General features: G+C 42.0%; 3 protein-coding genes across 4 annotated transcripts in view; 2 read left to right on the top strand and 1 right to left on the bottom strand.

The window, feature by feature from the left end:
* The first annotated feature begins 4285 nt into the window (after positions 1-4285).
* Positions 4286-28035, top strand: colgalt2b (collagen beta(1-O)galactosyltransferase 2b). The gene is made up of 12 exons (XM_086223528.1): positions 4286-4554; positions 18694-18804; positions 18916-19033; positions 20075-20209; positions 20290-20494; positions 21549-21668; positions 21964-22037; positions 22165-22271; positions 22646-22778; positions 23860-23987; positions 24068-24274; positions 27021-28035. Exons 1-12 carry the CDS (start codon positions 4331-4333, stop codon positions 27292-27294), a joined length of 1836 nt encoding a protein of 611 aa, XP_086079654.1. The 5' UTR covers positions 4286-4330; the 3' UTR covers positions 27295-28035.
* Positions 28036-38080: 10045 nt separating this feature from the next.
* rgl1 (ral guanine nucleotide dissociation stimulator-like 1) lies at positions 38081-59539 on the top strand. 2 transcript variants are annotated; one of them, XM_086224368.1, is made up of 18 exons: positions 38081-38585; positions 50841-50951; positions 52391-52599; positions 52775-52843; positions 52943-53133; positions 53213-53337; positions 53419-53634; positions 53726-53829; positions 53934-54018; positions 54178-54267; positions 54572-54658; positions 54875-54907; positions 54994-55115; positions 55389-55478; positions 55620-55803; positions 56840-57091; positions 57181-57295; positions 57844-59539. In XM_086224368.1, exons 1-18 carry the CDS (start codon positions 38412-38414, stop codon positions 58029-58031), a joined length of 2445 nt encoding a protein of 814 aa, XP_086080494.1. In that variant the 5' UTR covers positions 38081-38411; the 3' UTR covers positions 58032-59539. The 2 variants fall into 2 exon arrangements, with proteins under 2 accessions (XP_086080494.1, XP_086080495.1); XM_086224369.1 differs by lacking the exon at positions 38081-38585 and adding an exon at positions 48017-48590.
* Positions 59540-62169: 2630 nt separating this feature from the next.
* The window catches only part of abhd17ab (abhydrolase domain containing 17A, depalmitoylase b), a 14775-nt gene continuing 4855 nt past the window's right edge, over positions 62170-72089 (bottom strand). Inside the window, exons 4-5 of the mRNA XM_086224716.1 lie at positions 71715-71894; positions 62170-64721 (exon numbers count right to left, since the gene is read on the bottom strand). Coding sequence (XP_086080842.1) covers positions 64496-64721; positions 71715-71894 — 406 coding nt within the window. The 3' untranslated portion in view covers positions 62170-64495. The remainder of the gene's footprint in view (positions 64722-71714; positions 71895-72089) is intronic.

The following is a 72089-nucleotide window of genomic DNA, read 5'->3' on the forward strand; positions in this document are numbered from 1 at the left end:
ATCCTGCAACAGTGGTGACGAAAACCTTCCTTTTAACAGGCAGGAAGGTCGAGCAGATCCTTCTGCTTCTGCGTTGGGGGGAAAGAGAGCAGGAGGGCGGGGCAGAGACAAAGACAGATAATGGAGGAAGACAGATACGCAGAAGGAAAGAGAGGTTCAGAGATCAAGAGGGAGAGAAATATGAAGGTGCCTGATTGTTGAGAACTTTGTATGATAGAAGGAGAATTTTGAATTCTATTCTGAATTTGAAAGGGAGCCAATGCAGAGAAGCCAGTGCAGGAGAGACATGGTCTCTTCTACCAGTTCTAGTCAACAGGCTGGCAGCAGCGTTCTGGACCAGCGGGAGAGTCTTTAGGGACCTACTGGTGCAGCCTGATAGGAGGGAATTGCAAGGTGAATTATGGTTCGTCCATGTTTTTATTTCCTTTAGACAGGCCTCCAGTTTAGTCAGCTGATTTGTTTCATGGGAATGCATTGATAAGTACAGCTGTGTGTCGTCTGCATATCAGTGAAAATTAATCAAGTGTTTCCTCATTATGTGACCTGGTGGAAGCAGATATGGAGTGAAGAGGACCGGTTCAAGCACAGACCCTTGTGGAACACCATAGCTCACAGTAGTGGTTTCAGAGGGATTATCATTAGTAAGTACGAACAGAGATCGACCAGGTAAATATGACCCAAACTGGTTTAGTGTGGTTCCTTTAATGCCAATGACATGTTCCAGTCTCTGTGATAGGATGGGATGGTCAACGGTATCAAGAGCTGCACGAAGATCTAATAAGACCAGCACAGAGACGAGTCCCTCACGTGCAGCAGCGAGCCATAATGTGAGTGATACTAGTCCCACCACTGCTGATACCAACATTGACCTATGTGATGTACTTAATTAATTTCTTCCAGAAAGTCCAAATAGACTGGAATTTATGCTGATTCTAAAAACACCAGATCCTCATCTTTGAACCAGACAGCCAAAGCTAAATGTTTAAACTCAACAATTAAATTTTTTAAATTATATTTTATATTTTCCAGATTTTTTTTTGTCCTTTGGTATATAGATGATGATAATGTATATAATGTAATGTATGTAATGTAAATACCTCATTCTTGTTCTCAAAGATCTTATTCTCAGACTAGCAGATGGAGCAAACCATTTGACAGGGAGGATTACTGTTGTCAGGAGGCTCACAGGTCAGGTCAGAGGGCACCTTCATAGAATTTGCCCAGGGCCCCATGGGAGGTCAGGAACAGCTCTGGCATGATTGGCTGCGGTAAATCTGTGTGGAAGCATTTGAATATTTCCTGTTTTTCAACTTAACTTGTTTCTGTAATTCATCCAAAGAGTTTATTTTTCTATTTATTAAGTTATAGGATATTTAAACTTAAAACAGAAAAGACTGAACTATTTAAACTATACTTCCATTGCAGCCACATTTAAACCAATCTAAAGTTTCCAAGAATTAAAAATAAATAATACAGAAACTCATCCATACCTCAGTTATGAAATGCAGCATTGCTGCAATTATGCAACCAAAATTACAAAGCAGATGTTTAGCTCTGCCAGCATGAGCCATTTGACTGATGAAAATGTATCGTGGAGTCGCCTGGCCGTGCTGAAGCCTGACAGCGGGCCAGCAGGGCGAGGCTGGTTTTTGAATGTGATTCTAAACACTCACAGTCCAGGATGGCCAGAGTTTGACCATTTACACACCCGTGAGCAAGCCTCAACACGGGCCTCGTGTCAGCTGTGGACTGACCCTGACCTCTGACCTTTGTTGTGGACAGTTGTTCAGGAATGAATCAGTAGGCTGCTGGATTATCAATCACTAAACCTTCCCAGAACGGCTTTCTTTTAGTGAACTTTGCTCAAGATTGTGTGTGCCAGCCCCTTTCATGTCTCTTCTTCCAAGCAGGGAAGCACTAGAGGGAGCCAGGGTATTACTTGGATGGACTCACCCACAGTGACTAAGAGCATCCACCAACAGGGAACATGGCAGGCTACTCTCATTACCTCAACGATGAGGGAAAACATTACCCGGTGGCAGAGATCCTTGCTTAAATAAACAGAGCTGAGACAGGGACCTAAGTGAGCTGGCATTGCTTGTGTTAGTGTGTGTGTGTGTGTGTGTGTGTGTGTGTGTGTGTGTGTGTGTGTGTGTGTGTGTGTGTGTGTGTGTTTATGTGTGTAAAACATTGCTCTGTAATTTAAAAAAGGTTACTCTCGGGTTACTATAATCATACAAGAACATGCAGTATAATAGTATAGTTGCATATAGAGCACTGATACCAGCTTTCGGAGTGGGAGGTATATATTTGCAACTTCTAAACTGTGAGCTTCGGCAGAGTGTGTGGAAAGTGGTTTTGTGCCATTTTGGTTGGATGCTTGTATTGTGGTGTCATTTTGGTCTGGCATTTTATTTCCTGTTACGAACTCATTAGATGTGCCACACTTGTGTACTCCCAAAACCTACCAACCTTTGTCATAGATAGATAGATAGATAGATAGATAGATAGATAGATAGATAGATAGATAGATAGATAGATAGATAGATAGATAGATAGACAGATAGACAGATAGATAGATAGATAGATGATAGATAGATAGATGGATAGATAGATAGATAGATAGATAGATGATAGATAGATAGATAGATAGATAGATAGATAGATAGATAGATAGATAGATAGATAGATAGATAGATGATAGATAGATAGATAGATAGATAGATAGATAGATAGATAGATAGATAGATAGATAGATAGATGGATAGATAGATAGATAGATGGATAGATAGATAGATAGATAGACAGATAGATAGATAGATTGATAGATAGATAGATAGATAGATAGATAGATAGATAGATAGATAGATAGATAGATAGATGGATAGATAGATAGATAGATGGATAGATAGATAGATAGATAGACAGATAGATAGATAGATTGATAGATAGATAGATAGATAGATAGATAGATAGATAGATAGATAGATTGATAGATAGATAGATAGATAGATAGATAGATAGATAGATAGATAGATAGATAGATGGATAGATAGATAGATAGATGGATAGATAGATAGATAGATAGACAGATAGATAGATAGATTGATAGATAGATAGATAGATAGATAGATAGATAGATAGATGGATAGATAGATAGATAGATAGATAGATAGATAGATAGATAGATAGATAGATAGATAGATAGATAGAAGCTCTGTACTTTAAGTGTGAATGCTCTTGTGATTATGCAGTTTTTTTGCACTTTTAATTGTGTCACATTAAATCAGTCACACACTTTACTGTTCATCTTCTATCTGAATGCTGGCAAGAGATTTTTTATATGCAAAAACTACATTGAATGCTGTTATCTGTCAGTACTGTGAACTGCTGAGACATCTACAGTGTTTGTTTTTGTAACTTTTCCCGCCTTATTGTATAGGAATGTGGTCAACTTGGGTGTGACATCACTCCCAGTTCTGATCTCTGAGATCTGATGTAAAAAGGATGTAACAGAAGGATCTTGATGGGTGACCTGGTGCAACCTCCACCCCAAGTCCAATAGCTTACTCTAAACTATCAGAATCATTGTTTGTATTAAATTACTGTAATATTGTTCAAAACACATTCTGAAATTTACAATGTTATAGACAAAACTTAGTATTTCATGTTTTTTGTGGACTGTTACTGAATCAAAGATATATTACACTGTCTTTGTCTCATCTAACCTGGGTGGAATGAGCCCCATTGACCCTCAGCCTGAGTTTTACTGAATACAAATGATTCACACACTCATACATATCCTACCAGAGCACAAGACACTACATCATGTCAATAATGTTATTTACTTTGCAGTAACCCCAGAAAAAATAAAACAAGAGTAGTAAAGCAGACTGTCTGACGGTTGATGTGAGAGCTGGTAACAATTCAGGGTCTCAGCATCCAAGAGGCTGTCAAGGGTGAGGAAAGAAAGAATAAACGTTCAGAAAGAAGGAAAATGAACCGCATGGACCTAAATTGACCAACTAGCAGGCATCATGGCCAATGACTTGGAACATGGTGCTGCTCAGCCAAATGTCTTGAAGATGGATGGTCCCCTTATACCTGCCAGTAAAGTAAACATTGAGTGGAGGTGTTGTAATTTTATTTGTAAGATTAGAGAGTGAAGGCTATTCACTAGAGGTGTAGGAGGGGTGAAATAGGTACACGGCCCTCCTCCCACCCTTTTCCTACCTTCCTCCCTCCCTCACTCCCACCGAGCCTCACTCACTCCTTCTCTGATCCACTCCGTCTCAGGTCGGCAGAGTCACAACAGGATCTGGAGGTGACAATGCGGGAGCTCTGGGCCGTGTTGTCGGCGCTGCTGGCCGCGCTAGTGCCTGGCGGGGTGTCGGAGCTGGTGACGCTGGTGCAGGAGCCGATCAAGACCGAATCGTCCCTGCTGAAGCCGAAGGTTATGATCGCCATTGTGGCTCGCAACGCAGCGCACAGCCTGCCGCACTACCTGGGCTGCATCGACAGGCTGGAGTACCCGAAGGAGCGCATAGCTATCTGGTGAGAGACGCACGACCTGACTGGGACGCAACTTCAGCAAGTGGTCTGAGTTGTACCCATCTCTCCAATCACAAGTGTCCAGGGCAACCTGTGGAGCGTGTTGCAATGAAAAGCAGCGTGTGAGCGCGTTTACTATAATAACACATTGTCAGCGGCGGCTGGCTACGTTTTTACGATCCACTTACCTCGCGTGTCTGTCGGCATCCAAATTGCACACTGTGTGTTGGTGCGAGAAGATGAAAGAGCTTCTGTGCATGTTGGGGTTCTGTTTGAGCCATAATGACGGTCTGATTCAGCACCAACCAGCGGAAACGGGCTTTAAAACAGCAGGGCAGGCAGGTATGAGAGAGGCCGCACGCTAGGTAGGGTCCTGTAGTCTGTTCGGGATGATATACAGATATCAAAGAGGGAGCCTGCAGGTGAAGGCATGAAAGGAGACATTGAGCTAGTTTGACAGCGGGAGGGAGGAGGGAGAGGGGGAGAGAGAGAAGGGGGGGTGGGAGTTTTGGGAAATCATGCGTAAAATCTGTGTCTGGGCGCGCGGTTGTTTGGTCTGCATGATGTTGTTGAATTCAGTGATTTCAGTGGATTTGATTGTCAGATAAGATGTGAAGAATGTCAGACGATCTACTTTAGTGGATCCCCAGCCTCCGTTGCCCAGAGACCCTTCAGTACCTCAACTGGCATTCTTTTGTTGTTTCCAAGCCTGCTAAATACGTGGCTTTTGTTTGCAGAGGGACGTTTTCTAATTCCGGGTCCTAAACAAAAGCTCTTTCTGACAGAAGATTGGTCACATCAGTGTCTTCACCTTCCCCATGAAGATAGTACAACTCAAAAGAATGGGTGTATATTTTCAGCAGATCAGTCTTATATGTCACACAAGTATGTTTGTTGTAACAGACACTTGCCAATAACAGAGAAATGTGTCAGGAGGAGGCCAAGCTGATTCACACACACAGGAATTGCTGCCCTGCAGTAACACCACAAACCTCCAACAGGATGCTTTTATTCTTGCAGTCTTTTTCTTCATTCTTGTCTAAAGCAGGGTTTTTCAAAGTTTGAGACAGACAAATCTGGGTTGGCACCCAACTTACTCCTCCTTAATTATTCAAGTTTATATTCGGGGTGCTTACATAGGATCATTTTTACGTTATTTTATCACAACCAGCTATTCAGCCAAGCTGGCCTAACATTACTGTTTTATGTGACTTCAGAGTACACCAAATACATAAAAACAGCCTGTCCTTAGCCATTTATTAGTTTCTAATTCCTGGTAAGTAGGAAAAACAGTAAAATTCCTCTAAAACTACAGTCTCTCTTAACCATCTGTAACCAAATCACACACACGGAGGCTGTTTTACATGAGGTTTTTTGATAATCATTCCCCTCGCCTCCTCTGAAACAGCTCTTTGGAATTAATTGTATTTTATTTAACCAGGTAGTCCCATCGAGATAGCGAGGAGCCCTGGCAGCAGCAGCAGCAGCAGCAGGGGGTACCAAAAGACATTAAAATACATATGGCTGTCACACTATGTATTTACAGTGGCAAACAAAGTGACTCACTGGAGAAGAAAGGAACAGACGAGATAAAACACTTTTGGTTATGAAGCAACGCAAATACCAGCTTGAATAGAATCTCTCACCACACCCACCCTTCATTATGTTTTTAAAGGCTCTAATTGGAATCAGCTCTAGAAGCTGCAGATCAGTCTGGAAATGGTTCCAGGCAGCCCGGTTCCAACAGGATCATCGTCATGAAGACTTAAAATCATTCTAACGAGAGGTCGTTGAATGATTATGATAATATGATTTAATTACACTGTGTAGTGAGGATCCAGAGCGCTTCCTATAAATCAACATCAAAGAGAGACATTTATAAATGGGAATCATTTAAAAACAACTATAATGTTGCATGGGATATTTTGCTCAACATAAAATACTTAATGGGCTGCATGTGGTGACATGGTTTTGAGAATGAATAGTTTTATTGACATGACTCATGCACAATAACCACACAAACTGTGATGCAACTCTCACTGCAGTATGTACATATATTTTACTGTCTTTAATACAGTCTCATAGAGTAGAAACGTACTGCATGAAGTGAGTCAACTGCAGTTCGAAGTCCAAATATTGCGTGTAAAATAGAGACTTCAGGTTTTCTGACTGAGGGGGTGTTTAAAAGCATTATGGACATGATATGAGTGTCTCCAGCTGAACTTGAGTTAAACCTCATGCTTTAGGAGGATCCTCCAGATTTCTTTGGCCTACTCGCTGTTGTAACCATGTGCACCCTCCAGGGTTCCTTAAACCCAAGATTAGCAACCAAGGATAGTTCTGCAGTTTTCTGGACTAGATGTGAAGCTCCACTTAAGGATGTTCTACACATGGGTTCCTGTCTGCAGTCGCACAGAGGACTGCTTCCTTGTTTCAAACATGCAATCCAAAGGAGACAGAGCTAGGAGGAGTAGAGAAAAAGGATGTGGATGATTAGGTTTAATATTAGGGTGGTGACAGAGGATGGAGACACATCGGTATTCACCCCTGCTCCCATTTCACCTCTAGTTCCCCTCCCACCTGCTAGTTCTCCTCCCACTGGAGAACGAGATGTTTGTGTAGGTGCTTTGCTATTGTGTGAAAAGCGGATGAATGAGACCTAATTACAGCTGAAACATAAAGATAAATGAAGAGATGGAGGATGTTTAGCACTTCCAAAAGCTGAAGTACCTCTCTGGTGGTGAGACATTCCGTACGCATTATGGTGGAGAAGATCATACGGAATCAGATTTATCACTGAAACATTTATAAATTCATTCCAGACAGTTCACTCGAAACAAACTCATAAATGAGAAAGTATTGAGTGAAGCAGAAAACCCACGTGGTTGCATGGCTCTCATCATATTATAAGTCTTTTTCATTAGACTTAATGACTCAGCCATGTGGTATAATCAAACGTTGGATGAAGAAGTTACCAGGGTGACCCGCACTGATCCGCCAGCCTGCTCAGTAAAATCGGCCTTCAGAAGATTTTTTTTGACAAATGGGCCGAGATTTGACAGAGAAGTGGCAAAGACTCTCACACTACTGTTAAAGAATGAAAGAATGCAGGGAATTAGAGAAAGAGGGGGATGGTTGGGTGGAGAGAGGTGTTCAGGAGTGTTGAGAAATTACCCACAGGGCACTGAGAAGGTTTGCTAATCCTCATTCCCACAGACTGTAGTCTGAGCAATTCTTCTATCCTCCTCTGGTTTGTTATGTTGCTGTTTCTCTTAACAAAACTACAGTGAACCGCAAGCATGGTGCTACAGTGAAGCTAATGTATACAGTTCTTTCATCCATACGGTACAGTTCAATGAGTCTGTCAGGGCAACAGCAAGCAAACACTCCTTGATTCAGACTTAAGAGATCAAGGACAATGTTCTTTTAGCTCTTTCGCAGTCCTTAGACAACCATTGCTGTTTATCGGAGTATAACACACAAACACTCCGTGGATGAATGCCAGTGAATTGGTTTGACTCAATGCGCCAGCTGGTCGTGCTTGGCAATACTGTGAACCAGCGCTGACCTGGAAGCAGCGTCGCGGCTTGTCATATGAGGAGTGTCAGGTGATGCCCCGGCCACCAATAGGGGGTGTGGGGCTGCAGGCTTGCGGGGTGCATAGTTTGTGATATCAGTGAATCTCAACAAGTAGTCTCTCATTATCCATTACTTAGAGATGGCAACAGCAAGCTACAGCGGAGGCAGAAAGGAAAACCGCCAAAGGAGCCTCAATGTGCCAAAAAGCTTTGCATTTTTCAGGACATGGCACTGCTGGAAAATAGAACATCTGCATCAAGCATAACTGAAGTTGTGCTAAGAAGTACCTGCTACCTTTCAGGTCGCACAGAAAGTCATGTTCGATGGCTGTTTCGACATGTGTCGGTAGGCACGTGGTTTTTTTTAATCCGTTATAGTTTTTTTTGTTACGCAAACCAAAGTGTTTGTACCAAACTTGCTGAATAAAGAAGACATGGATGTGCACTTAAGAGTTTGTAAATGGACATTTTTGGACAGTTTTGCTGTTGTTAGCGGTTGTTGGGTATGGGGCGCCGTCAGCTTCAAGCTAAATATATGTTCCTGGCTCTTTCTGCATCCTGGAGTCGCACAGAAGTCATACAGGAAGGAAAAACTTCTTAGTAAACTTAAGATGCATATTTGTGAGTATTTGAAAGGCAAAAACAATTTTTGGTAAAAAAAAGAAAGAAAAAAAAGTGCTTTATAAGCCAGGTCATGCAATAATGATGGCCTTAAATCACATTCGTACAGGTTTAGAAGTATATACACTTGTTCGTTAGACAATACATGAATGTAAGTATAAGCTAAGTCCTGGTATTAGAATCAGAAATACTAAAAACTAGCAGCTGTGGACTCCTTCAGGACTTGTGATACCATCATTATAGCGCACACTCTCTGAGGTATATCAGTGTGTTTCTACTCTGTGTCTCTATGAGCACCCTCACACACTACACTCACACACGAGACAGAAATATGGAGTAAACACTCTCATCAGCTAACTGCATCAGACTAACTGGGCTCCACATGAATGAAAGGTTATATTCAGACATTGTTCCAGTTCACAGTTGGCCCACTTGTTAGTAAGCAGCTTGATAAAGAGGATTTCATGACCGGTGAACTGTGCTTTTGTCCTGACTTAGACTTGACGACCCACCTGCTTTTATTTTGCTCCTCATTGATGTCAGTAATCTTGACGGCGTGAAGTGCTTTCCCAGGTGCTGGCCTGGGGATGGTGATTTGAGGGCTGGTCAACCGTGAAGAAGGAGTATGGCAGAGCGCTGCAGTCATCAGCTTTCCCCTGCAGGCTTTTCTTTAATTCTGGCCTGCTGCTTAGATTCTTGTTTATAGAACTACATGCTTCAAAGTATTGCATTGCGTATTCAGACACAATGCAAAGGATGGAAAGGTTCTACGACCATACATGCTGCCAATACGTGCTGACGGCCGCAGTGATGGACGTGTCTTACTTGCTGTCACCCTGTCAAACACGGACAGGGTCTCTGTAATTGCAAGTGGGAGATTTATGTGAGATAACTAAATATCATATCTTACTCTACTCAAGCATTTGTGGAAATGATTTACCCCACGTACGATGACATAACGTGACATGAGTGAAATACATTCTTTACAGTCCCCTGAAAATTTTTTTGTTTTTCTTCTTGTGTCTGAATGTTCGAGCTTCGCTGAGTAGAGAGTGTTTGTTTTTTACATGGACTGATCAAAGTGTACATTTGTTCTTTCATCACTGACAGCATCATTTGCAGAGGTGTTTTACGAGCAAGGGCTGTGATATCACACAGTTTAAGAGCCGATCCCGGTAGAAAGCAAACAGGAAGCAGTTGTTTCCACCGTAGGAGAGCAGAACAGGCACCACGATTGCAGCTCTCCTCAGAAATGAATGACTTCAGATGTGATTGGAGCCGAGACGAGAGCAGACATCTGAATGTCATGAACCAATTATTGCAATCCTTATTGCATTACCAGTAAAATCAAAGAGAACTAAAAAAGGGTACAGTGTCTTAAAGTGAATATGATGTCTTGCTCTTTTGCAACACAGCCTGCATGTGTTCAGAAATGAAAACCAACAATGTCACAACTGCACAGAACTGAACAATGGATCACGAATCACGGTTTAGCAGGAATCCTGACCAACCAGTCAGACTGTCCAGCACCAAGGGGGTCGCAGGATCAGCACCTCGGACAGAGATCATGATTCCCTTTATGCAAATTTCTATTAAACGTCCCCCTATAAGCTTGAGGCCGGGGGTCCCCTTTTAAAGGGTCCAAACTAAACTGTGCTCAAGTGTCGCTCGCTGTGCCACCCAGCCGTCTCCAGGCAGCTGGGCGATATTATTACGAGAAACTGTTTGAAATCGTTTCTTCTTTCAGTTCCCACAAGTCTGTTAGACACATTTCATTTCATGGTGTGTTAGACGGGGTGGAAAGACAAAGATGAGTAGACCATGAACAGTGGAAGTCCAGTCTGGTCTCAGAGAGCTTTTTTCTGCTTTAGAATTATTTTTGGTAGAACTTCATTAAAAACAGATTCATGTTTCAGGCCTGACATTTCACACAGGCTTTTATGAGATACAGGGCACTACTACTGTGAGGCGACGTGATTCTGACACACACACACACACACACAACCAGATAGGTTTTTAGAGTTGGAGACATGTTTAACACAGTCCATCTTACTATCTGCATTCCCACTACGCTCCCTATATACCAATGTTATGTTGTGTTGGCTGCAATTTACTGAGTAGTTGTGTTATTTTAACATTCCATTTGACAGACAGACATTAAACACAAGACACCATGACAAGAAACTCATGAGCAAGTGATGGAATAAGTCTCGAGTTTCACCTCCAAGCACCAAACCATTTCTGTCAGATTCATGTTTACGTTTTTAAAACCTATAATTCCTCAATTTCAAAACCAGGTGAATTTCTTCACTCTGTTTTAACCCAGATTTATTTTATGTTTAGCACTTATTTTCTTCAGATTTGTTATTCCTTCACTTTGACAAATACTTACTCCACTTGCTCTTCTTTTAAACTTTACACCGTTTCCTCATGTTAACTTTTTGATTTCATTCATGGTTTTTAGTTATTTAATTTACTCATTTTATAATCTAAATAAACTCATTTACTCAATCTAACAATATTTGCTTCAAGTGGAACCTGCATTTACTTTGTTTCAACCAATATTTACTTCATTTACTCAGTTCTAACCTATTATCACACATTTTGCTGTTCACTGTTTTTTTTGTCAATCTGTCCCACTTTTTCACCACAATGTTATTTTCAGCAGCTATTTTGTTGTTTTTCACTGCACGACAAAGAATCCGTGTGTCATATCACTACTTGAGAGTCAGCAGCCCTGAATATTGTATCATACCAAGCTAAAATTAGCGACTAAGTTTTGAGGGAAAAGGTAATATTTGCTAATTGAAAGACATTTACTGGTCCGACTGAGTCTCAAATAATGAACAAAGTTGGATTTTCTGGCTGTCAGAAATCTTTGTTGAGCATTCCTCAGTTTGCTGTTTTCCTTTGCTTGTGTAGCTTTTAAATCCAGAAGTGATTTTTTGAGGAATGTTTTGGGATTTAGGGAAGTTGTTCTGGGTTTCCCTTCTGCCAGGTGTGTGTTACTCAGGTCTAGTTCCCATGAATTGTTTCTGGTTCTGTCATACGATAGCTTTTGCCAGGATGGGGTAGCTAAGAGTGTATATTGGGAGCTTTTGTAAGTGATTATCAGCATCTGCTCTGGCCGAGAGTCAGTGCCTCTGACATCAGTGTTGGAACTCTCTTCTGAGTGTGTTTAATTATCTCCATTTCACTTCCTTAATTATGAATGTGCAGGTATCTCCTGTTACATGTCTGTGTGTTAGATGGGTATATGTATGTGTGTCTGATTACACATGTGTACACACAGCTGTGCTCCTCTGGCTCGGTCTCCATTTTCCATTCACTTCTAGTTCCACCATGAGGCCAACAGCAAACCAGAGCATCCTGTGCAGAGGAGCACGATTATCTGAATCTCAATCAGTGTCACCTGTGCAGTTAAATTCCCATACAGCCCGTCGTTGGCTTGAGGCAATCCGTATGCTCAGGTATTTGCTCGAAACTCTAGAAATCCACAGTAACCATTTCAAGATGACGTAAAGTCTCTGAAGCAGAGGGATGTTCGCGTCATCTTTTTGGACTCAAACAGTTTGCCTTAAAAATCCCGATAAAAGATGAACATCCTCACATGTGACTTTGTGCAGAATATGAGATGTAAAAGTTTTTAATTTGCAACTAGATGAGCTGCTTCTCAGATGGGTTCAAGTAAAATCAGTCAGAACACATCTGGCAGTGGTTTCTTGCAACCCTGCTGAGAGAACTTAAGCCAGCGCTCTGATGGAGTGATGCAACGACAAGTAGAGAGAGCGAGTCTCATCCACGCAGGATATGCCTGATATCTGAGGCACAGGTTTTAGGCCTGTGGCTGGCGCTGACTGAACTGAGCTGAACTCCAGTCACATTTGTCTTATATTACAATTATATAGCTGAGGTAGCTGTAGAGAATCTGTGGAAAAAATGAAACTGATAATGAGGTGTTACCAGGAATTAAGTTTGTGGCTCAGCGTCAATTTGCTGAACACAGTTGTGACTGCACCACTGCAACCGTTTGTGTAGCTGCAGATATACCTGCCAACAGTCGAGCCTTATCCCCTCTGCCCTGTAGCATGAGAGGATTCATGGGAAAATGCTCTCAGTATCCCAACATATCTGTTCAATCAAAGACAATAAACAATAGAATTGACTTTCCAGTCCCAGAGCAGTTTTAGAGGTTTCTCTCTGCATGGGAGTGGAAATAGTGAACTTGGCTCCGAGCTGTGAATTCTTACTTACATGCCCCGTGCTCACTTGTTTCCAGCATCATTCCAGAGCCTGGCAGCACAGTAACAATAGAGTTGAGATAAGATGAGATTAAAGTGAATCAAGGATAGAACTAATCACTCTTCATTGTGGCTATGATGACATGAATATGAAATGAAGTGTCAGTAATGTCTGGTTGGAAATACAGGAGCCATATCAACAATTGCACTGATCAAATATCAAATAATTTATTAGCCCTGAAACATGACCCTGCTGCCTCCAAGTTAGCTGGGTTATCTCTGACTAATATTAAGAACAAAAAAATAAATTCAACAGAGGAGGAAAGCCTCACAGAAACTGGCAGGTAGAGCCGCAAGGAAAAAGTGTTTTCCGTATGAAACATTACTTGGACGGAGGTAGCAAAAATGAGGAAATATTTTATACTGAAAAATCTTTCCAGTTTTTGAACTGGTGTTAAATATTAAGACTTCCTTCTACTGGTATTTCAAGAAAACAAATCCACCCATCCATCCGTTTTCTACTGCTTATCCTGTTAAGGGTCACAGGGGGGTGGAGCCTATCCCAGCAGCCTTCAGGCGAGAGGCTGGGTTCATCCTGGACAGGTCGCCAGTCCATCTCAGGACCAACACATAGAGACAGACAACCATTCACACTCACAGTCACACCTACGGTCAATTTAGAGTATCAATCAGCCTCGTCCCCTCTTGATGTCTTTGGACTGTGGGAGGAAGCTGGAGTACCAGAGAGAACCCACACAGGAACAGGGAGAACATGGAGACTCACACAGAAAGATCCCGTGCCCGAGCTTGGAACCTTCTTGCTGTGAGGCGACAGTGCTGACCACTGCACCACCGTGCCACCAGAAAACTAATCAACAACAAAAACCTAAGTTTAAGTTGAATTCTATCATGATAAGGAATTTTATCTGGTGTCTTTGTTTTGACTTTCTTGGTCTCATCCTCATAATTTGTCTGGAAGGGTGAGAGCTGATCTGACCCCGGGCCTTGACCTTGGGGCTTTGGAGTGAATCTGTGGCGTCTTCCATAAGTTTGTTTATTATCCTAAATTCATTGTTAGAATACTGACTGATAGTAAGATGACAACGCCAGCGTTATCCTGATGCATAGCTGTGTTTAGGCTGCGCGAAGGTCACATTGTGCCGGATGGTCCAGTTAGGTGTTACTGGTAGTGTTGGACATTACCAGTATGACTGTTTTGGAGGGCTGGAACTCAGATGTTCTGGGGGACCTGACTCAACCTCATCTCACTGCAAACCTTGTACGTCTGCTATTGACGTCCATTAAAGTGTTTGGTGTATGCCATCTCTGAGTCTTCAGCCTGTTTCTTTTGTCTGATGAATTCCTTCATCACACAAAATTCCCCTACATATAACAAGTAAGTGACTTAGAGTAAGATTTTGGTCTGTAATAGTTTTCCCCTCTTATGTGCAAGGCTGAAAGAGGGTAAGTACAATGAATGGAAGCTGCTTTACCTCATGAAGACTGTGCTTGTTTTTGTATTATAGTTTAATTGGTCCACATGCAGGGACTGGACTATAGAGACACATTTGTATGTCATTAGCATATAGTAACATAAAATCTCTGAAGACATCTGCACAAGTGAAGCTAAATCCAGCTGGTCCTTGGTGCCATGGGATAGGGTGTGAAAGAAGAGCAGGAGTGGAAGATGGAAGGAAGAACTGACCATTTTTGGTGTGTGTGTGTGTGTGTGTGTGTGTGTGTGTGTGTGTGTGTGTGTGTGTGTGTGTGTGTGTGTCTCGCTCTCTCTCTCTCTCTGTCTGTGTGTGTGAGTGTGTGTGTGTGTGTGCATGCGCGCTGGATGAGCAGCCTTCACTGGATTGGAATGAATGGGTGTTAGCATCAAATCTGGTGTCCAATGAGCGTAATACACTAGAATAGGAATTACTTCATGATACTGGGCTCTTGCCCCTTTTCCTGCCAACATTCAAAATCAGATCTTTTTGATATTGAACAAGAATGAAAATCTCTGCCTAACTTTGAATATGACTACTAAATACCACACTTCAGTAAAACCCTTCTAGTCTGGCCAATATTTGTTGACCCTCAGAGTCATGAGGAATTTCAGCCTGCCTTCACAGGAGAAACTACCCGTCAATACGTCATTACACAGACAGACATACGCTAGCATAGTTATTATGATTTAAAGGCATCTCTCCTCAGGTCTGAAAGGAGCATTCTTGTGTCTCAATTACAGGCTGCAACCGCTTATTATTGGCAGTGATATTAGATTGTTCATTGAACCAACAGTCAGTTGACACTGGGCTGCAGGGGCCTTTCAGACCTGTGTTTACGTAATCGAGTCAGTCAAGAGACAACCCTTTTGTGTGTGTGTGTGTGTGTGTGTGTGTGTGTGTGTGTGTGTGTGTGGTGGGGAGGGGGGATCATCAGACAGAGCGATGATATGGGCTGACAAATACATGTGTGGGAGATGACATTGTGATCACATTTTATTGCAAATTTGATGCCCTGAAATCTTATCGAGCACATTAATTACAGCATATTATGAACAAATTTGTCGTCATCTTTGTCATAGCCTTCTAGGTTTATGACTGTTTCACGGTATGCAGCACTTCAATTGTGCAACTTGTACAATATCTTCAAAAATTGAGGCTACTCAGAGAGCGCATATCTCCATCAAGGCAACCTCAAACCTAATGAAAATGTAATATAATGTAACAAAAAACAAAAAAAACAACCTAACATTTTTGCTTGTGTTCAACTGATCTGCCCAATGCCATATCACCTTACACATTATGGTGAAAGCTGGCCTCATAGTTTTTGTGAAATCATGTTGGCACAAATTCTGCCAGGTGGAGGTATCCATCAGATTTATGATCGGCAGACAACGCTGATGTTTCGACCTCCAATTGATCTAAAATAATGTTGATGACAACGATACCTTTGTACTGATTAAGGGCCGGTGTTGAAAGGCCCCTGAGATCACATTACGAGTGAAGAACAAATGGACATCTATGTGGCGATAGATAGATGGAGGGGAGGGATGTGTAGGTGGAGCATGTGCTGTCCAGATGCTGATTATAAAGACAAAAAAAGGGGGGGGCTGAACCCAAACGCTGCTGGCAGCAGAGTAATGAGGCTGCAGTTTACTGTAAACTTCAAAACAGCAATGGAGAGACACCGCATGTGGTAGGAGAGAGAAAGGGAGGGCGAATTAGAGTATTACATGCACTTTAAACAGAATATTGAACTTATTTCTTTTATAATTGTGATACCTCTACACTCTTATTTTAATTTACTTCTCCGTACAGAAATGGACTAAATTCTTGTAGACCTGTCATTTCAGGGTCAGACGGTGAGCACTGGCCAATAGGAACTGATTAATCTCTTTCACCTGGCACTCAGGTCCAAACTCTGTACAGTCCAGCTGCATCGGCTGATCCTGTCTGAAGGTTGAGGAAATTGTGGAAGGTGAGCACATAGATGTATCTCGAAGAATGTGCCTCAGTGAGAGCAGGAAGCTGTAGTATATGATTCAGGGCAGTACGGTTGAAGGCCAGGATGAATTCAGTCCAGCTTGTAGCAGATCCATGTGTGCATATGCTGCTTTAATGTATTCATCACCAAGTCTCCACACATCCAAAAATCATAAGGCGAGCTAAGCTGTAATGTTGGTAATGGAAAGTCACACAGTGTACTCTAAGTTCTGAGTGCTCAGAGGGGCTGGACAGTGGGAGGGGCAGGTTTGCATGATGTGCTTGGGAAAAACAAGAGCCCGTGAGTAACTGTAGTAACCATATTATCCTCAACAGATGCATGTTGTTATGATAAAACTATGGTTATAAAATGTCTTCATCATTATTCCTATGTGCACCCACCCTTTAGACATGCAGCCACAAGTTTTTTCTCCTTTGGCTGGTTACCTGGACATGTCTTGTCAAAAGGAGTTTGTGAAACACACAAGTTTCCCCATCGTGGGATCAATAAAGTTTCAAGTTCAATAAATTTCAGTGGCAAAGAAAAGCATCGTAAGCTCTTGAATGGAACTGGAACACTGCTAAATTAACTGATCAAGAGTTTCCCATTTCTTGGAGTCACAATCTTGCTGTCATAAACTGCGTATTTCAAATTCCTTTACTGTTTATTGTTTATAACTTTACCTTTCAAATCATCTCTCACTTTAATTCCCTGCCTGGAGGTGAGTCTGTCATTGTGGGATGGCGTGTAGGAACACATGTATTTCCCTTTAGTGGTTGAAAAAGCATGTAAATGCGTGCGTACATCTACTCATTACTAAAAAATCAGGTGTTTCACAATAAAATAACCGCACCAAACACCCATTATCAAGAGCCTGCTTCCTCTTTTATTACTCCCATAGATGGTCACAGAATTATCATGCACATTCTTGCAAACACATGTTTTTTCTTTTAACAGGCATACTCACAAGCCTCTGCACACACTTTTGAAACTGACAATTGTGGAACACATAAATCATGAGTTGCACAGCTAAAAAGCCTAGCAAACACACAAACACACACACACACAGCGCGTGCGCACACACACACACAGCGCGTGCACACACACACACACACACACATACGCTCATTTGCACACACGCTCACCCGACCACACATGCACGTAAAGTGAGGCAGTGAATGTATTTTATAGTTATTGTTTATGTGAACCTCTGTGTGCATGTGTGTGTTAAAACAGGTGTCTCTATGTTGTCACAATTTGAGAGTGACACACATGTGGGTTTGTGTGTGTATCTCTGTTCAGCTAGTCTAAAATTGGGTGTGAGACTTTGGAGAGAGTACAGCTAGGAATATTACAGCAAGGAATGGAAAACTCCATCCTCCATCTTAAGAAGTGTGTGTGTGTGCGCGCGCATGTGTGTGTGTGTGTGCGTGTGTGTGTGTGTGTGTTTGTGTGTGTGTAAACACATTCGGGTATGGCTTCTGCCTAATATTATATTGACTTTTGATTTTAAAGGGAATTTCAATTGGATTGGAACTTGTCCCCCTCCTCAAATGTTTTGAGCTGATTGTGAACTGTCATGATTTTAATTTCTTTCACACACACACACACACACACACACACACACACACTCACTCACACACACACACATACACAAACAGACAAATACGTACAGCATCACTGTGTCTTGTCTGAATGGAAACCCCCATGCAGAAACAGTTACAAAAACCTCAAAAGTAACGAGAAGCTGCGATACCACTGTGCAAAATGTTTCCCCAGGCATTGTGTTCCTACTAGTATGAGGGTGTGTAAAGTGGTGTACAGGAGGAAGACGAATGTTGCTGTCTGAATATTTTTAACCATTCTCAGTGTAATGTCTGTCTGCTGTCTGACTCAGGTTTTGTTGTTCATTAGGCTACAAGAACGTACAACACATAGTCTGTTGTAATGTTTAGACAAGACTGGAAGCCTGAATGTTTTCTTCATAAGCTTCTATATGGCGGTTATGGTGACACAACTTTTTCCATTTTTGATTCTGCTTCACTTCCAGTGGAGCTCATCTCTGAAATTAGGCCTAACAAGACAAGATACACATTTGTATCCAAGGATGTTTGTTTACACACTTAAACAGGCTGTCTGCTAGTTTAGGATGTTCCAAATAGCCAAGGTCAATCATCTTCTTCATTTTATGAATGTCTTCTATGATTGTTTGGTGTCTTTTCCAGGGCGGCAACTGATCACAATGTGGACAACACCACTGCCATGCTGAGAGAATGGCTGAAAAGAGCCCAGAGTGTGTACCATTACGTAGAGTGGAGGCCCATGGAGGAGCCCAGGTGAGTCACAGTTTCCACAGGAGTAATTGGTTTGCATTTAATCAGAGTGATTCAGACTCTATTACTGGGATTTTATTCAATTAAAGACAAAAAGATTTATCTCTGTTTAAGGTTTTATACAGATGAGTGGGGTCCCAAGCACTGGCCCCCCTCCAGATTCAACCATGTACTGAAACTGAGACAGGCGGCACTGAAGGCTGCCAGGGAACGATGGGCCGACTACATACTGGTAAAACATTCATAATATGGTTTTCTTGTATAAATATGCATGTTCCTAAAATGCTAGCATTGATTTATTGCTTTGTAATAAAATAAATAAATATTATCCTTTGTCATACTAATATTATGCTTCATTAAAAGTTTTATTTTTAACATTTCTGCACTAAAATGACTAAAGATTACTTGACTTTTGTTGTTGCTTTTGTAGTGTCCTTTCTCTACCCCAAATGAGAGAATCCATCTTGTCATACAAGGAAGCGGTGCAGTTCGTAGGCCCGTTGCTCCCTCCAGTTGTTCCTGCAACATTGGTTTTAATGTTAGATAGCGACTCCGTCTTCAGAAATAAACTTCCCCACTGACGTTTCAGCAAACTTGTGTGAAGAGTTTTACATCGTGAACCATGACGACGAGCAAGCAGCTGAATTGTGACAATAATTATCAAATTTGGCACAAGAAGATAACAGGAAAACTGATAAATGGCAAAAGTACTGAGCTATGTACTTCATCTTGAAAGTTAGGAAACTGCTCTGCCCATAAGGCATTGCAAACTATATTTTTAACCAAATGTTGGGTGAATTAACTCCATTTCATGACAAATTGACCATTTTGTTGTTCTTCTCAAATCCTGCAAAAATTCGTACACTCAAATTTACCAACAGTGTCATTAGAGAAACATTTCCTAGGAAAGTTCCACCAATCAGAGATGTTCATTGGTACGCTTTAGGCTGGTGAGTAGTGTCGTGATTCGCCATGATATGGTAGTTAAAACAAATTTTTCCTTAAAACAATATTGATATCCTACAACCTTGAGGCTTCTACAGGAGCAGCTAACATCATTTCACAACCTTTCGATTCCAGGACCTCACTGATGAGCTCTACAGTATGACGGCAGTCTAACGATGAAGACGACAATTCATATGATTCCATGCTACTTGGCAGTGTCATCAAACTAAATCTTTCCTTGTGCTTCTGATACAGAGACCTCTCCCAGCAGAACTTTGTTTTAATCTGCACCACAAGATAACTCAGTTTGTGACCCCTGCCCTTCTAGTTTGTAGACAGTGACAACCTGTTGACCAACCCCCGGGTGCTGAACCTGCTGATGGCGGAAAATTTGACCCTGGTGGCTCCTATGTTGGAGTCTCGGTCTCTTTACTCCAACTTCTGGTGTGGCATTACCCCTCAGGTACAGCCTGAACTTGACCTCAAACAATCTGACCCCCAACTCAGCTCGACCCCATCCTGATGTTTCCTTCTCTCTCTCAGGGTTACTATAAGCGCACTCCTGATTACCAGCCAATCAGGGAGTGGAAGCGTCTAGGCTGCTTCCCTGTTCCCATGGTGCACAGCACCTACCTGGTAGACTTGCGCCGTGAAGCCAGCAGGGATGTGGCCTTCTACCCCCCTCACCCAGACTACAGCTGGACATTTGATGACATCATGGTGTTTGCATTCTCGGCACGTCAGGCAGGTCAGTTTGAAACCCTCAACTGACAAGAAACCACCAGATTTGTAGTGAGGCAGCAAATATCTCATGACAGCTTCACTTACTTGATGCAGATGAGTCAAATAATCCGTGAGCTTGTCTTGACTGGTTGGATGTGTGTAAGTCTGCAAAAATAACAGGAGTGTGTGGCATTTATCTGCCAACACACAGTAAAATGTGAACACTAAAACAAATAGACAAACACACATCATCCATCCACATTTCATCCTGTATAATCAAATCAATCAAAGTCTCGTCATATTGATTTTGTAATCCTTTTACAAAAAAACAAACAAACATTAAATTTACCATCAATACACCCAACTCTAGGGTGGCACGGTGGTGCAGTGGTCAGCACTGTCGCCTCACAGCAAGAAGGTTCCAGGTTTGAGTCACGGCTCCACCACGGGATCTTTCTGTGTGGAGTCTCCATGTTCTCCCTGTTCCTGTGTGGGTTCTCTCTGGTACTCCAGCTTCCTCCACAGTCCAAAGACATCAAGAGGGGACGAGGCTGATTGATTCTCTAAATTGACTGTAGGTGTGACTGTGAGTGTGAATGGTTGTCTGTCTCTACGTGTTGGTCCTGTGATGGACTGGTGATCTGTCCAGGGTGAACCCCACCTCTCACCTGAAGGCTGCCAGGAGAGACTCCACCCCCCCGCGACCCTTAACAGGATAAGCAGTAGAAAATGGATGGATGGATGAACACCCAAGCCTTGGAATATAGTCAACTTAGAGCGGAGAAATGAAACTTATTATATTACAATTTACATAAATCTACTAATCAATTACTGACAATTAGTTGATTAATCCAGAAGACCGTCATCTCTATGTCATGACTCTCAGTTTCAGAGCCTAGTTACAGTATAGCTATTGAGTTTTACTATTTCATTAAAAAAAAAGTGTGATGGAAAAGATCTTCATTTAGTGTGATCTAAAGACTGGTCTAAGTTTCAGTTTACATCTGTTTGTGTGTGTGTGTGTGTGTGTGTGTGTGTGTGTGTGTGTGTGTGTGTGTGCGTGTGTGTGTGTCCTGCAGGCGTACAGATGTATGTGTGTAACAAAGAACACTATGGGTTCCTTCCCGTACCTCTCAAGGCTCAGCAGAATGTGGAAGATGAGAGGGAGAGTTTCATACACACCATCACCGAGGCCTTGAGTGAGTACACATTTTAACACTTTACTATCCATCACCTCCTTGACCTCTGTGACCTCTGATTGCATCCTGTCAACTCCTGTCAGTTCAATCCTCCATCTGGATTCTTTGTTTCTCTTCTCCATCTCTGCTTATCCAAACCCCACCTCACACTCCTCTCTTACCCTTTGGCCTCTTTTACTTTCTCTGCTCTGCTTTGAAGTCATTCACATTGAAAAAAAACATAATTCAGAGGAAGTTCTTTTTTTTTAAAATTCTTTCTCTGATTTGCTTCCTTTCTCTCTCGCTCCTTCAACAGTTGATCACAGTATTGAGCCCTCTGAGCACCTCTACGTTCCACCATCTCCGCAGGACATGATGGGCTTCGATAAAGTGAGTTACAGTCGTTCTCTGTTTGTCTTGCTCATTCTAAAAATTAGAAAGTGATACTAACAGCAAATAATACTAAAAACAAAAAAAAATCAGAGAACAGTAAACATATTTTTTGGTTTATATTTAGATCTTTCTGATAAACCTGAAACGTCGCCTGGACAGAAGAAGCAGGATGTTGAAAACAATGGCCTCTCTGGGTCTCCACGCCACGCTGACAGATGCAGTTGACGGCAAGTAGGTCTCACACACGCACGCACGCACACACACACACACACACACACACACACACACACACACACACACACACACACACACAGCTCTGAATGACCTTAGTGATGTGTTCTGAAGGCTAACGTGATCCTGAATACCTCCTCACACTTTACTGAACTTCAGTTGCTCCAAGTGATTTTCTCATCCTTGATATTAAACTGTATCCGGTTTGTATCTAACATCCTGCCTAAACTGAGGGTTGGCGTTTCCTCGTCAATTTAATCCACTGTTGAGAATGTCCTAATCCATCTTCAGCCTCGATCGCTGCTACTTACTGGGATCCGCTTTCCTCTGTTTTCCTTCCTGTTTTAAAAATCACTAACAGCGACTTTTCACAGGGCTCTGAACACATCACAGCTGAAGGCGCTGGGAATAGAAATGATGCCGGGCTATAAGGACCCATACTCAGGTCGGGTTCTGACCAGAGGGGAGATTGGCTGCTTCCTCAGCCATCACTCTATATGGACTCAGGTGAGGAGGCCAGCATAGGCTGAGGTTGAACTCTCCTCCAGCTCTTGGCAGAAGGCTATAAGGCAGTTGTGTGAACTGCTTTTAAATTCTATTTTTTCTCACCCAAGTCCTTCTCACCTCTTTCCCAAAGACTGGGTAGTGACCCAGATGTGGGCTCGCTGGAGATTTTATTTTGGTCGCAAAAAAAAAAATGTGCAGAATTTCTTCTGTAGCTTAAGGATTTATCTGTGCAGTACACATTTGAGCCCCATGAAGGAGCTTTTTGGTTTTCTACCATTTACAGTTTGCACTATAATCCCACCAAATTCTGCAGCCAGTTGCAGGAAATGTACATTTAGGTACCAAAACAGAAAGACAATTTAATATTTATATTTGAACATGTAGCCTATATTGTTTTATGGATGAGAGCAAATAAAGTATGAAATTTTCATGAACTCCACCTCAAATTTATTTAAGGCCTTCTATTTTTTTCAGCAACAACATACATAAAACTAAGTTGGGATTTGTCAAACATGTACCTCTTCAAGACGGCTGGCTGAAGTTATTATTAGTGATGCTCAAATAGCTGTAAAAATGCTCATAAATGCTCATTTATACACAAATCGGCTGTTCTCAGGATTAAAAGACAAGGACTTTCAAAGAAGACCCCTGGAAAGAAAAAGTTCAGGAAACTCTGTCTTGTATATTTAGATGTGTGATAAAAGTGGATGCCTCGCAACCGAAGGGTCGCTGGTTCGATCTTCATTTCCCCCGGTGACCATGTCAAAGTGTCCTTGAGCAAGATACTGAGCCCCCAATTGCTCCTGATGGCCCTGCGATGGATTCGAGACTCGTCCAGGGTGAATCTTGCCTCTCGCCCAATATCAGCTGGGATAGGCTCCAGGCCCCCCGAGACCCATAACGGATAAACAGTATAGAAAATGGATGGATGTCTACACTCCACATATCTCTGTTTAGCCCAGCATATAAAATATTGTGTTGCAGGCTAAGACGTTTAGTTCTTTGGCAGAAGTACACGGATAAAGAGCAGGAACGCTGGTTTGAGAGGTTTAAAGCCTGTTCAATGTTTTCTGCTCATCAGGTGATGGAGCGTGGGCTTCACAAAGTCCTTGTTTTAGAGGACGACGTGAGATTCGAACCCAGGTTTAAACGGCGGCTCCAGGCCATCATGGATGACACAGATAAAGCCCAGCTGGACTGGGACCTCATGTAAGAACATCTTCTCCATCCTTGAATATTGAGATTAATCAAGTTTCCCAAGAGTTCCATTAATTTTGCCCTTTCTTCAGCTACGTAGGGCGTAAGCGTATGCAGGTGCAGCAGCCGGAGCAGTCAGTGGAAGGCATAAACAACCTGGTCCAGGCTGACTACTCTTACTGGACGCTGGGATACGCTTTGTCACAGCAGGGTGCCAGGAAGTTGCTGGCTGCTGAGCCGTTCACAAGGATGATGCCTGTCGATGAGTTTCTGCCCATCATGTTCAACAAACACCCCAAGTCAGTGTTTGATTCAGTTCTTCCATTTATAATAACATCATTGTGATGTTCTGTCAATAACAGGAGGATGATGTGATACAAGGGTGAGGATTACTGTGTTCAGCAGGAAACCACAGTGGCGGAAAGAAGTATTAGTGCATAATGTTCACAAACACAGAAACAACGACCCTTTTAGATAGGGTGGGTTGGGAATAGTTAGGCAAATATTTACTGAAGACTACAAATAGATGATTGCAGGTGCACTGAACTGGAGCAGGAGAACACTTCAGGTGATCCACATGTAGACGCGGAGTTTCAAAAGCTACGTTAAAGAGCATGCAGTTCATAAAACTCGGATAAATGGATGGAGCTCCCGGACGCCCAAAAGGGCAGCAAGAGTACTGCAATAATCACACAAGCATGTTCATGTCTATTTTGTGTGTGTAGTATTGTTGCTTGTGTCCTCCTGGTCCACCATAGTCATCATCTCTGACCCATCCAGGCCACTTGAATCTCCTCCTTTATTCTGTTCCCCTCTTTCCTGATTCTTGTGTGTTTCTTGTTCCTTTTAGCAGCCCCACCCCCACCTTCGTCTTCTTACATGCTCCCTCTCACACAGTGCATGGATTGTTCCAGAGGTGCAGCTTTACTGAGGGACACACAATGCCTCATTTTCAGTTTTTTTTTTGGGGGGGGGGGATTGCTGCTATGCCCACAGTCTCCCCCACCTTCACTGTTTACCTTTAACCCCGTCTTCCACCTGTTCTGGATCTTCCTTCATTAACATCATGTAATTTTTTTTTTTTTACTCCTTATACATCATTCTCTCCCTCATGCTCCTCAACAAACCCTTTACTTTTTGCTCTCCCTGTGTCACCCACTCTTCCTCCTCCCTCCCTCCTTCCTTCTCTTTGAGGAATGTGGGCCAGCAAGGCTCTTCCTGCTGGTTGGAGAAGGGGACAGGATTCCCATTGATAGCAGCCAGAGCGTGGGGGTGGGGTAGAGATGGACGCTGCACGAGTGTGTGTTACTATATAAATACATGTGGATGTGTGTCCAGTGTTCCCTGTATAGATTACTAGGTAAATACACACAGTGTGTACTAACAGTGAGAGTTTGTTCAAAAGTTACAGAAAATATGGACAGAGATGTGGGAATAAAAACATGTAACATTTATTGTGCATCTTAAAAAAGATAAGTTTGTGAACTGACAGCCAAGAGGGCCTCCCCCTCAGAGGTCTAAAAAAGGTATAGGGTTACACCCCCCCCCCCCCCCCCCAGTCCCGCTGGCCTTTAACCAGCTGATTGGATGGCAGGAAGGTGACCTCTACAGTGAGCCCTGTCTCCAGGAGTGTGATTTCAGCAGGCTGACGTGTCAAATGAGCCTATTGCTCCACTGCAGGATGATGATGATGATGATGATGATGATGATGATGGTGATGGTGATGATGATGATGATGATGATGATGATGATGGTGATGGTGATAGTGACGGTGACGATGACGATGACAGTGGTGATTATGATGATGATGGTGATGATGATGGTGATGGTGGTGGTGATGGTGATGGTGATGGTGACGGTGACGGTGACGGTGACGATGACAATGACGGTGGTGATGGTGATGGTGATGGTGATGGTGACGGTGACGGTGACGATGACAATGACGGTGGTGATGGTGATGGTGATGGTGATGGTGACGGTGACGATGACAATGACGGTGGTGATGGTGATGGTGATGGTGATGGTGGTGATGATGGTGATGGTGGTGGTGATGCTAACGGTGATGATTATGATGATGATGATGATGGTGGTGGTGATGGTGATGGTGATGGTGACGGTGATGGTGACGATGACAATGACGGTGGTGATGGTGATGGTGATGATGATGACGATGATGATGATGATGATGATGGTGATGGTGATGGTGATGGTGATGGTGGTGGTGATGGTGATGGTGATGGTGATGGTGATGGTGATGATTATGATGATGATGGTGGTGGTGGTGATGGTGGTGGTGATGGTGATGATTATGATGATGATGGTGGTGGTGGTGGTGGTGGTGGTGATGGGAGCGTTAGATGCTAGTCCAAGTAGGCTGTAGGACAGTGTGAAAGGGAATTTCTATCCTAACTTATGATAGTATTTATTTTAGTACCTTGTCTCAGGAACTGAATATGTCCTAAAAAGAGCTGTACAATTTTGAGTTTTGCATCATGATTTAAGAAACAGTATTTCAAGTTTTTGGTTCTTTTTGATAGACGTTTGGGGTGGAAAATGCTATGATACTGTATGACGTAACAGTCGTAAGTCTTGGAGTTTTTTATGAATAAAGTGGTCCCAAATATCAGCATTTACAGTAAAACATTGATTATTATTATTATTGAATTCTTCTATGCCATTATGGCAAGTTAAAGAGACACAGTGACTGAATCAATAATTGTTACTTTTTCAGTTAGATAAGAATTAAAGGTGAAAGATAGAGATGTGTTTAACAGTTGTAGTTATTACTTTTGTTCAAAGTCGCTTCACCTGAAACATTTTCATGTTTTCCTCAGCAGATCAACGGAATGAAATATCATAACTTTTTCAATTAGCACAAAAAAAACCCAAAATGTGCTACAACAGATGAGGATGCTGAATAAATGTAATAATTTTAGAGAAGAGTTAACTGATCATGAACTTAGCTGCTGTCATTATCAGATATCTCACAGTGTTCTCAGTATCTGTCCAGCTTGTTTATCTCTTTTTCTGTCCTGTCTTCCAAAGTGTCGAGTACATGTCACACTTTGAGCCTCGAGACCTGAAGGCCTTCTCCGTGGAGCCACTGCTCATCTACCCCACCCACTACACTGGAGAACCAGGCTACATCAGCGACACTGAGACCTCCACTATCTGGGACGATGAGGCCGTGGCTACAGACTGGGACCGGCAGCATGCCCGTAAGACTGCCCAGCAGGGTCGCATTGGCCCGGTCGCACAGAACAGCGTCACAGGAGACTCTCCGCCCCCTGCTGCCCGCGCCTCACGGGATGAACTCTGATAGAGACCTGTGACACGGACAGAAAGACTCGAGTTTACTACGCCGTGTACAAACACACGTGAAAAGACACTTGAAATACAAGCAAAGATACTGTACATGCATTCACACACGCGTGCACACACACACACACACACACACACACACACACACACACACACACACACACACACACACACACACACACACAACACTGGTGTCCAAATGAAAAGCGGAATTGAGATGTCATTCCAGTCTGCGAGAGACACTGAAGAGAAGAAGAGGAGGAGGAGGAGGAGGAAGATCAGAATCTGAGACGGGGGCCCGAGGCCTTTGACAAAAGCATTATTTATTCCTTGTGTGCCACATCTGGGTACATGGAGACGGCTACGACCTGAGAAAGCTCACACAGCACACCAAAGACAGCTGTCACGAAACAAACATTCTCACAAACCAGTTTGAAATTCTTTAAAGAGAATATTGTTATTTAAAAAAAAACAGGCTTTTCTAACGGACCGCTGAGGAATAAAGACGACGTAGAGTGGAGGAGTCTGTAAAGAACTCTAATGTGTGAAAATGTGTGTCAGCGTCCTTGTATCTGTGTTTGAGTGAGCGAATGTTGACATGCTCAAGAGTGGCAATACTTCAGATGATGTCTCTCTCTCTCACACACACACACACACACACACACACACACACACACACACACACACACACACACACACACACACACACACACACACACACACACACACACACACACACCAGAGTCGTACCGGATGTTATCAGGCTGTGTTTCTGTCATTGCAGGTATCTCATTTACTATGGAAGAGTATTAGGGCCAGGTGTAAGAAAAATTGAGATGAGGAAGGTTTTTCTTTTAATTTAATTTTGGCCTTCAAATATTGTTTATTCTTGATATTGTTACATTACTATTATTCAGCATTTCATCTTGATTCTCTACTTTTTGACTCCAATCTCAATATTTTGACTTCATTCTTGCTGCCTTAAATCTGGATATGGATTTAATCCTGGTCATTTTGACTAAATTCTCAATATTTGGACTAAAATCTTATTCTCAGTGTTACAACTTTATTCTTGACATGTTTTCTTTCTTTTAGATCCGTGTCATTTTGACTCAGTCTTGACATTTTACGTCTTTACTGACATTTTGACTTCATGCTCAACACATAAAGTAAGACTAAAACTAACTTTTTTGCTTATCCCTGGCCCTTATACTCATCTGTACATTATACCACAGCAGGCTGGCCCTGCTAATGAGGATTTCAGAGCATCACTTCTCGAGTTTGATCTATTTCAGACCTCTTTAAACTTTTAGAATTGATGTGTGTTGAATATTTGGAGAACCTTGATCATTTATTCAGGAGTTCTCTGTGTCCAGACTAATTTTATTCAGTAATGGTGTTGAGCTGAACCAATAAAAGAACTTCTTTGTTTCTGTGTTCTCACTCACTCTGCAGCCAAAACCTGATGCAGATGCTGTTAATCTCACGGTACTATTATCCTAGAACTACAGTACAGTTGCTTGTATTTCATTTGGATTATTTAGAACCGGAGCTTTTTTTTTTTCTAAGTAATGTATATTATTGTTTAATCAAGTTGTACAGGAAGCACAGACATGCTTGCTGTGACCTTAGAGAGAGCCTTCCAGGAGCATTTCCTCTCTAAAAGCCCCTGCGGCAGATGGTGATAAAAACTTAAAGGGGCTTCAGCCTCCTAATAAATTCGGGGTTCAGTTGATCATATAAAAGACCCTCAGTGGGTGTGTGGGCACCTACTGTTCACTTGCTGAATAACAATCCTCTGCCCACTGCTTTATAGTTCCTGTCTGCTTTGGGGTAACTGGCGGAGGTGGTGGAGGTTACTGGAGACGCAGGAAGAGACTTCATATAGAAAACAACTTGAACTGTTCAAACACTGGTGTTGGTTTGATTTAATTTTACTCTTTTTACAGTTGCTTAGTTTTTCTGCCATGTGGAAAATTCATTTCCCTTGCAAGTTGCTGTGTTTGCAGTCTTGTTTGCGCAGGTATTTAGACACTAGCTGGATTATACTGCCATCTACCGGTCATGTGTCAAATGGCAACTTTCATCAACGAGTGACCTTTGAGTCATATGGATTAGTACCCCTCATATTTTTTTTTATACAGATTATGGCAATCTTGAATTGTTAATTGCTGGCCAGGATCACGTGAAGCATGAAGTATATAAAACATGAGGAACCAAATCACATAACTCAAGATTCCCAAACGTAACGATCTGAAACTCGAGGCGTGGTATTCATGATTGAGGCTTGACTTAAAACTGGTTACACAGAAGGATTTCCCTTTTTGAATTTGATACATGGAGTTTTATTTTGAAACATTTCAATATCGTTCCAGTTCAAACAAACCTGGCAACCAAGTGGTACACGCCAGTTCAACTGGTTACCAGACAAAACAGTAGTTGGGGGTCCACCAACAAACAACATCTAGGTGCTATAAATCTATATCACTGTGCATGTGAGTGTGTGTGTGTGTGCCTATGTACTGTAAATATTTAAAAAAATAAAAATAAAAATATACAATAAAGACTAGAAAGATGATGAAGCAGTAGAGTTCAAAATCTAATTTTAACATCAGACATCCCCTTTCAAATGGGATGTCCTCCTGTTTGAAGCTTTTCCTTCAGGAGCATTCTTTTTTTTTATACTTTTGAACTTACAGATGATTGTTTGAGTTCTATAATAAATCACATCGAATGCCATTGCTGCTTCTATTAGTTTACAGCCTGGTTATTGAAGTGCAGACTTCACAGCAAAACACGAGCACCGTAAAAATATAACCGGGACACACATGGAGAAGTGGTTGTTCGCTCATTCTTGAATAGGAGCTTGTACTTTTCAGTCAGTGATTGATGATTCATAGTAAATTCACTGTGTTGAGGTGATGAGGTAAAAAATGAATAATGAAATCATTCCATCAAACAATGATATTCTGAAAGACGGCTCCAGAGAGCGGATCTGATAACAGTGCTGTCAAATGTCTTGTCACAGCGATTTCTACATCGTGGCAGCTCAGACATTTACAGGTTACATCAAGCACATCATGTATAATTGCAAAATCCAGAAATGACACTCAAAGAATTTAAACCACGGTTGCACCTGTTTTACACAGTTTATTTGCAACCACATCATATTCACTATTCCCCCGACCCCAAAAAAATTGGCTGTACTAGTTTGCTCCTGCATTTTTATTTCTAAAGGTGGCCAACCACACATGAGGTGACGGTGACTCGAGATCATGCATTCGTGTATGAGTCATTTTTAACCAAATGAGTTTTACAACAAGCTGTGAATGTAATGCACTCAAAGAAAGTAGTATAAATCCATTTAATTCTTAAATCGATCAAAGAAAAAAAATCGGGGGATCCGACTGATAATGGAGCAGCCTGGCAGGAAGTAGAGGACAAATTTACAAACGAGGGTTTTTGGATGTGAATGTAAATGCCTTAACTACAGTAATGAACAAGGCCAGACTAATCAGATTCAAACTAAACTGGGCAGAGCTAGATTCTAAACAACCAACAGGAAAACAAGACAGTATCGGGCGAATGAGGATCAGATGGCAGGACATTAGGGCACGTCTGGAGGGGATTGGTTAAAGGGAAAGTGAGAACTGGGCTGACGAGAGATGACACTCGGGGTGAGCAAAACAACCTGGCAGGAAACCACACGAGGCAAGAAGCACAACAACCATTAGCACAGGACGGAGATGGTGTCAGAATAAAAGGGAAGTAAATACAACTGCCAAGAATTATCGAATCAAAACAAGGAAACAAAAAAAGACAGTCACTGAGTTCAACTTTGAAAATACAGGAAGTGAAAGAATGACAGCTTTCAGGACAGTGGAAACTCTAGCCCTTACAGACACAAGACGAGCCTACCCGTTGAGACAAAGATGGCTAAAACATTTAAAATAAAGTAAAATTTTTACATTTTAAGGAAAGTAAAAATAAACATTTCCTGCATAGCGCTTGGCTGGGCAGTTTGCTAACTTATCGCACCAAGTATCTGACTGATGTTTAAAGCTCCCTGGTCTTCAGACTGAAGTGAAATCGGTGGAATCATGATGCCCTCATGTGAGACAGGTGATGCATTTGAGCTTTAACCTCACATTAAGACAATAAATGTACCATCGCAAACTAGACATCATGTGTAACAGTCTGAAAAAAAAGAATATATATGTGTGTGTGTGTGTGTGTGTGTGTTTTTCATTCCTAATAATCAGCATTAGGAATTAGTCACTGAACTTCCAGCATTTCAGCACACACAAACACACATACATACAGTAAACACAGATGACAAAAAAAGCAAACACTCCAGGGCCACCTAATCCAATGATGAACAATGATGGTTTACATATTCATAATGTATTTTTTAAGCTTGGTCCACAGGCCCCCCTTTAGTCAGCCGTGCCACAGGGTGTCACACACCGTCATCGGATTCCACAGTCAGGATCAGACTAATACAGGTGCCTCTACTCGTGCTGTAAAACATTTTACAATGCTGAGACCTCTTAAGGGGCCCAAACTCTGGGATCCCTGTTACTTTAAATCAGTGCCACCTTTGTTAATGTATTCTTCTTCATAAACACGCCAAATGCCTACGTCTTTATCATGACAGGGAAGAGTGAGGGGTTTGTCAGTGTTCATGGCCACCCAAGAGTTGACGATTTATATAACAAAGTGATATCATTGCATAAGAGGCTGAAATGAGTCAGTGTTTTTGTGCTGATCGGAGCGGAAGCTGCATGGTGACTAACAGTGCTGTTGTAAGGTCGTCCTCCTTACCCTCACGCAGACGCACATCCACCAATCTCCATATGCAACACATGCACACACTGTCACCTATGCACATGCACACATGGAGTTGGAAAGTCAAAGGAAGCAAATTGAAACTACCCCCCCCCCATGCTGTTTCCACTGCCAGTGCTTCTGCCCTCTTCCTCTTTTTCTATCTATCACTGATGCACAGAAAGTGTGTGTTGGCTGATGAGTGACTGTTCAGTGTCAATGTGAGCTTTGAGTGTCTGCGTGCGTATGTGCACGTGTGTGTGCACGTGTGCATGCCATGCACATGTGTGCGTGTGTGTGTGTGTGTGTGTGTGTGTGTGTGTGTGTGTGTGTGTGTGTGTGTGTGTGTGTGTGTGTGTGTGTGTGTGTGTGTGTAAATGCCATTAGGGAGAGGATTCTGCTGTCTTCTCATAGTGATGAGACTCAGAAGAAGTTTTGTATTTGTTCTACGATAACTCCTACAACATAATTTCAAGAAGAATCATTAGTTCTTGTGTATTGATTGTATCCCTGTTTTAACCAGCAGAGGACAGTGTGGATTCGTAACTGTAGGCTGAAATGAAGGCTCAATCACTGCATCTGTTTTTTTTTTTTTTTTTTTATGTTATCAGACATTCTCACGGCCGCCATTTTGCATTGACTTAGTGGTAACACATGTTGTTAAGGACATTAATGAAGAGTCTATTTTTCTTGGTTCAGAGTTTAATTTATATGAATGTAAATGTGATTTTGCAAAAAAACATCACTAAACATTAGGATTTCGTCCCTGAATCTACAGCACTTCTGACACCACACTCATGGGCCATTTTGGTGTGTCATAGCAGGGGAAACACAGGTGTAGTTGAACTTATCAAATTAATTATGATCCTGCACTATCAAGTCATTCAAAGTCATTCCAGTGAGCCAGCATCCACAATATAAGAGCCTTGGTCTGCGTACTTTGAGCAGGACCATAATCAGTAATATTAATTACACAGGTCTGTGTTTGCCTTAATCAACACAACCGATATACAAAATCAAGTGATGCAGGCTGGCTGCACGGTGGTGCAGTGGTCAGCACTGTCGCCTCACAGCAAGAAGGTTCAGGGTTCGAGTCCCGGCTCAAGCACAGGATCTTTCTGTGTGGAGTCTCCATGTTCTCCCTGTTCCTGTGTGGGTTCTCTCTGGGTACTTCGGCTTCCTCCCACAGTCCAAAGACTCCTGTGACCCTTAACAGGATAAGCAGTAGAAAAAGGTGGATGAATGGATTGAAATGATGCAGGCCACCCCAGAAGCCAGCGTTGGCATGGGTTCCCTGGACACACATGCATACACTTATTTTTGGATGATTGCAGAAAATAAACAATGGCTAATAAAGGTTTATGAGACTTGCATGCATGGTTCTTTCCAAACATTATTGGGAAAGTTACCTCTGAAGTGTTATATGTTAGGTATTATTAGTCACTTTCCTCTGAAAGTAATAATTTATTACCTTGTGCGTCGTGTAATAAGTTACTGATTACACCGCTTTCATGGTACTTCCACCAAAACAACCTCTGAATTCTTACTAGGAATTAAAAACATGGAAGTGCATAATTCACAGCTTCATTTATGAACATTCTATTCCTGAAGACATAAACATGGATTTTTTAATGACTGTTCAACCTCAATGTATGCTTATATTCATTAATTGATAAGAAACACAAAATTCCCTCTGTAAACACAGTTGACTAATATCCATCCATTCAATCCATCATCTGCTCCATCTTTTGCTGCTTATCCTGTTAAGGGTCATGGGGGGGGGGTATAAATACCTGAATTCATGTACATTTATGCATATGAATCTTCTATTTCTTTCTTTTTCCTGTGTGTATGTATGTCATGGGGGGGCTGGAGCCTATCCCAGCAGCCTTCCGGCGAGAGGCGGGGTTCACCCTGGACAGGTCACCAGTCCATCACAGGGCCAACACATAGAGACAGACAACCATTCACACTCACAGTCACACCTACGGTCAATTTAGAGTATCAATCAGCCTCGTCCCCTCTTGATGTCTTTGGATTTATGAGCAAAGAATCCTAAAAGTCAGTGAAGTTCCAGGCTGGATAATAAAGCCTCTGAGACGCAGTTATTTACCCTCGACTGGACTGAAAACGGCGCTCAGCTTCTCTGAACGTCTGATCTGTAAATCGGCGTACAGCAATAATATTCCTGAAACACATTATATTTTTCTGTCACCACCTAAAAATTACATTTTACCGTACCCTCAATGCTGTTCATAAATGAACACCGCATCGAACATTTGTGAAGCATAAATTCAATTGCTAGAAATAAAAAGCTAAAGCTCTAAGGGTAATAAACAATCTCAACCATTGACACATGACTTTAATGTCACTAGAGCTAGCATGTCTGGCGTCATCTCAGTTCAGCAAGATGATGTTTAAAGTGACCCCCCCCCCCCCCCCCAAAGCGCATTGTCTGATATAATCCACATCTTTTTATTCACCCATATTCTCAGTAATCCACCAACACTGAAATGAGCTGAAAGCACTCACCGCAGGGCCAAGCGTGACCAAACTGAACAAACTCACTCACGCTGATCCACAGTCACATAGGTGGTATGAACCTGAATGTTTTGGAAGTTTGCTATTTTTTATAGTTTGTGGCTTTGGAGCGCCATAAGCTTCAAGCTAAATATACATGGTTGGCTTTAGAGTCACAGAGAAGAGATGCCGTGGTGAGAAAACATTTGTGAGCTCAAGATACCTATTTGTGAGTGCTTGAAAGACAAAATATAGTTTTTCATTTTATTATCTGTTATAACCTCTGAAGGTTCCATTTAGCTTCTAGTTGTTGGCAATTAAGAACAAATAAGTTTTAAGTTATATCTTACAGCACAAAATCTATATTTTATATCTTCAAACACAACTCTTACGCTTGTGCTCACCTCAGACCTTACTTCAGGCATTTAACTGAAAACATAAGAAACCCAAATCAAAATTCACCTTGGACTCAAAGGACCCACACACGGTGTCACCCGGCAACCCCGATCTGCAGTTGGTGTCTCCCAGCTGGTACAGATCAGCTGATGAGCTTCTTGACCGACAGTTCTGTCACTCTAACTTCTTTTTTCTAATTGCAATTATTTCATGTGACGATTCCAACATCTTCTAAACCTTCATGTTCTTGCAGTTCTCTCAGAAGTCACTCGAACTTCCATTTGAACTCATGTTATAATGTCGACATGTTGTTTCATCAAGGACTCTGAGAAATGAGCTGATGATGGGAACGGTCTCGCCTTTATTCGCACATTCTTTTCATTTCGAACATTATGTACAAAAAAATAAATGAGACAACAGTGGGTCAATATATTGCCATAAAAATATTAAATATGAAGTGGTTCTTTTTTTCTGGACATTTTCATTAATTTCTCAGGAAATATTACGACCTTGGTGGACGTGTTCGTTCTCCGAGGGCAGTTTTAGTTTTTATGTGTTTTCATTGGCAGACAGTAAGGTTTGCACTCCCACCAAAGTGCATAGTTACTGCACTATGGTTATCCGACAGCTGTTCATACAAAATTATTATTATTATCTCTTTGACACAATAATACATAAGAAATAACAATCAAATATAATTAGAGGTAATATTATAAGACATTTGTGTACAGCCAGAGGCTTTCAAGTTGTAGGTGGGGCCTCCTGAGTGGTGCTCTGGGCTGTTTCAGGGGAGTCTCAGAGAACTGAGGTGAAAGAAAATGATCAAAAGGGTATCTCAGAGAGGGGACTAAATGTTTGTGATTCGGTTAAATGCGGTTCGAAGATACAGTTCTGGGTGAATTTTACTGTTTTTCCTTCTTCCAAGAGCCAGAAACTAATAAATGATTCTCGACAGACTGCTTTCGTGTGTTTAGTGACTCTGAAGTTCTTTTAAACACCAATATTTGGCTAGCAAGTCTAAATAATTGATTATGCCGTAGACATAGCCATGGGCTCAGATGACATATTAGGGATACTATACAGGCACCCTCAGTAATTGAAATTTGATGGAAGGGTAAGGAGGGGTTGCCTTATTCCAAGATTTGTCACCATCTCAGGCTTTGAAAACCGCTAACATAATGGTTATACTGCAGCACGTCGTCCATCCCCCTGTGCATCTGTAGCTTGTCATCTGGTGTGCCACTGCTTGAGCTTGTGTGTGAGAAAGTTTGCTGGTGTTGACACAGGCTGAAGGGATTTTGAGAGTGTAGCCTGTGTGTTTTTGAGGTTAAGAGAGCTTTGCCTTCCCTGCTGTGTAAACTGTTGAGCAAAAGTGCAGAAAAATGAGCTATATAGTGGTGTGTGTGTGTGTGTGTGCGTGTGTGTGTGTGTGTGTTTGCAGGTGGATTTTAAAAAATATTTAACGCTGAATGTACTGACCTTTCAACTACTCGTTTATGCTGCTTTGACGACTTATTGGATGTCCAGTGGCGGACTGCAGGGCAAAGTGAGAGTCCAACTCTTGCAACAGAGAGAGGAAGTGAGGGGTAGAGGGAGGCCAGTTCACTTGAAGTCCAAGCACACAGTCTCACTCTTCCGGCCTGTCATGCTCTCATTCATTCCAGCACACGCCGTCATTATTTTGGATCTTTGGACACTTGACTTGTGCTTTATTTATCTGGTCTGATAAGAGAGGCATTTCAATGTTTAATTGGTTTTATCTATAAGAGTCACTGCTATATATAGAGGTATTTTAGGTGGAGTCCTGCTGTTCTTTTTTTTTTTTTTTTTTTTTTTACATGTTAAGCATTCAAAGGAATTTTGCCATCATGAGTCAGAGTTAAGTTCTGAGTCATGGTGGCAATATGGTTGAAATCCCCAGAGTTGATGCCACAAACTTTGTTTTCTCTGCCAGTCCTGGGCTGTAAGTGATTGTGGGTCAGTACTGGTGCGTTTGCTTACGTGTGTGTGATGAGCCGAGGTGGTCTGGTGTAGAGCAATTTTACCGGATGCTGCTCGGTCACCAGTGTTTTTCTAACGGCTGTTTATTTACCTAAAATAAGCATTCAAAGTCTGACCTAACACCATCACTTGTAACTGTAGGAAACAACTTTCCTCACACTTTGTACTTTATTAACTGCTGAATCCACATCCGCAGTGTGTGTGTGTGTGCGCGCGCGCGTGTGTGTGTGTGTGTGTGCGCACGCTTGTGTGTGTGTTCGCAGCGCTGCCTGGTCCCTGATAATCCTCTTCTCAGCAGTGTTTTACACATGACTGGCTCTTATTCTTAGCCTGAACTCAACCACACACACACACACACACACACACACACACACACACACACACACACACACACATACACACACACACACACACACACACACACACACACACACACACACACAATAATTGACCAATAAGTTATAGTTAGTGTGTTGAACATTTATCACATTTATTATAGTTTGACCTTTGCCCCCCCATCACAAAACTCACCATGCTGTGCTGCTTACCAGAAAGTTGAATCAGCTAACTTCATGAAGCCTTTGGTCGTATAAAACATGTTTAATGTTACTGTAAAAAAAAAAAGGTTTTTGACTCATGCCAGAGAGACACAGGACAGGCCTGTTACAATTTTGGGAGGATCTAAAAGCTATGAAGTGAATTTAGGGGCAATTAAAGGATAAAACAATGAAAATAACTTGAACTCTCTGATTAAGACTTAAGGAATGCGCTGTGGGACGCATTGGGACATAAATGAGGCCAAAAGCTGTCTATCATGGAAAATATCTGCTATTGTTAGTCATTCTTAGAACCTCTGCCATAACATCCCCCTGTCTGTCTCAGCTTTCCTGTCTGTCTTTCCTTTTCCCTTCTTCCACAGTCCAACACTAGTTTGTGGGTAGCTGTTGAGGGGCGGGGCTGCAACATCATAAGACCTCCCCCTCATGAGTAGGATGAATGTAGGGGGGTGAGGGAGAGAAGGGAGGAAAAGAGAGAGAGACAATAGACTTAAATCGCTCATGTGGTTGAGAGGTGTTGGCAAGCCAAGTTCCATGCGCAGCAGGAGAGATCCAGAGGAATTTAGAAGGGAAAAGTGTTTGTGGGAAGTTATTAGTCTGTGTTTGCTGTCACCCCTCTGAGCTGAAGGAAGGAGGTCACAGACACATTTGACAAACTCCTGAAAACATCTGACAATCAAGAAGAACTCCTGTGGACTCAAGACTTTCAATACCTGAAGACAGCTGATCCAACATTATTATCCAGAAGAAGCCGTCATCCACTCTGCCATCCAGGCTGGAACATGCGCTGCCATCCCTGTCATCCCTGCCGGTGATGCAGGTGGTCAGCATGATCTCCCACTACCCTCTGGCAACTCTTCTACCTTGGCCTCCAGGGCCCCACCACCACTATCCCGACCTGGACTGCACCTTGCTGCTGGAAGGGGAGGGAGGTGTCGCTCTACAGAGGTACCAACGTCGCTCCCCGGAGGGCAGCCCACGCCACTGGGTCAGTATATACATGGTGGGAGCATTTAGCCTGTTTGTTGATTCTGTTTGGTTTTCGGGGAAGCACAGGTACTTCTAGTCTTCTTAAACAATCTGGCAGATGTTGGCCTTCGCATGAGTGGCCTTCCTGTGCCTGCTGTTGTTTGGCTTGTGTGAGGTGTTGTTTGGTTTCAAAGGCATAGATTCAATGATGGGAACAGAAATTAACAGTGTTTATGAATGGAAAGCAAAACTATTCACATAGCAGAGAGTAGGAGACTGTTTTGTTTCTCCAAGGTCTGTTTGATGGACTGTAATGAGTGTGAGAGTGCACAGAGGAGTGACAGTTAAGAGCACGCAACAACAATGCATGTGTGCATGAGAGAGAACAGTGATCTGTGGCTGCTCTGGACTCTGGCCAGGCTGGTGCTTCCATGGACAGCTGACGGGTCGACATATTAAAACCTTGCAAAGTAGACTCAGTGACAGTCTTGTTGAATACACCATAAATCACAAGCAGCTCAGAGATTTGCTCGATTGAGAAATGATTCGCTTGTCATTTCTCCAACAACCGTCTCATTTTTCAGTTCCTCTGTTTGACCGGTAATAACTAGACAGAAAGCCCTGGTGACACAGACAGAAGGAGAGCTGACCTCTTGTGAAAAAGCTAACTATAACTTATTGGTCAATTATTGTGTGTGTGTGTGTGTGTGTGTGTGTGTGTGTGTGTGCGTGTGTGTGTGTATGTGTGTGTGATTCAACCAGATTTAACACGCAAAAATAGAGGCACGAGACAAAAACAGCTTTATACTAAGTACACTTTTCCCTTGAATATACATGTGAAACCTAAAAAGTACATCTCTTTCTTCAACAGGCCAGTCATATTCCTTTTAACTATACCAAGTAAATTTTAGGGCACATAGGTATATATAAATATAAAATACACAATACCCCACAAGCAACAGCATTTGTACCATTTTAGGTATACACTGGTACTTCCATTTTTGCGTTATATGGACAACTTCATTGGCAATGTCATGTAGAATTACGGTTAAAAGGCATGTTCTCATTTAGTAAAGTGCTAATGTTTGAGATGTGGTTATGGTAAAGTCTCCAAGAAATTAATATAAAGTAAGTCTTTCCAAATATCCTAAACATTTGTACATCTATGTTAGAGGGAACGTGAGAGAGAAAGGAAAGAAAGGTTTTTACAGACCGATCGGAGGGTTCTTAGTCAGTAATCGCCTGAGAAATCCTAATGATTTGATATGCGTCACTGGCTAAATCCAAAGATGTCAAAAATGTTGTTTGTGCTACATGTGAGTGTTTTTCCTTTATTCACCAGCGTTAAATTCTTCTCTCAGGTCACAGATTCCTGAAAACATTACTAGAAAACAACATTGGTCAAGAGCTTATCCCAGCCTAATTGTGATTGTTTGCACGTGTGCACGAGGCTACGGTTGAGATATATTTGTTATCTTCAGAGATTTTGTGAGTTTAGAGACTGAAGTTGCAAAATTAGCTGACCGGTGTATCCTTGAAGACACTGAATCTTCAGCTGCTGATCTTCATGTAAATCCTTTCAGGAATTAATTTGGAACAGAAGTGACTGCTGTAAAAGTTTTCAGTGATATTAAGAATTCACTTAAAGTAGATGGTCACAAGAGTGAATGGATTTGTTCGCATTTTGAGCCTTCTGGACATCGTCGAATGTTGCCTATTAAACATCCTGGCTGATGTATCCTCCCACTCCACTGGACTGTTTCCGTCAATTGTTTTAAGGGATAACACACACGCGCGCGCACGCGCACACACACACACACACACACGCACGCACACAAAGCACCATTAAAGCCAAATTATTCTCAGCAAACATCCATCTATAGCAGGATTTAGCTCTTTCATTATGACTGTCTTTACAAAATTGAGCTACAAAAGATTAAAATACCCTCCATAAAATGATGAAAAATTAAACAAAACCTTTGGCTCTAACTTGAGCATAGAAGTGCTTTGTGTAAGCATCAGCCAACTGTTGAAGTCGTTCACTCTCTTCCCTCAATCAGAGGTAGATTTGGTCATTTCTTGGTTCACACCGCCTAGCTAACTGTCCAGCCACTTACAAAGACAGGAATAAACCAAATTCTAGCAACTGATGGAATCGTCAGAGCCAGTCACAGTCATACAGCCATATCCTATAAATGCTAGAGCTCTCTTGTTCAGGTTTTAGCCAGACAATGTGAAAATTACACCAAAAACTGGTATCGTTCAAAAAATTGTTTGTGTTGTGTTGTGCCGCTCTTGAAGATCTGCTAATGCGTACGCATGGTTTGTTTGCGAACTAAAATTTCCTCCTAGTGGCACTACTTCTTTGTTTTCCCATACTGGACTGAATGTCGCTCAATGCTGTTAGTTGGTAGACATCGTTATTACCTAGTGATGCATGAAGCAGAAAAAAAGGACTTTCTGATGTAGCCTTCCACATTGTGTGGCTCTTCAATTTTTATTTTTAAATGTTACTGGACAAAATTGTGAGCTTTGTGACCCTTAAAAAAATTATTTAGTCTTTTACAGCTGCTTCTTTCACAATGGAAGCGTGTGGCAAACTTAGAGAGGCCATACTAGTTATTCCATTGATGGCCAGTGTTAAATTTGTCCCAGCTTCGTTTGACATTTTAATGTTTTGTTAAGATTTTAATGCTGACGTGCTGACTTCTTGAAGCAGCTTTCTAATTTACGGCAAAGACTTTATGATTATCTAAAAATGTTCCCATCTCTAAGATTATATTACACCTGGCACACACCTGAAATGAAACATGACGAATGGTTACTTGTAGTTTCGCTAACACTCATAATCCTGAGCAATGAATATTTCCTATATTTTACCAGGCAGGACCTCCAGACTCCCACCACTTTGTAATCAATCGTCTAGTTTCCAAACTGTAATTTACAACTATGGTGAAGATCAAAGCATGTAAACCAGTTGAAATATACCTGTAATGAAATTAGTGAATGCATAACTCTTCCACATGTACACCCACCTGGAGGACGGAGAGTTCAGTAACTGCAGGTGTCAGTCACCTGTTGTTGACCTATATGAGGTTATGAAACCATGGCAGTCATAAATTCAGTGATTGGATTGATTTCTTGTCTGTTCTCCCCCTGCTGAGCAGTTATGGACACTTAAATCACGTCCACAGTTCATGGGGGAGTGCTGAGGTGTCACTCATTATCAGCAGTCCATCGAGGGCAAAGAGCCTCCCACAAGGCGGCCAGCTTATATACACTGACAGGTAGAAGGCGAAACTGCTGAACTTTATTTTCAAACTTCAAAATGTATCACAAAGTTCAAGTCATACATTCGCGGATGTGTCAAAAGCAGTGTCAAAGGACGTGACCGGCTTTGAACTCAGTTGCGCAGAAGTGAGAATACTGACAACAGCATACATCTCAGAGTGTGTAATTTGCTCCACTGTCGTCAAACTACAGGGCCCCTGTATGCCTCCCCTCTCTGAAGGGGTAATGTAATTAAGCTGTAGCCTGATCAATCCAAACTACAGCGGAGGGAATATGAGCCACACCAGCAGGATAGTTCAATAACCTTTAAGCCTTATTGACTGGAAATACAGAAGCGACTGTTTCAAGGGAAATCAGGGACAAAGGCAGAGGGGTACAAAGAATCTGATGATGGCGTGTTTTCCATTGAAAAAATAAGAAAGCTGAGTTAGCACTCTTCCTTCCCCTTTCTTCTTGTTTTTTTGTTGTTTTGAACAGAGAAGTGCACATTTCAGGTTGGTGACGTGTTTCCGTTTCTTAAGTTTTGATTCATGCTGGTCATGTGCAGTGATTTGACAACAAGGTTTCAACAGTTACTGATTCATTCATTTGGCTTGTTCTGTCAAGACGACCTCATATCTGGCATCACTCAGGGGAAATGGGGAGGAGTGGGTTTCTTGATTACAGTAAATATCTGTCCATTTCTTTTGCACAATTCACAAACTTTCAGACTTTTCTTTTGTATTTTTCTCTATTAAATCTAGGTCATCCTTTTATTCAGTCGACCTCTAAGGTTGATGTTTATACACTTGAGTGACCTCAGGCAGGACAGGTTGTCTTGTCTGCAGCTCGGTCAAGGCTCATGTTATTGTGGTTTTGGGCCTAATTAGCTCACATAATAGGACTGGTGAGAAAAGTCAATACTGCTGGTATTGTCCCTGTCACCCAAACATCCATCCAAGTCAACAACACCACAGGAGCACCCGGCTCAACTAGGGCAGAAACTCATCACACCATATGGAGATGTGTGTGTGTGTGTGTGTGTGTGTGTGTGTGTGTGTGTGTGTGTGTGTGTGTGTGTGTGTGTGTGTGTGTGTGTGTGATATTGAGTGCTGGTAAGTGGAAAGAGCCAATATGTGCAGAAGCAACACGTCTGAATGGGTTTGGTCTTCAATGGTTCTGTGATTGTGTATGTGTGTGTGTGTGTGTGTGTGTGTTTGACTAGAATTTTGTCTGGTGTCCTCTTAGCATTTGTTAGCATTTTGTGTCAGCACATCTCTCTCACTCTCTCTCTCCATATTCTGCATAAATGTGTTTTCATGTTAAAGAACAGCATGCATAATTTTATAGCCTTGCATATTATCTACATTTGCTTTCTATTTGTATTCTTTGACAGCGTGAACACTTTTATGGCAACATCTGTGCTATTTATGCACTTATGCAGTTTCTTGTTTCCGACTCAAATCTCTCAGAGCTGCAGACGGCAACATGGTATCACAGAGCCTTGCTTTCATCTCCCCTTTCTTACAACTGTTGGATACGAATAACAGAACTAGAGTTGCAGTAGTCTTTATCAGTCTGATGTGTAGCTCTCCAGAGTTGTACATTTTTTTTTGTGTGGCAACATACCAGAGGGTCACTGATGATGTGTGTTGTTTTTGTTGTTTATGTCTATACGTGACAATTTAGGGGAGCATGTATCTGCGGGGCAACAGATGGTCCAGCTTTCATAAGCAGGGGGGTCAGACAGACGAACACACCAGTCCAGACTGATTCATTCAAGGCTTAGCAGGGCTTACATCAAGGTGAAGGGGGGGCTGGGGCCCGGGGGGGGGGGGGTTCATATGTGTGTGGGGGAGTGTGTGCATGCTTGGTGTAATTTACTGTAGCTTAAAATACAGGGACACCTAAAAGTGTAAAAGTTAACAGCCAGCATTTGATCTGAGTCATTGGATTATCCCAGTGTTTGTCCATCTGAGTCCATTCGGAGCTTTTAAAGTAAGAAAACAAGTGTGATCTACTGTTTCTGCACATGAAAATGATTCGCCAGTGAAACTTTCCTTTGAGTGTGAACTGGAACGGTGGGTCAGCTGTGATATGCATGTGGGACCTTAAGGAGGAGCGGTGTCTGTCTAAAGCTCTGGCTTTTACTGGAAACACAATGATGTCACCCTTCCAAAGAGAGAGAGAAAGAGAGAGAAAGAGAGAGAGAAAGTACAATAGATGTGAGAGGAGCTCATGACATAAGAGCTGAACCATAGAGGCTTTAATGTGCCTGATTGAACAAAAGATTCAGTTGACAGATAAAGAGACATTGTGTGTGTTATGAGACACGACCTGTCATCTTGCTGTTACTACAGCATGCTGGGACTCTCATCCTACTTCTCTGGCTTGTTTAACTTGGATTAAGCAGCTCTGATGTTGTGCTGAGTTATGACCCTGCACCATAAACCCATTCTGGAGTTGTTGAAGCATCTGCTGACTCTGGATAAACAATGCGGTTTGAGAGCTCTGCCCTCTACTGGGCAGTATGCTGAAGAAACGCAAACAAACCACACATTAATGCAGCACAACATAAGGACATTTAACCTTGTGCACATGTACTTTTAAACCTGAGGAGGGCACAAACGGACACATTTGCTCCTGATTGGAAACTTTTGAACTTTTTCCACTGGAGACTATTTGCTGCATTCTGTGCTCTCACCGGATGAAGTGTCAAGTCCTTTTTTGTTTGTCCCGCTAAACAGGAAAGCAGGATGTCTCTTTCTGGTCTGAAATATGAAATCACTGCTCCTCGGAAGACCAGTGCAAGCTGAGTCTGTTACATCAGGCTTGTCTTTCTGCCAGCATGGATCTTCTCAGTTTCTGACTGTACTGTGAACTCTTCCCCTCTCCGTCTCTCAGTCACACAGTACAGATAAAACCCTTTCAAGTTTATCTCAACGGTGTCCTACACTTTCTATGATATATGACCTTCTTATCTTGGATGTAAACACTGAGACTCACTTCTTGCCCTCTCTGAGTGTCTTTGGGAGCTCATTTCAATCTACTTTCATGTTTACGACCATCTTTCGTTGTCTCCTTCTTCTCCTCTCTTCTCCTCTTGGTATTGGCCTGCTTTTATGACTGTGCTCCAGAGGCTCACCAGCCAGTCAGGTATGAGGACAGCAGCCTTGCTGGAGTCAGGAGGCTGGAGGCAGGAAGTGGGAGATTTCCTGGAATGTACGTTTTTCCCCGCAGTGGTGCAATAACAGTGAGAGCAGTGCTCCGCTCCTCCTGTTTTTGTCCCCTTTCTGTCTGTACTGTAGTTCCCTGTTCTGATTCTGTGGAACAGAGGGAAGAGCAGACTGGAGACGTTCAATAATGGCTCGAACCAACTGTAGAAAAAACACTTTGGCTCCATCAAGTGTGATTACATAATTATACGTTAAACTTATGAGGATAAATTAGGTCGCAGCAATGTTTTGTCAAGCTTTCAAACGTGGCAACAGGATCACCCTCATCACATTCCAGATGAGATGTAGACAGACGCAGAGTCAAGCTCAACATCAGACCTGAGTCATACTTTTACAGATGATGGTTTTACTGTGACACTGATAATCAAAGAAATATTTATTCTCATTTCCTACAATTTTGAGGTACTTATACTTTACTTGATTGTTTCCATGACAGTTATGCTGCAGTGAAATCTAGCATTTCAGTTCCCCTGCACATTTCTGAGGGAGGCATTGCAATTACTTGAAGCAATTGTTTAGTTCTGAAAATAAATGTAGGTTCTGAATAATTGATTTTAGCTACAGTCAAGTAGTCATTTAAGTGATTGTATCGCCTGGTACCATTGATGTCTAGTTTGAAAAAGTACCAAGACTTTTAAAAATTACAACATTCTCTTCATATTGTCATGGAAACATACTTAATGCAGGACTGTGAAGATGAAAAAAAGATATTAATCACCTCTTGTGAGCATGAGCTCCCTACTAAATTTGCAGATATGTTGCCCAGAAACAATCCTCACACTCAGATATGAACTAAAGAGAAACACGTCAGGGTATATCGAAACCCAGCCCGCAGTTACTCAGCTGTGGAACTTTGCAGTGATCTTAAAGGTACTGATATGATATGAACCCTGCACCCTGAAAACCAAGAAAATATTTATCTGATCTGCTCATTCATCAGATGAAGCTGCAACCGTCACATTTGTCAGACGTCTTGTTTGCTCTGTGATATGACATCACTCCCCCTGTGAGACCACCACACCAGTCCCTGAGGCCAGAACTGGAGGTTGTTTGGGGCGCAACCTTCCCAGACATGTGGAGACCCAAGTGCACACCAGGGCAGCTCAGCCTGCATGGGAACGGGAGTTTGGCCAGAACACACACACACACACACACACACACACACACACACACACACACACACACACACACACACACACACACACACGTATGAATGCACGCATACAACGGGATTCCCTGGCCTCTCAGTGCCCTCATCCACCAAGGACAACCCGGAGGAAGCAATGATGCAAAGAGTGAGAAGCTTGCTTGTGAGTGTGTGGGTACACAAGTGTATGTGTTTGCACCCATCTTGCTTGTGTGGTGTGTGACAGTTGATGATGCTCAGAGTGACGCTGGGCCTCAAGGTGCCAGAGGAGTGGGTAGATTTATGAGACATTTGAAAAAGAGGGTCAAGGCAGATCTTGTCTCTCTCAGTCAGCCACATGACAGTATGCATCATCATTTCTCCTGACTCTGGATCAGTTTGAATTGCAATAATATGAACCAGCGATTGCTCACATTCAATACATATTTATAATGCCACTATACACACAAAGACCCCTCACAAACCGATTGCTTGATTCATATCTTCCCGTTTATTCACACAAGTGTGTTTGAGTACGTGTTGGGCCACATCCATGGTGGAACAGTGCGGCCCATTCTCCTCCTCAGCCACTGACAATGCACAGTGCCGGTGACGGCATCTCCAGCCTTCCTTGTATTGTTCCACGCAGGCTGCAGCTGCCTCACACACAACCTTCATCATACCAGCAGCGTAGAGCATATCTATATGTGCATTATTTTACATGTTAATGGCCTCTGATGAATGAAGCAGTGGAAATGTTTTCCCCTCTTTTGTATCCTTTGTATTAATATTTTGCCATTTTCTTTGTGAATTGTATGTTTCTTCATCTCTTCATGTTTTTAAGTTGGTTTCAGAAGATTGTACTAGATGGATGCTTTTCAAAATAAAATAGGTTTAGAGATAATAGAAATGTAAGAAGAGTCAGGCCATGTGAAAATTCTAGACAGATGCATACATACATACATAAAACATTATTAGTAGTAGTATTTTATCTGTTTCTGTTCAATGATGCACTAGAATATTTAAGAATCTATCATATTTAATTATAAGGTTTATTTTATCAAAACAGTTACAAAGTACTTTACAGTAAAAATGAGAAACAACAATAAAACAAATACAAGATCCTAAATATCATAAAACAAGTCAAATACAAAAACCAAAATAGATTAAAAACAATTATACAAGAGATTCAGAAAAGAACATTTACCTGCCTGAGTTCTCCAGGCAAGGCGTTCCGCAGCTTAGCAGCCTGAACAGCGACACTCCTACACTGACAAGCCGAGACTTTGGAACCAGGGCCCTGCTGGAGGATCTCAGGTGGCAATTAGGCTCATAGGGAGTTGGCAGGTCACAGGTATAGGCTGGAGCCTGATGATTCGAGCCTTTAAAAACTGAAAATCAATTCTAAATCTCATGGGTAACAGGTTAAGGGCAGCGAGGACTGGTGATCATTTCTCCTGCTGCGTGCTAAAAGCCTGGTAGCAACATTCTGCTGCCGGAATAAAGTGCATCAATCGAGTCTGGAAGCGATAAAAGCATGGATGACCTCCCCTCAGTCAGTAGGAAAAAGGTGTGACCTGAGGTTGTGACCTTTTCATATTTAAGGAATAATATCTGACAACAATAATAATTGGGAGTAAATTAACTAAATGAGTGAATAAATGATACAATAAGAAATGAGGACTGGGGCAATTGGGGTTTGGAAATAAAAATTCCAAGATTTGAGTTACATTCTAACTCTAGACTCCTAACTCAAGGATCTTTCAGTTTCTTTTTTCAAACAGAATTTGTGGTGGCGCTGGTCGTCCCCTGCATAGCTACAGTTCTTCTCCTTCTTCTTGTTATATTTATCTTACCATATGGAGATTTGTTCACTTTTCTGTTTTCTAACTGATGATAAAGCAACAGAAGGAGAGTGACTTTTTATTTCTAACATCATCCATTTACCACGACAGAAAAGTCTTGCTTCATCCGTCGGTTCTGAGATTTTCATCGGAAAGAGATTTATGATTCTTGCGCAAACATTCGCGCGTATGAGTGCGCATCATCTTTGTCATTGTGACGCCGGTCGGGTAAAAACAGAGGAGGGGGAGGAGTTTAAACACGAGTGTTGTGAGTCCGAGTGGGAGGAGTTTAGTCATTCAGTAGAAGAAGGGAGAACCCACTGACAGGCGGAGAGACGACAAACAGGATTTCGAGTTTGAGGAGAACAGATTGAGTGTTTGGTACAACAGAAGAAACATTTTCAGCGGATTTTCTTTCTTTTTTTTTTTTTAAAAAACTATCAAACTATTATTTTGTTTCTTGGTGGATTATTCCCGAGTTCTGATGCTGCTGTCCCCGGATCATGAGAGAAACGCTCACCATGAAATTCGCCTGGAAAACTAAGATGGTAAAGAAAAAGAAAGAATGAAAGAAAAACACTCTCCATCTGTGTTGTTTGAGTTTGTGGTTTTGAAGTCAGGCTTGGGGGGGGGGGGGGGCATGGGAAAGTAGCCGATAAAGGGGGGAGGTAGGAGAAGTGGAGGGGGAAGGGGGCAAGCTGAACATTGAGTTTTAATTGTTTTGGGGTTTTTTTGCGCCCCTCTGTTGTTGCGCTGGACGCTAAATCCACTTGATTGCTGTTGTGTATAAATGTCGCACAAAGTTAGGAAACGTGTTTGTGTGTGTGTGTGGGGGGGGGGGGGGTGAGAGGGATTACATAAAAAATCCCCCATCGACTCCGCCAGAATATGAACCCGATCCGTTAGCTTTCCCCTCCCTTATGTTGATGGATATAAAAACTTTTGTCTGCACCAAAACAGAGGGGGAACAATCGGCGAGGCCCCGGGGCCATCGCTGTCCCTCCGCGGGTCCCAGCTGCGTTCAGGCGAGGAAAGCACAAAAGCCAACAGATCAGATTCAAAACAGGAGTTGTTGTTGTTATCTTAGGAGTATTGTTTTACACATAGATGACGGGTTGCTGATAGGCAGTTGCACCCTGTTTGAGCAGAGATGATGCTCTGTTGACCTCTCTGCTCTCTTGGGTGTCCACTCTGCACGTTTTAGGCATCTTGAAGAATCTTAAACAGCTAATCTCCTGTTTACTCTTCACCAAGAGTCACTAGATATCCAGAGTTCTGTGTGAACTCATCCATATCTGCTCATGTCTACAAACAGCTTGTGTTTGAAATACTCTGGCAGACTGTTTTGCTTTCCATTTCTACGCAGGCCTTTTGGAACTTTGCTTCACAATTAAGCCCTAAAAGTGGAGCACAAAGCAAGCAGATCTTCTAAACCCCACTCTGAAAAACATGTCCAGCTCTGTGGCTGACAAAAAGCAGGCTGTGTGTGTGTGTGTGTGTGTGTGTGTGTGTGTGTGTGTGTGTGTGTGTGTGTGTGTGTGTGTGTGCGTGCGTGCGTGTGTGTGTGCATGCAGACTGTGAACTCAGCAGCCAGGGCGGCCAGCATAGAGACCTCCTGCTATTGTTTTGGGAGTGTGTGGACTGCATGAGTCATGCAGTGATCTGTCTCTGCAGAGAGAGAGAGAGAGAGTGTGTGTGTGTGAGAGAGAGAAAGAGAGAGAGTGTGTGAGAGAGAGAAAGAGAGAGAGAGAGACTTACTGGCCATAAAGACAAGATGCTGCAGGATGGAGGGGCAGGGATGTATAGAGAGGAGACTATATAACAAATACATCACACCCCTCTCTGTTTTAACTGCAGTGATGCCGCGGTGCCACTGGCCTCGTTCAGCCTGCTTACAGCAATGTTGAACTTTGACCCTCTTTTTCTGGCTCTTCTCATCTGTTTGAGGAGAGTTTGGACTTTGCTGTTGAGCTGTGTAAATGAACTTGGAGACAAGTGAGAGTAATTTTGTGTGTGTGTGTGTGTGTGTGTGTGTGTGTGTGTGTGTGTGTGTGTGTGTGTGTGTGTGTGTGTGTTTGGGCCAGCTGGTCTCCTCCACTGTGTCGCTGCTTCTGATTTTGTCTCCACATATTGACGTGTCAGCAGATCCTGAGTTCTTCCAGGATGTGTTTTATGTTTTGATTTCTACCCTCACAGTTTGTTTATAGACTCTGCTGCCAGTCAGTGATTTACAACAAGGGACAGACATGACGCATGCAGGCTGCACGATGACCACGCATCCATGTCCTCATATCGGGTGATTTAAGCACCAATTTACAACAACACTCTTGCTGTTTGTATAATTGGATGCAAAAAAAGATAGAAGAACATGATGTAATTTTGCGTGAGAGACTTTATCACCCTGAAGGTCGTCCAGCTTCAGCTTCAGTGAGACAGGAAAAAGATGGATGGGGAATAAAAGAGGGAGTAAAGACAGGGCTAGAGAGAGGGAGGGAAGCCTTGTGTGTTGGGGGTTGGTAAGTTCTTGACGTTTTACTGCACTTCTCTACATAGTTTGTGGTTGTATTTCCCTTTTCCCCCTTGAATCTTCCTTCTGCTTTTATACAAAATGTCCAACAATCAAGATGAAACTTGTTATGAAAGATTTCCAGTCATCTGGGTCACAACATCCAAAGCAGGGCTAAAAGTGTTCTTGAAGATGTTTTGCCTCCTTACTCAGTCCCTCTGTAAACTTTGCAGGAAACTATAATATCTGCCCCTCGTCTCTAATCGTTTTCCATCTGGTTCCCTCTGTGCAGAGCTCAGTGCAGGACTGGGGGGAGGAAGTCGAGGAAGGAGCCATCTACAATGTGACACTGAAGAGGGTTCAGATTCAGCAGGCGGCCAACAAGGGAGCAAGATGGCTGGGGGTGAGTAGTGATCAGGAGAGGTCCAGTTGTACCAGATAGACTGGCATTAGCGTATGACAAACTGATATTTTTTCCAGTCATCAGCTGTGGTTGAAAATGTGAAATACAGCTTCCAACTAGGAAATTCCACTGAGTTTCTCATGTGTAGATGGGTTATAACCTGCCAAACTAATCTCTATTGTTTGAAGCAGACCATGTGTTTCAATTGTGTCTCTGCATTATGCTCAACCAGCGCTGTTGTTTTAACATTTGAGCTATAAATCTCCTTCTTTAGACAACACCTTCAGCTGCCTGCTGAAAATCAACTGTTTCACCAGACCTGCACTGTTTAGCCAAAGCATGTGATTTCCTGACTTTCCCAGTTGGCAGCTTGTTCCCCTTCACAGCAGTTTTTTTTTTTAATGAAATGCTGCTATGGCAAAAAAATAAAGAGTATTAAAGAGTTTTCCTTGAGTTGTGCATTTTTGTCAGTGCATACAAGACATCTCTGTTTCCTACACTGGGGTTGTTAATGAAGCATTACAAGATGTTCTGTAGTGTTTTGTTACACTGCATTAAACATTCGGTTGAGTTTTTGCAGGAATGTATGAAGACTGGAGGAATTAAAGAGAACGGTCTATGAGAGAAATCAAGATCTTTGCTCGGTGTGGGGCAATTAGTACATAAACAAAGACAGACATAACTGCTCTGAGGCTGAATTGGTGGCTGAATGAGTCGCTAAGAGCTAATTAGAACAATGTGTGTACTTTATACAGTCAATGTGTCTATTGAGTAGAGTAGAATGAGAGCACGCCTGTGAGTGTGTGTACTGTAAACAGTTAAACCACAGTGATGTATTGTTTAGCTACTAAGCTGTAACATCTAAAAGTGCAGTGGGTCACCTTGCAGGATCTTAGTGCAGCTCCTATGAGAAGGGAGTCGTGTTGGTGAGAGAACTTGGCTCTGCTGCTGTCCTTGTCTCTGTCTGTCTGGGAGGACGAAGGAGGAGGTGGAGGAGGAGGAGGTGGAGGAGGAGGGGCCTGCTGTGATTAAAAGCAGATTGGAGCCTTTCCTGCCGTAGCGTGCTAACTTCATCAAGGTCTCTCTCCCTCCCCTCTCTGTCTGTGCCACCTCTTCTTCGCCTTCTCCTCACTGCTCATTCTCACTGCGTTGACACAATTGTCGGACACATCTGGATAATTCCAACTGGAATATAGGTCACGTCATGTGTTGTCACACATTCTCATCTTTGTTGGGCCTCTATTGAATTCTCACACTTGCTCTCCTTCATTACAGTGTGAAACTAAATCTAAATTCATTTTTTTCTTTGCTTTGTTGTTGACCCAACATACCCATATATAATCACAGGAAGAAAGCCAGGAAATGACTGCAAAACAATACATTTCAGTCTCACGGGTTTAACAGTGTAAAAATATCTGTGTGTGTGTGTGTTTTTTTAGGCAGAGGGGGACCGTCTGCCTCCTGGCCACACAGTGAGCCAACTAGAAACCTGCAAAATTCGAAGTATTCGTGCTGGAACACTGGAGCGGCTGGTGGAGACGTTATTGACGGCTTTCGGCGACAATGACCTCACCTACACCTCCATTTTCCTGTCCACCTACAGAGCCTTTACCAGCACACAGACCGTCCTGCAGCTACTGCTAGACAGGTAGGCACTGGACCAGTCCATTCACCACATTACTTGTTTTAAGGGAGCTGGGCAAACCAAACCTGTAAGTTCTTTTGGAGCAAGGAGATCAAACGTGCAGGCAGGAGAACATGCCAACTCCAATAATGTATTAACTGTGTTCGATTTTAAATGTGCTTTCTTATTCTGGCTGCAGGTATGGAAGCACGGAAGAAAAAGATGGCAACAGAGGTCAAGTCTCTGAGACCAATGGAGCCATCAGGAAGTGAGATACTATTTTATATGTGCATTACTATTTAATTGTTGATAATATCTTGTTGCAATGTTCACATCCGTCCCTCCACTCTCTCCACCATCTTCACAGTGCCTTAGCCTCTATCTTGCGTGCCTGGCTGGACCAGTGTCCTGAAGACTTCCAGGAGCCCCCTGACTACCCCTCTCTTCACAGGTTGATGGACTACCTACGCGGGGCGCTGCCCGGCTCCGAGGCTCTGCGGAGGGCCGAGGGGCTGTTGGAGCAGCTGCAGAGTCAGGCCAGCATGGATGAAACTGATGGTAACTACCTTTTTTTTTTACTTCATAGTTGAACTTTTTGTGTCATTTGAAGTATTAACATTTTGATGGTTGTTTTCAGCTGGTTTCCATGGCAATAGTTCTTTCTGCCTGGGAGAAGAGGAAGAGGTGGAGGTAGAGGTCCAGGAGGATTTTCTATCATTTGAGTCAGACCTGGTGGCAGAGCAGCTGACCTACATGGACGCAGTAAGTGGAGGATGAGGGGGTGGACACACAGTTGTCAGGCAGTGTGTCATCATATAATATGAACCTCTTCTTTGACTCCAGCTGCTGTTTAAAAAAGTGGTACCCCACCACTGCCTGGGCTCTATCTGGTCTCAGCGGGACAAAAAGCACAACAAGCACAGTGCCCCCACCATTCGTGCCACGATCACTCAGTTCAACGCCGTGGCAGCTTGTGTGGTCAGCACGGTGCTCAAACACAGACAGATCAGACCTCACGTCAGAGCGCGGGTGATCCAGCGCTGGATAGACATCGCTCAGGTAGGTGGAAGCTCGAACACCTAAATGTTTGATTCACAGGCACAAATGTGTGTTAAAGTCAGGCTGATTTTTGTGAATTGTCTCTTAAAAGGAGTGTCGTATACGCAAAAACTTCTCCTCTCTGCGAGCCATCGTGTCTGCGCTGCAGTCCAACCCTCTGTACAGGCTGAAGAGAGCGTGGAACTGTGTGCACAAGTAAGTTATCAACTGATAACCTCAGGCGTGGGATCAGCCTTTTCCCTCAATTCAGCAGGATTTTAGATAAGTGTTGCCTCTAACACCTGACCTGTGCTTGACAGAGACAGCATGCAGACATTCGAGGAACTGTCGGACATTTTCTCTGACCACAATAACTACCTGACCAGCAGAGAACTGCTCATGAGGGTGAGTTCTTACTTCTGCTGTTGTTAATTGCAATAAAATGGTGGACAAGTAAATCCTCCGCGACAAGGCAGGTATTTAAGAGACTTGGCTCTGGGCACATTGCTTCAGTCACTTGCTGAATTTTCCATAACCAAAGCCTCTTTTTAATTTGTCCAACAGGAAGGTACTTCAAAGTTTGCCAGTCTGGAGAGTTGTGCCAAAGAGCACCAGAAACGCACCCACAAGAGACTTCAGCTGCAGAAGGAAATGGTGAGACAAAGCCTGGTGAACCCAAAAAAAAAAAAGAAAAACCTCTAGCATCAGACAAATCTGTTCAAAGAGAGTTGAGGTTTGCATTTTTAAAAAAACACATTCCTCTACAGCAATGTACTGTAAAGTGAGTCTCAGTGAGCCACAGAGCAGATTTGTGTATTCAATACACTGTGCTGTACTTGCATCGAGCCTGTGTTGTATTTAACAAACCCACATCGCCATCTGTGAGGAGTGGCAAAAAAAACAGCCTTTATTGTGGTACCAGAGTGAATGTTGGATGTAATGAAATGTTCCTCCACAGGGAGCCATGCAAGGAACCATCCCATACTTGGGGACATTTCTAACCGATCTGACCATGCTGGATACAGCTCTTCCTGATTTAGTCGAGGTAATGCCTGCTGCTGAGCGTGTGTGTCTTTTTACACCTGTACGTATGCGCAAGTTTACAGATCTGTGGATCTATCTGTCAGAAACTGGGTTATACGTTCTCAGGAGTGTGTGAAGATTTTTTTTTTTTAACTGGTCCACCTAACATTGTTTGTCTGAGCACCCACTGGTATGTGATGTCCAGGGTCTGACACCATGCCCTTTCTGTCCTCCACAGGGTGGTCTGATCAACTTTGAGAAGAGACGCAGGGTGAGTGTAGCCGCTGGCCTCCTCTTCCTCTCACATTATTGAGGTTGATATACAGAAGTGCAGGACTGATGTCTTTGTGTCTGCAGGAGTTCGAGGTGATTGCCCAGATCAAGCTGCTCCAGTCAGCCTGTAACAGCTACTGTCTGACCCCGGACCCAGCCTTCCTCCGCTGGTTTAAGAGCCAGACTCAGCTCAGCGAGGAGGAGAGGTACTCATTCCTAACTTGCATTCTGCACCGTTTTCCCTTAGATAACAAGCAAATTAGTGCATGCTCTGTAGCATCTATTGTTCACACACAATATAGCCTTTCTTTTTCTCCCCTTTCTGGCTTCTCCCTGTTGTTCTTATGTCCTCTCCATTCTCCTGGCTGATCTTTTGTACTCCCTTTTGTATGTCCCTGTCCTCTTGGTTCCTAAAACCACCGGTTGTTTTTCAGTGTTTTATGATGTTTAAATTTCCTTGTTAATCTTATCTGTTGCAGCTACGCCCTCTCATGTGAAATTGAAGGTCTCGGTGAAAGCAGCCCAACTTCTCCCAAACCTCGAAAGAGCATGGTGAAGAGGCTCAGCCTGTGAGTACAACCAGGAAATCTGGTCTAATATGAAATGCCTCTTAAGTCTAGAATAGTGCTGCACATTGTCATATTCAGGGAATGGATTGCTGTGACCTTTTCAGTCTTAAAATCGAATAACTGGCTTCCACTACTTTCCAGACTCTTTCTTGGAACAGACAATAGTGTAGCCAGTTCTCCTGTCAGAGAGACGCCACGCTCGCCTCCCACTGGCAGCTCAGGGGAGAGCATGGATTCCGTCAGTGTGTCCTCCAGTGACTCCAGCAGCCCATCAGACAACGAGGGACTCACCCCCATTCACTCCTCCGACCCCCAGCAGAACAAGGTGAGGAAAGAGAGTCTTACTACAAAGAGACAGCATAAAAATGACTGGAAGGGAAAGGAAAAAGGACTCCCTAAATATCTCCAAATAATATGCCACTATTGAATACTTTAAATAGTAAGCATATCGTAACAAAAAAGTTAAAAAAAAACAAGCAGAATTTCAGAATAATATAAACAATGTATCGAGAATACTTTATTTCACCTTATCTTTAAATCAAGATATGTGTCACACTTTCCTTTGTTGACACATTGAACATTTGAAGGTGGAAACAGTTACCACCTAAAGGTTCTGTTTCTCAAGACTGTTGACACCAGCAGCTGGTGTACAAATTTTCAGTCCATATTCGACCAATAGGTGTCACACAGGTGATTCAGTTTCTGAGAGGAAATTCCTCTGGAGGTTTATAAAGAAAAAATATAGCTGCTCATCCAGTTATTCAAAAGAGTGCTGCTGAACCTAGAGACTCAGGTGGGAGACAGTCACAGTCCTAGTTTTATATGTCATTAAGGCAGAAATCCTAATACAGCCAATGTCCTCAATATGATTATTGCAAAGTTGGCCTTCATAAAAGAAATAATACAATCAAATGTATATGCTTGTGGACACTGGACCTGCAAAATGGGAAACCCCCACCCCACACGCACGCATACACACACACATTTTTAAAAAAAAGATAGTAACACATTTATCTTTGATAAACTCAAAAGTCTTTACAAAAAAATCAAATATTCCGAAAATACAGTTTATCCCATGAAGAAAGAATGAATCCCTGGGATGGCAGTTTAAAATATGTCCCTTCAGCAAAAAACAGTACAATTCTCCTCTCTAGTAACGGTCCCTTATTAGAGAAATGTTGTAATTTGAAAATCAAATGTATTATCCTTTATTTCTCTTGAGGGTTGAAAGTTGTTCAAGCATGCCTCAAGTAGCTGCAATTCATAGTTTTAATGTATTATATATTTTATTTTGGTTTTTCCTTATTGTGGAAGAGCATTGTATAGTTGTAGTTTAAGTGACATCTGGTGTCTCTCCTCAGCTTTCAGATTCCTCATCCTGTACTTCGCTACACTCGATGGACACCAGCTCGTCAACAGCAAGTGTTTCCATGACACCAGCGCCTCCCCCCCTCCCTGGCCCCCCCTGCACCCACAGACGCTCCGTTTCTCTGACTCCCTTGTCTCCCTCCTCCCCGAGCCAAACCCCAGCTTATAACACTCAGGCCCAGGACGCATGTATCATCAGAGTCAGTCTGGAGCATGGCAACGGCAATCTCTACAAGAGCATACTGGTAAGTGGACTGGTATTGGTTTTGATGTTCCTGTGTGACCTCCAGGCTCCCGAAAGTCAGATTTTAATCCATGCTTGTTCCCTCAATAGTTGACAAATCAAGACAAGACTCCAGCTGTCATTTCTAGAGCCATGGCGAAGCACAACCTGGAGGTGGAGCCAGAGGAGGGATATGAGCTGGTACAAGTCATCTCTGATGAGAGAGGTAAATATGGCTGACCTTTGCTGATGGGGGGGGGGGGGGGGGTGGGGTTCCGTTATTGATACATGTTACTCTTCATAACTGTGACAGAACCTAAAGTGCATTGATGAGTGTTATTCCCAGAAAGTCCTACACTCACAAATACAGTAAGTGTGGAAAGCAGAAGTTGCTGCGGCAGTTACTGTATAAAGCTATGATGACATCTCTGGATTTTCACTTCAGCACTTCTACTTATTGAACCACAATGAGAGCCTATAGCTTTAAAATTTCTATATGCAAATATTTTAGTCTTAAAAAGTTTGTTAAAGATGTCTCTTTAGTGTACAGCAGAGATATTTTCTGAGACGTCCTATCTTATATCCGCTTAAGACCTCGGGCTAACTGATGTGATGTTCGTTGTGTCTTTTTCTTGCTAAAATCTGAGCCACGCTATCTGTAAAAAACATTACTGATGGCTGTGGAGTCAAGCATGAATGGATTTGACTTGTGGCACTTTCACAAACCAGAGTGAATAAATTGCACTCTTGTTCTCTCCTCCCTCTGTCCTCCAGAGCTGGTCATTCCTGACAATGCCAATGTCTTCTATGCCATGAACACCTCAGCAAACTTTGACTTCCTCCTGCGGGTGCGAGGTTCTGCAGGTCGGCCGGTCCAGCTGCGTAGCCGGTGTAGCTCCACGTTGCCACGTACCCAGCACCGTTCGAGCCTCTCACTTAGACTCAGCAAGGTCACTCTGTGACCCCAAACTGTAGTTTGCCCTCACACCACTTGGTCAGGACAATAGTGGGCGAGGACTTGATGTTGGGGTGTAGCTGGAGAGACGGATGAGGTCTCACGACCATTCAAGATACATCAGATGGATCCCTCCTGTCTTGCTAGTTGAGTCTCCTGAACTGTGCTGCCCCCTGCTGTCATTCTCAGCCCCTGGCCCAAGCCTGAAGTGGAACATAATCACTGAACTCATGACTCGTGATGCCTGTAACAGTGTGAAACAGCGACCCCAAGTGGCCTCTCAGTTTACCAGAACAGGTTTTTGCACATGTAAAGGGAGTAGCCACACTCCTGACCTCCAACAGTATTCTGATATTGAAATGAACATTTCAACTCATTTGATGTAGCTGAACATTTATTTTTCTGCTATTTGAAGCGTGATGATGACGATGAAGGTGGAACAGAAGGAAGAGCAGACTGAGCATCCAGTCCTGTTGCCTTTACTGATGAATGAATAGATGTCTGACAGTATTCTGCATGAAATTAACAGATCGACAGGAGCTGTGATGTCATTGAAGTCGGTCATGTTTACCCGCCTTGTCTGGCTCATGCACAATGTGCATGTGTGTGTGTGTATGTGTGTGTGTGTGTGTGTTTATGTATGTGTATTCAGCCCCCTCTCATATTGTGAGCTGTGTGACGAATGTATTGTCGCGTGCATTCTGATTGGTTCCTTTACTTGGTTTTAACAAGTCCTATTGAAATGGCCTTACCTGCCCTATTTCGACGGTGTAGGGATGCACTCCTGCTGCTTTTAGTTTGATATGAGTGAGAAGAGCAGACCAGAGGAAGGTGGATATCTTGGATAGACAGCAGAACGTGTCTCACGCCAATGTACCTCTTCGCCCTTCATTATATGAACTACAGAGTTGCACTTGACAGTTGGTAGAAGATGCCAATGGGATGTGAATTACAGAAGACGGTGGTCGACTCCACCTTCATTTAAAAAAATACTATGTTGTTCGTTGCTTTTTATATGTTTTTGTAACACAGATTTGTAATTGGAGTGTGACGGAGGGATTTTTTTGTTAATGTAAAAGAATTCAGAGGTTGTTAGGAGAAAAAAAAAAGAAAAGCCAGTGCCAGATTTTACTGTGATGCTTTTAGTCAAACTTTACAGAGGAGCACGTCACTTCAAGCCTCTTCACACATTCGTCTGATAGTCTCATGCTGTCATTTCAACACCATCAGTGCCACAACCGCGTCGCCAAGATCGCACTCACACGTTAGCAGATAAACACTTTTCAGCACTCAAGCGGACGCTTTTAGCGTCTTGATCAGATCGTATCATGACAGGTTCATGTTCCGAAGGTTTCAAGAAAATCACGAAAAACTGGGACAAACAAATTATTTGGTCATTTGTTTTCATGCAGAACTTCACTTTAAAATGTGTCATGAAATCACCCTCAGCTCCCGTGTTCTTCACTGCCAAAGACTCTTCTTCTACCTGAACAAATAAATTATTATCGTTATTATACCTACTGTCGCGTGTGTTTATGCCTCTATGCTGAAAATGTTTTCTTGTTAATCTGATATCTCTTGAATTTCTTGAAATTTGGTGCAAAAAGCTCAATGGGATTCAAGGAAGAACGGTAAAGAATTTAGTGGTCAAGGTCACTCTCACCTTACTTGAACGTTTTTTTTTTTTGTATTTAGAATAGAGAAAGCTACATAGCTAAAACACACACACATTTGTCTGTAGTCCATGGGCAGGATGAAGAAGACAGAATCTGAAGAAGAATCTCAAGAATGCCTCGAGAGAATTTCTTTCAGTTTGGCAGAAACTTCTACTAATACTCAAGGATTAACTGAAAAGATTTTGGTGGTTGAAGGCCAAAGTCCCTTTGGCAGGCAGACATCACATGCCTATACGGTCTCAATGCAGTATTTCTAGTTGATTAAGAAACACATCTGGGGTACAGATGTGCTGAACAAATAACCATGTAGGTGTCACCCTGTGCTGGGATTGGCAGCACGCTGGTTCCTGTTTGGATCCACACTGACAGCCAAAGGAACCAGGAGTCGTTCTGGATGGAGCCCAAATAATTTTGCTGAGTGGGAAACATTTCTGCTGAATTGACCACAGCAGTCATGACCATCCCTTCCTGAAAGCTCTTCTGCTCCACTTCTACTCTTTCCCTGTAATTCAGAAGGCAAACACATTTCTTATTTGGAGTATTTCGAACAATCAGTCAGTCATCAAATTCATCACTACAGCAGCGCTTTCACTTGCAGTGAAAATACTAAAATACTGGTGTGTCTAACTTTATCGAGAGCGATTTCACCCACCAGAGTCATGCGAGTTTCAGCCGCCTCACATCGCAAAGCTCTCTCATACCGAAAGCCATTAATGCCCATTCATTTTCTGCGAATTGAGCGCCATTTTATCACAAATATCTTTCCAGAATTTCTTTTACCCGATTTAATCTGTTGTCAGGATGTTTTCACCAAGCACCATGCGCACCTGCGAAGACGTAAATAAGCACTGAGTGAGCTTTATCTGGTGGACAGCGGGGAGAGGCGCTCTGTGTGACGCACAAGGGCAGAGAAAGGTTTGCCTCACCTGAGAGTAAAGCCTCATCTGACTCAGGTCACAAATACAGTCTCAGTTCAGCGCAGGTCCTGACAAATAAAGGCTGGAATTGTTCTGTAGACATGAGGTTTGCTAAAACTGATTTAACAAATATGAATGAAATACTGGGGATTTTTGTCAGTCATTTGAATGAACAACTAAAATCTTAAGACCCAACTTGACTTAAATTTGCAACGTGATCCTCTTTTCCTAGATCAACTATGTTATATTGATATACATGAGTTCATATTTACACTGTAGTGGTGGATGTTTTTACCAGCAAGCATCCTGCTCTCTGTCGGTTATTCGCTGTCCTGAGTCACAATCATGTCACTGGCAAAGGAAAACCTCCAGATGACAGGTCCACCCAGCGATGATGCCAATCTGGAGCACTTTGTTTCCTCTCCTGGCACCCAGTGTTTTGTCTCATTCACATGCATAAGCTCTTTCAAAATGAGGCCGTAGTGGCATCTGACAAAAATAAGCCCCAAAGTATGATCTTTGTGACACTCAGCTTTTAAATTTCAGACAGACTCCAACGCATGATGGGGATTACAGCTCCCAACTTGATTTAGCCAAATATTCACCTCACTACTCAATCCTCTACTCTTGTTTTTAAGTCTTTGGATCAAGCACATTCACGGTCCTTTGATACAACATAAAAGAGGTTTTTATGCTCAGGGCTGTGTGAAAGTCAGTGCTTGTGTGTGTGATGCAGTAGGTCAGGCTGCACTAACTTTGCCTTATGTGCCACTGCAGCTGCTTTTAATCCGTAAGAGTATGTGAGTGGGACACCAGATTGTTTATACAGTCCCTTGAAAATGAGCTGGCAAGAGTGTGTGAGTGTGTGTGTGTGTGTTCATGTGGAAGGTTAGTACAGCTTAGGTTCCATCTGTCCCTGTTTCCCGACAATGTAAAACGGTGACAGCCACTAGGGGAGGCTGGGACAGGCCTTATACTTGTTTAATTAAAACACTTAATTTGAACCTTGGCTCAGATAATAACAAGCCCATCCCAACACGCAGCTCTGCAGACACAAAAACACACACCACACAATTAATGTCTCATTAACTCATCAGCCAATTATTCACTTAAGCCTTCTTGGATGTGTCTCATTCAGCCCTCGGAGGCCTTTCACAGCAGGCAGGTCTTCATTCACACAGCGCCAAAATGCCGGCGAGTGGAAAATCGTGGACTGAATGAGACATGTGGAGCAATGATTCCTGTAGAAAAGGCTTTTCTCTCACAGATTAGAGCGCATCTCAACCACAAACCAACACCAGGATGATGAAAAGAAAGTCACATTAATCATCAATTTCAAATCAAATTTTATTTCCTTTTAATCTTGGAATAAAAGACAAGTTTTTAAAACCTAAAAATGAGTCCGTATGATGTATAAACAATATTTGGAGACAAAAAATGATGTAACAGAATGACAAACTGACACGTTCCACTCCTCTGATCGAATCTGATGTTCTTTCATCATCTCATACTTGAAGGAAACACACACTGCTTTGATGTATTGCCTGGTTGAAGTCCTCCATAAGTGACTCTCTCTCTCTCTCTCTCTCTCTCTCTCTCTCTCTCTCTCTCACTCACACACACACACACACACACACACACGCCCGTTGATCAAAGTAGTAACACTTTGCAGTAGGGGTACAAAAATAACAGATAAGGCTTGGTACCATAAAAAGCTTAATCAGAATTAATTGTGTATAATTAAATATCAATTCATGTTCTTCATGAATCTTGTTTTTATGTTTAATTTGTAGTAGATGATGACTGCACATATTAGTCAACTGTAAGTATGATGTCATCATAAGTGGTTCTAAGCATAAACTGACGAGCTGACAATGAGATCACTGTTGTTAATGTACCCCTCTGTCAAACTTGTATTCTTGACAGCAGACATGATGTGAATCTTGGACAAGTGGAAAATAAGAGTTTGCATTAAAACTTTTTAGCCTTTGGTTCTGAGGATAGCAACACAAACATCAGGTTAGCTGAGTGAAGCCGAGCACATGGAATAAACTTTGGTTCATAAATACACCAGAAACATAATCAGGCTGATCTTCAGCTAAGAAGTTCCATGTCAGCACACCGTGTTTTAGAGTGAAGATCAGACAACACTCTCAATTCTCCACCAGTTTCGCCAGGACTACAACGTTCAGTTCTGAACTACTTGAGAGCATCTTTACTCAACACAAACATCACATCTGCAGCTGCACAACTGGTATTGTGTTGCAAAATCAAGAGAGTTAAAACACGTCTGCATGTGCAGCAGCACGAGGCAGACGGAAGACTGTAAAGGGACAATCACAGCTGTGTTCATATCACAAACCAAAAAGAAGACATTGGTGTTGCTCTGTCATATAAATATTTTTTGCTAATCTGTACAGATATAATTTGATTGGTTACAGCGTGAAGCACATCAACTGTGAAATGGCTTTGAACCACAATCATAAATTGACTATCAAAAGCCTGTTAACATGGACTTAAGATGAGTGATCCGGATGTCAGATTGAAAAGACAGGATGAGATTTAAAAACAGGCTTGAGGTAGAAAACCAAGTCTGTTGGATCTTCGCGCTGTTGGTGTTATGCGCACACTCACACACAGACACACAGACACACACACACACACACACACAGACACTCCTTTCAATGACTGAGGTATTTTCTTATTAGGGTTGCCAACCGTCCCGTATTAGCCAGGACGCCCCGTATTTGGGATGCGCCTCTTTTGGCTCATATATGGGGCGTCCCGGCTAATACGGGACGGTTGGCAACCCTATTTCTCATTGAGGCTCGTGACTGTCTGACAGCCGATCCCACATCTTCACTAGGGTACAGAGGTGCTGCTGAGAAGACACCACGGAGACAAATGTGTTTAACAGCTCATAAACTCCAGGTTTGGTCCCTACCTCAGCCGTAAGGGTAATTGTTGGGTTGGATTGGAAGAAAAAAAAAGAAAATTCAAAGATGAAGTGAGGTGTCATACCGGATGAATATGCTATAAGTTTCCAAAATATTTAACAGAATCAGAGGAGTTTTAATTGAATACATACACACAAACAAATGAACAACGACAAACGAATGAGGAACACAATGACCCTGCCCTTTGACAGAGCTACCTGAGCAAAAATGTTCAGTAAAGTGAGGAAACAAAGACAAAACCTGTGTAATCTTCTCTAGGTATGTATCATCAGTTTTAGTATTTCCTTTTTAAATACTGGAGCAAACACAATGTTAATCTTAGAATAATAAAAATGCCTCCAATTCGAAGCCTACAGGAATAAATCACTTAATGTAAAGTCCACACGCCACCACCACTACAAAATGACCAGGAGGAGGACAGGTGGAACCTTAAAGATCACTTTTAGAACCAAGTTTAATTAGATTTACTAAATCCACGATATACTGGTCAGGAGTTGGTATAAACTTGGATGTTTTGTCATTAGAAAACCTAAGTAGACAGATTTAAGAAAGAGACGGTAGCTCTAAAAACTGTGTAGCTTCACGTGTGTAATTATGATCGTTTTAGACTGGAACTGAAACACATGAGAAGGTTTCAGACTTGATCTGTTCAATCTAGGTTTCATTTAAAATGTTTCATTTCCTTTTCTTTACAGTATTTTTATTGCACATCAAAAGGAATACATTGGTTGTCACATCAGAGTTGTTTCACTTTGTGTCTTTCACACTCATGAACACACTCCCTTTTCCCTACATGACTATTCTGCCCCCCCGCCCCCCAAAAAAGTGTTTGAAACTATGAGAAGCTGAAGACTGATCTCAGAGATGTTTCCATTTTGGACACAGAAACTTGTATGATGGTGATGACAAAGTAGTTGAAGGTCAGGTGTGTTGTACTGCAAGCTCCTGTCCAATGAAGCGGCGCAGGCGCTCCAAATATTGGCTGTACAGTTCAATGTCGTTGTGTCCCGCCCCCTCCACCCAGAGGGGCTCCACAGCTTTTGGGCAGCGCTCAAACAGAGCCAAGCCATGCGAGAAGTCGATCACCTCATCCTCTGTCCCGTGGATGATGAGCACTGGAGATGTGATTTTGGACACTTTCTCGATGCTAAAAGGCAGATACAAGAGAAACCAGTGACTGACGAGTTGATGAATGTGTCACTGTCTAAGTGAAAAAAGTTCCACTTTCTACAAGGTCTGCTACCACAGCATAAACAAGCTCTCGGACGGATTTCAGACCAGACACGGCATGTTGGTTATCTCAGAGGTTTGCGAGTAAACAACCCAATCTTCTGAATTTCCTTCTTGAACATGAAATTGTAAGGATTTGGCAGACAACAAAGAGAAAAACACCTCATATTAGGGGAAGATATCATTGCCGGGGGCCAGTTTTGGCCAGCAGGTCGCAAATCGGCGTCCAATGCTCTAAACACTATCCTTCCAGCAACACCGGTTTTGTATGAGGGCTCAGCCAATGTCACGGGAGAAAACTCCTTCAAAGTTTCTAGGCATCTCGCACATTCATCAGTTAATGGCATCATTGATGTAATCATCAACTGATAAGTGGACTTGGCTGAAATGGTAATGATGCCGCCCACTGTAGCGAGCTTTCCTTGATACATGGGTTGAGACTGATTTGCAACTTGAACTACATTGACATGATGACACACATTTGAGATGCATATGTACATGTATATACACATACTGTATATATACACATACTGTACATATATATATATATATATATATATACACACACACACACACATATATATATACATATGTATATATGTGTGTGTGTATATATATATATATACAGTATGTGTATATATACAGTATGTGTATATACACATACTGTGTATATATATATATATATATATATATATATATATATACACACACACACACATATATATACATATGTATATATGTGTGTGTGTATATATATATATATACACACACACACACATATATACATATGTATATATGTGTGTGTGTATATATATATACACATACTGTATATATACACACACATATATACATATGTATATATGTGTGTGTATATACACATACTGTATATATACACACACATATATACATATGTATATATGTGTGTGTATATACACATACTGTATATATACACACACATATATACATATGTATATATGTGTGTGTATATACACATACTGTATATATACACACATACTGTATATATACATATGTATATATGTGTGTGTATATACACATACTGTATATATACACACACATACTGTATATATATATATATACACACATATATACATATACATATGTATATATATATGTGTGTATATACACACATACTGTATATATATACACACACACATATATACATATGTATGTTAATATATATGTATACATATATACATATACACACACATAAGTAAATGGCAGTGGATTCTAAAACAAAACGTATCAAGCACCAGTTTGTCTCCCCTGGCAACCAAGCTGTGGTGTTTTTGTGTGTGTGTATAACAGCAAGCAGGCTAGTTATCAGTTACTACACCCGTGCTTCAGAAATACATTTTTACTTTACCATTTTGTGACAGTGGCTTTTGTCAAAATTCAAAATTTAAACGACACTGTTGATGTAAAGCTGTTCTCATGATAACTGGTCCAGATACTTAACCTGGCATAGCATCTTGGCTTAAAATTTCAGTTTTTGAAAAATGCTTTGCTGCATTATTTTGTCAAAAAAGGCCTTTTTGCTTCATCAGTATGTAGTTGAAATTGTTGGCAGAAACACCACACATCACAGTCTAACTGTTTTATGTTTGACTATATGCTAAATAGGACAAGCTAATTAGCCCAGCATCCAGAGACAGGCAAGACAGGTAGACAGGCAAACCAATGATCAAGTACCTCAAATACAAGATGTAGGTTTATGCAACACAAATGAAACTTGTATGCTGTCATTCTGGCCCCCTAAGTGTTGAAGTGCTACATCAACTGAACAGTGTAGTTCTCAGTAGCTGAGTAATTTCGCTACTTCTAGCCATCTTGTTATTACAGTAAGATAAATACATTGAGAGAGGAAATATGCAGTTGTAATTTTATTTTGCTGATGTGATGCTTGATATTTAACCACAGTCTGTATTTATCAATATTATATACTTTATGTTTTGATTTGGCCACATATTTTTTAATCTTGTGATAATATAGTTATTTGAATTTGACAGGAAAGAGAGATTTAGTTAGAGAAGGGGAAAAGGTAAGGGAAGTAGAATGTCAATGGAGTGGTGGAGACGAGTAGAGGTGCATAAGGAGGAGGACAAGAGTAGGAGGAAGACAGACAAGTACAGACAAAAAAGAGATTAATGGCTAAAGGAATAACAGGAGAGGCTAGAGGAGAAGCGACAAGAAAGGGTAAGAGAGGAGAATCTGCAGATGAACAGGAAAGAGTGGTTAAGACAGGTAAACACACACAGAGGATCTGACAAGAGATGAATGCCAAATGGAAATTGTGAGGAAGAAAGATGAGGGAAGACTTGTTGAAACAAAGACATTCGATATATTTCCAAAGACAAATGACAGAATGTTCTCAGACCTGCAGTCTTTTCTAAGTTCAGCTCTATTCCACAGGAACGTTATCAGAATGACAAGTATTATCAATATTACCAGCGTTATCAATTTTACAATACTTCAAGTCATTTGGAATTATTTCAATTCTACTCCATTTTACCTGTTGCTGACATATGATCATTTTAGTCGTGCTCCAATCAGTATCTTCATGATTTTAATGTGAACTATGCTACCAGCCTCACTCTGAACCGCAGTGGTCCTATGAGAACAAACACTCCAATTTACTGTTTCTTCCTAATCTGTTTCCTGACAGGTCAAATCATTTATACTCGTTCATTTCTTGTAACAATGGTCAGTAACTGTTTTGTGATGCCTGTATTTAGCAGTCTCCATCTTTTACATGGACATGGTTACACTTAATGCGCTATCTTATAGTTGGAAATGAGTCCTATATATCAAGATAAAAGGAGAACTAGAAAGCCACAAAGAGCATTAAGTGGGCTTTCACACTGCAGCCTGTTAAGGTGCACAGTGGTTTGACTTAGAAAGGTCAGGGAACCTAACAATGTTTGGATTTCACATAAAAGAGCAGAGTAATACATCCACTAGGTGGTGCAAAAGTCACTTCCTGTATCCAGCAGGTGTCGCTGGAGAACATGCACCATGAGTATATTATGTTGCTGTTCATCCTGCTAAGACAGCACAGTGCAATTCTGATGTTCATCAGATGATGCTTGTTCTGTCAGGCTTTCTTCCTCCCACAGCCCTTGACAGGATAAGAAAATGGATGGATCCTCATAGTAGCCACCCTTTGTTTTTTTTGACAGTGTTGCAAACCTTTGGCCTTCTCTCAATGACTTTCATGATGTCGTCACCTGAAATTGTTTTCACTTCCCAGGTTTGCCTTGTCAGGGTTAATTTGTGGAATTTCTTGCTTTCTTAATGGGGAAGGTTCAGTTTTGTTGTGCAGAAGTCAGGTTGGTACACAGCCGACAGCCCTATTTGACAACTGTTAGACTTCATATTGTGGCAAGAACCAATCAGCTAAGTAATGAGAAATGACAGTCCATCATTACTTGAAGAACTGAAGGTCAGTCAGTCTGGAAAATTGCAAAAACTTTGAAAGTGTCCCAAAGAGCAGAGGACCGCCCCAGGAAAGGAAGACCAAGAGTCTCCTCTGCTGCTGAGGAGAAGTTCATCCGAGTCACCAGCCTCAGAAATCACAAGTTAACAGCACCTCAGATTAGAGCCCAGATAAATGACACACACAGTTCTAGTAACTGACAAATCTCTACATCAACTGTTCAGAGGAGACTGCACAAATCAGGCCTTTATGGTCAAACAGCTGCTAAGAAACCACTGCTGAGGAAAAGCAACAAGCAGAAGAGATTCGTTTGGGCCAAGAAACACAAGGAATGGACATTAGACCAGTGGAAATCTGGGCTTTGTTTCTGATGAGTCCAAATTTGAGATCTTTGGTTCCACCCACCGTGTCTTTGTGCGACACAGAAAAGGTGAACGGATGATCTCTACATGCATGGAGGAAGAGGTGTGATGGAGTGGGGCTGCTTTGAAGGTGACACTGTTGGGGATTTAGTCAAAATTAATGGCTGAACCAGCATGGCTACCTCAGCATCCTGCAGCGACATCCCATCCCATCCCATCTGGTTTGCGTTTAGTTGGACCATCATTAATTTTTCAACAGGATAATGACCCCAAACACACCTCCAGGCTGTGTAAGGGCTAACTGACCAAGAAGCAGAGTGATGCTGCGCCAGATGACCTGGCCTCCACAGTCACCTGACCTAAACCCAATCCAGGTGGTTGGAGATGAGATGGACTGCAGGCAAAAGTGCCAACAAGTGCTCAGCATCTCTTGGGACTCCTTCATGACCGTTAAAAAACCATTTCAGGTGACGACCTCATGAAGCTCACAGAGAGAATGCCAAGAGTGTGCAATGCAGTCATCAAAGTGAAGGGTGGCTATTTTGAAGAGTCTAAAATTTAAAACATCTTTTGAGTTATTTCACACTTAACTACATAATTCCATATGTGTCCATTCATAGTTTTGATGCCTTCAGTGAGAATCTACAATGTAAATAGTCATGAAAATAAAAGAAAAACCATTAAGTGAGAAGGTGTGCTCACAGTTTTGACTGATAGTGTATATACACAATATGTATACACACACACACACACACACACACACACACACACACTATAAAATCTGTTTTTATAGACCATAAAACTTAAGCTCCCCTTCTAGATATTCATTCAGACATAAAAGTAATCTGCCTGGAATAATGATGCCTGTATATTTTTTCAGTTCAAACATTTAAATGCTAGACAAGAATTTTCCCCATGTTTCCACATCACACATGTGAGTGCTGTAAACTTGTTTCCCCCATCAGAAAACTACAATATAGAGTGTCTGAGTACTTTGAAAAGCACTACATAAGTAACCAGTATGGTTATTATAACATAAAACAGCATGAACAAAGAGATAACAGAAAAACTCTTAACATCCAACTGAAATACGACAAAGAAAAATACTTTATTAACTGCAGGGGGACCCTTTCATGCTGACTGCAACAGTGAATTCGCATCTGCTAGATTTATTTCTTTAAAAGCAACTAAATGTTTCAGTCAGCGTGTCTCAAAGCCACCTCACCAATGAGTCACTTGCTGACTAAATGTCACTGAAAAATAAATAATGAAATGCATGATTGACATTTTGATATGGCAGAGGTGAAAATCTCTGGATGGTCTGTTAAGACCAAAGCGTAACAGTCACTTGACTCGGAGCAAATTATACATCTGCTTCTTATTAGTCTCATGTTGGAGACATCACCTCTAGTCTGATTCTTTCTCAGGTGTAAGCAGTGCTCAAGTGACCGCATTGGGCTGCTTTGGTCCAATCACATTTAGCATCCTGTACACATCTGTGGGTCTCCTCACATTTATCAAGTGTTCGTGAGAGGACACAGGGCAGCCTGGACATGAATCCATCTAAAATGGCTTGTTTAAATTAGTCCTGTAATTGAAAAGTTGGCAGTAAAAAAATCGGCAAATCAAAGAGGAATGGAGTGAAGCACGCAAATATCCTCCCACACACCCAAAGAGCCAGCGACCCACTCTTCTTTTGTATGCAAACCCACGATGGAAATATAATCAGATATGTCTCGATATATTTTCAAAAGTTTTGTTTTCATAAAGGCCATCATCTTGGCCATCTACCAGCGAAAAATGGAGAGCGGTATTAAGTAATTACTTTCAGCTGTGCAAGTTGGAAATCTTCTTTTTGTAGTAGCTAGTACCCAACATGCTGTATAATGTCCACAGTCAATGAATAAGATTGTGAATACCCAGCAAGACCAAACAACCAGTCAGATGAGTGAAAAATGTTCATGGAGGTTTCATGCATTCAAGCTATCCCATCAAAAATCTTAATCTTAATAACAATGTTGTTGCATCTTGCCCTTTGTGTTATTAATTGTGGATCTTTATGTTTTAAGCTCTGGACTAGACGGACAAGAAGGGCAGAGGAGATAAAAGCTTCATGAATGATAGTTTTAATCTAAGTAGTTCAGGTCCGGCCAAAAGAACTAGTTTTGTGGCCAAGCTTTAAAAATTAAATAAAAACAGTCAAAACTTAACACAGTCGACACCCACATTACAATCACACACAAAAATGTAGCACCAGATCTTAGAGTGGGAGGCTACAACTAAGAACTTAAAGAACAAAACATTCATCTGTGTGTTATGCAATAGTACTACAGTTCAGTGACAGGAAGTCAGATATAATTGTATTTAAAAAGATCAATACTCCTGTATGCAGGTTTTATTCAGGAGAACATCACTTCATGTCCAGAGGTATAATCCACTTGTGATACATCTGGCATGTTCTATTTACTGCTTTTAAAGCTATTCTCCAAGTGCTGGAGACTCTTCAGCAGAATTAGAAACACTTTATATTATCATGTTCGTCAGAAATTGACACAAACATGAACTGCAGCTTAACACCAGATGAGAACATTCTTTGTGTAGTGACATTCCTCCAGGGAGATGAACCACATGAGGAGGGAGGGATGACTTCTTTTCAAAAACATTTGGGCTTCTCACTTCTATAAATATATAATAAAAGAATATTCACAGACTATCAGATGAATGACGTCGCTCTTTTAGTGCAGATGTTTGTCTTGGAGTAAAAACCCTTCTACGCTCCGAGTGGCAATTACATTCCCAGATCTGTAATTATGTGAAAATAACAACCAGCAGACAAATAATGTGTGTATTACTGTAATATGAATTCCTTATTTAAGGCTTTTAGAAAACAAAGAGTAGACAGTTTTTCATTCCATGCACAGAATTTCTAATTGTCAAAAATGACATTCTTAAAACCAATGATAGATTAGTGGAGTGTACTAATTACACCGTGCACCAAAACCATGTATTTTGAGTGTGAACCACAAAATTTAGGAGAACAGCTGAGGCCAGGGACCAGAGCAAAAAAAAAAAGTTTAAAACAAAAGAGACTTACTTGGGGAAAGCATCGAAGCAGTAGGTTTTCTTTGTGTCAGGAAAGGCAACTCTCATGCCAGACGTCAGAGGAGAATGAAGGACTACAGCAGCGCATTCGTAGCGTGACGCCAGGTCTACAGTAGGAACTGTACCAATGCTCTGTCCATACAGGATAATGTTCTCTGGGCTGATGCCATACCTGGTTTATACCACAGACAGAAAATCTCACAGTGCAGGAAAACCATGGTTATAGCAATGTGGAACATCTAGCTTTGGCTGCCTTCAGTTTAGAGCTACACTTGGACAACAACACAACTGCAGAACTTTTAAGTTGCAAAGGTTATGCAGTATTTTGTGTTTATTAATTTTGTTAAAGGAAACAAATATCATTTTA

The sequence above is a fragment of the Aulostomus chinensis genome, chromosome 14 (assembly GCF_037954235.1).
Source record: "Aulostomus chinensis isolate RoL2024-O1b breed Wild chromosome 14, RoL_Achi_v1.0, whole genome shotgun sequence".
Taxonomy (NCBI): Eukaryota; Metazoa; Chordata; class Actinopteri; order Syngnathiformes; family Aulostomidae; genus Aulostomus; species Aulostomus chinensis.

Bases quoted from the DNA above. Each gene is read 5' to 3' on its own strand.
- colgalt2b (XM_086223528.1), top strand. From the start codon at position 4,331: ATGCGGGAGCTCTGGGCCGTGTTGTCGGCGCTGCTGGCCGCGCTAGTG. The intron at 19,034-20,074 runs GTAAAACATTCA...CTGCCCTTCTAG, and splicing joins GATGGGCCGACTACATACTG to TTTGTAGACAGTGACAACCT. The intron at 22,779-23,859 runs GTGAGGAGGCCA...TCTGCTCATCAG, and splicing joins ATCACTCTATATGGACTCAG to GTGATGGAGCGTGGGCTTCA.
- rgl1 (XM_086224368.1), top strand. From the start codon at position 38,412: ATGCAGGTGGTCAGCATGATCTCCCACTACCCTCTGGCAACTCTTCTA. The intron at 55,116-55,388 runs GTACTCATTCCT...TATCTGTTGCAG, and splicing joins CAGCTCAGCGAGGAGGAGAG to CTACGCCCTCTCATGTGAAA. The intron at 55,479-55,619 runs GTGAGTACAACC...ACTACTTTCCAG, and splicing joins ATGGTGAAGAGGCTCAGCCT to ACTCTTTCTTGGAACAGACA.